Source organism: Trichomycterus rosablanca, chromosome 12 (genome assembly GCF_030014385.1).
Source record: "Trichomycterus rosablanca isolate fTriRos1 chromosome 12, fTriRos1.hap1, whole genome shotgun sequence".
In the NCBI taxonomy this organism is placed as follows: Eukaryota; Metazoa; Chordata; class Actinopteri; order Siluriformes; family Trichomycteridae; genus Trichomycterus; species Trichomycterus rosablanca.
In genome coordinates this window covers 19,647,014-19,719,102 of record NC_085999.1, presented here as the reverse complement: position 1 = coordinate 19,719,102, position 72,089 = coordinate 19,647,014, and the positions used below count along the sequence as shown (strand labels likewise).

Genomic DNA, 72,089 nt, shown 5'->3' with positions numbered 1-72,089 from the left:
GATTAGATTAGGGGGAAAATTGTGGGGAAAATTGGAAAAAAAGAGAAAAAAAAAAACTTGAACTGATAAATCGTAGTAACCAGTCATGTAACCAGTCAGTAAACTGTCATGAATGTAACCAAAGTGTAAAACATGACATTAAAATCCTAATAAATAAATATATACAACAATTTCAACCAAAACCACTGATACCAGCCTGAACATAAATAACTCTCTACAGACAGACATTGACAGCACAATTGGTCATTTTAGAGTGGTCTTTAACCTTTATTGTCATTGGATGTTACCTTTTTAAAAAGTCAGTCCCTCGCATATGTGGTGTGCTTAATCTACCCATTTAACTGTAAGTGTTGCCTAAACATCTAGAGGTAACTACAGGTAACTACAGGTTAAGGTGTTTTTTTCCTGGGAAACCCTCTGCCAGAAAAATAGCTGTTGGATAGCATTTCAATTGACAGTGCTTACTAGGCTCCTCCCTGATGGCTGTCAGCCACCCTGGCCTTATTTCAGAGCAACCCATACCCTCTAACCCTCCTCCATCACTCCCCTGAATAAGGCGAAGAGGTGAAAAATAGCAGCGCATGCACTACTATAAAGAAGCCTGTGTTATTACCTTCTGACAAGTGTCTCCTTGTAAAGCCAGAACCTCAGCACATGTAGCACATCAGCAAACTGAGTCGGCTTCATTGTGATCCAAATTAGAGTGGGACTGCGTGCACCTCACAGCGCTACATCATCAGAATCTTAAGTATCTTATGCAAACCATGAGCTTGTTTGTTGGGGAGCACTGGCAGCGCCTGATGAGCGTCTCATTATCTCCACACCAGCCGAACACACTGTGTGGAGCATAATCAAAGCCTGGGGGTACGTATTAATTATCCTTTTGAATAGTGATGAAATTTTAAAAAGATCTCCTTAAGGCTCCCAATCATCAGCAGATAAAAACAAAGCTTGACGCAGCTTGCGTTCCTAGGCTCACTTGTGTTTTTACATCTGTTCAGGATATTTCAATTTGATGCTCAACAAGCTGAACCTGAGATTAAAGCATCAGACATGTCAGCCACACAAACATCAGCTCCAGCGTGAGCAAGAGCGTTTCAGCACAGCCAGAGAGAGGCATCACCATAGAAGTTGCAGCCATACAATCAGGATGTCTGCAAGCCAGGGTTGTTGTGATGCCTCTTGCATGTTTAACTTGTCTGTCTTTTCCTGTTTTAACAATTGTCTTTTGGAAATATTTATGAACCTTCTTTCTTTTTTAAGTGTGGCCTTTAACAAACACATATTAGTACTGTTTAACATTCATAATTAATAGATTAAGAATTTATCTGTGGACTGGGTATAATTAATAATAAAATGTAAAAAGTAATTTAAAACACTGCTGTGCTGGTATAATATGACATCTATGAAGCAGACGGATATTTCCCATCAAAGATGGAATGAAGTATATGTTTCATTAACACTAAATGGTTACAGTTCAGGTATGGTGGCTTGGTTGGAAGCACTGTCGCCTCACAGCGATAAGGTCCTGGTCAATTTCCAGGTGGAGTGATAAGGGTCCTTTCTCTGTAGAGTTTGCATGTCCGGGACCTCTGGTTTCCTCCGACAATCCAAAGACATGCAGTAAGGCCAGTAGGGGATACTTAATTGATCTAGGTGTGTGTGTGTGTTTGCCATGTGATGGACTGCTGACCTGTCCAGGGTGTTACCTATACCATTCGCCCAGTGAATTGTACCCACCGTGACACTGAATTGGATAAAGCGACTGTTAAACAGACAATAAATAAATAAATGATTTCAGTTTATTTAACATGTATTAATAGACAAGAAGAACATTGGGATACACAAAATACAAAATCTTAAAAAAAACATTGACAGCATCCATGTAAAAAAGTAACTGAACGCAAAAACCTAATAACTTCTTGTATTACCTTAAGCAGCACACTCTTTCCAGGCTAATATAATTTTAATAATGTTCGTCTTAATCTCTATTTGAATGTCTTTTAATTGTGGCATAGCATGATGCTTTATAAGACCTTTTAGCTGCTCCACATCGCTGGAAAAAGGTTCTTTTAAAGTGTTGTTTAGAGATTTTACAGTAATCAAGGCTGTCTAGCCTAATGCTTCTAGTCTAAATAAAACCAATTATTTATTATTATTTATCTGGTTAATTGGCAATTGAATAACTAAGAAGGCAATTACTTTTTTACACTGAGCCTGCTGGAATTGGTTAACATATTTTTTTTTTAATTAATGACAATATTTTTTAAGTGTAATTATTTTAAAACAATATTTTGTTTGTACTTGGGTTGTCCTTGTCTTAAAGTGTCTTAAAACAATTTTGATATGCAAAACAATAAAAAAAATTTAAATAAACTGCACATTTATTTGCAGGTCATTTTACTCCTACCCAGGTAAGCTTGCAAAAAACGCAAAAGAGCAAAAGATTTAAGTAACTTTTTTTTTTTATTATTTTTCTCCAATTTTTTCCCCTAATCTAGTCGTATCCAATCACCCTGATTGCGTTACTCTACCCCTCTACCGATACAACCCTCCACTGTTGACTTAGAAGCTTCACAACTGACACACGCCCCCTCCGACACTTGTGCAGTACCGACTGCATCTTTTCACCTGCATGAGGCCTTGTGCATGGAAAGCCACACCCTGATCAGCATTATTCCTTAACTCTGCGCAGGTGCCATCAATCAGCCAGCAGAGGTCGTAATTGCACCAGTTATGAGGAATCCTGGTCCGGCATATCCCACCCTGTGAACAACAGCCAATCGTTGTTCATGTAGCCGCCCAGCCCAGCCGGATGGCAGAGATGAGATTCAATACAATGTATTTGAAATCCCAGTTCTGGTGTTCAATTGTTGCTCCTAAATCAGCAGCTTTAACCCTGATGAAATTTTGTTGCTTAACACCTGGACTAAAGGATAAGGGACATTTATTCAAGCCTTTAAGTCCATGCCTGATGTAAAGCTCACTTTCTTGGGCATAGTGTTTGTTCCAGAAACATCTATTATTAAAATTCCAATAATAATCAAGGTTCACAGTCTCTTACAGGTGTATATATTAATGTCTATGTTTAACTACATGATTTAATCAAGTACAAATGAAGTACATTAATAATGATATGCATTTAAATATTTAAATAACCACTCTCATCCATAACATCTACCAATCTATTAATTAGTTTTCTTTTCAAAATCATTTTTTTTCTTGATAACAATATTGTTATAAATGTAGTTTAAAATTGAAATATTGGAAATAAACATAATAAACATAAAATCCTAAGAGGCTGTCATGTACAAACAAACATAATGCATCTCAAAATTGACCTTTTGAGATCAGTGGAAATCATTTCCCCTCTCGGGCAGCCCTCCCACTACTGCCCTGCAGCTTTCTCTCCACTGAGAAAACCACATATTTATGCTAGAGGCAAAAATAGTGCTCACTTTAAGAATTTTCCATACACCAAGCTCAAACCTAAAACCAATCTCAATACCTGTCTCTGGCTGTAGGAATGTACAGTGTATAGAAAATCAAAACGACACTAAAATATCTTTCTCCAGCTTGATTTAGACATTTTGGCTTACAACACTATTACTTCACAAGTAAAGCTAACAAGTAAAGAAAAACTTAAAATAGTTGGAACTGTACCCTAATTTAGTACTTCGCAAAGCTTTGCACACCTAGATTGGGGAATATTTATACATTCTTTCTTGCAGAATTGTCTGAGTACACATTTCATGGTGACCAGCAATCCCCTGCTCTCTTCAAGTCCATCCTCAGATTTATTATTGTATTTAGGTCAGGGCTGTCACTGAAGAACATTCACCTTTCAATCCTATTGTTTTTTGGCTGTGTGTTTAGGGTTATTGTTGTGCTGGAAAGTAAACCTCCTGCCCTGTCTAATCTGTCCATTTAACCTTTGCCATATAGCACTGAAATACAAGTCTTTTAACATTGTACTGTTTTCAGAAACAGCTTTTTTGCCACCCTGCCATATAGGCCAGCTTTGTGTAAAGCTTGTGACGTTGTTGTCAGATGCAGACCAATTAACCCTTTAATAGTCTCACCAAGAAAATATGTTTAAACAATTATTTCTTTGCATTTCTTAGTTTCTTGGGACTATACCAACAACAAACAATTAATTTTTTTTTTTACTAGTACAGAAAGTATTTTTAATGAGCCTTGACCAAACAGTTGAGATGATCACAAAAATTATGCAACTAGCTAGCTTCAAGTTGACATAGGTTAGAAAGACTGTTATCTTAAAACCATCTACCAATATTTTTGAGTTCAACACGTATACCAGGGAGTAGATATGGCCCAAACAAGATTATTTAAATACAGCTTATTTAGACTTAAAGTAAGCTTAACCATGTGGTTGGGCAGACTATTAAACGGTTAATCTCAGCCACAAAGACTTGTAAGTTCTTTAAAGTTGCCATCGTCCTCCTGGTTCAATCATCCAGTTGCCATAAACTTTCCACTTCTTGATAAAGCTCTGAACAATATGTATAGGAATAGTTAAAGCTGCTGTAACCTTCTCATAAATTGTGCCTTTGTTCCGAAGCCCATTTGAAAGCCATTGTAAAGCCATTGTAAATTTTTGTGTTATCTTACACTACTAGTAGTTGAATCCTCAAGTAAAAACTAGTTTAATTCTAAATTAATCAAAACCACTGCAACTGATGTCAGGTGTGGGTGTGTGATCTAGAGGGTGACTGGTTGTACCTGGGCAAGTTTATAATGGTTATTCTAAGGGGCTGGTTACTTATCCAAACCAGATATTACACTAATTAAAATATTGTAATTATCAGAATTTCTAAAAGTGTAATGTTCTCCTTAATTACGAGGGGTATAATGTGTACATACAGCTGGAAATAATGTGATAGGCAAAAATTTCGATAGGGTATGATGATGTTCTACAGGGACTGTAGACCAGGGGTCATATGTTCCAGTCTTAGTGTGCCAGAACAGTTATGTGATGTGTAAGCTTTCTCAATTTTCCTCCCAATCTAGTCATATCCAATTATCCGATTGCATTACGCTTCCTTTCTACCGATGCTGATCTCCACTCTCAATTAAGCAGAGCGAGACTGACACACGCCCCCTCTGACACGTGCGCAGTAGCCGACTGCATCATTTTACCTGCACAAGGCGAGTTCATATGCGGATCAGCTTTATGTACGGAGAGTCACACCCTGATCAACACATTATTTCTCGACTCTGTGCAGGCGCCATCAACCAGCCAGCAGAGGTCATAATTTAATCAGTTATGAGGTCCCGGCTCCGGCTCCCACCCTGTATGAACAACTGCCAATCATTGTTCGTGTAGCCGCCCACCCTGCCGAATGGCAGAGCTGAGTTTTGAACCGATGAGTTCGAAATGTCAGCTTTTAAAAACACTTTCTAAACCTAGTTATTAACTAGTAAGTGGAATCAGGCATATCTTTCTGTGCAGGAGAATCACTAAACTGTTTTGGAATGTGAAACTGATGAACAAGAGACCTGAATCATTTGCTAAGCTGATGATAATGCATGCAGTCCTTTAAAACTTTCAGTTTTGTGTAATTTGTCTGTCTGGTGTCTACTGCCATAACCATGGAAGAGTCCAAGAGCTGCTTAAATGAAGTGGTCATGACAGGCCCAATGAGAAGGTGAGTCACGAACAATACTGACTAATTAATCTCATATCAGCCACATAATTACAGAAATTCGACACCTATACTTCTCAAAAAGAGCTTTATTTTGCACAGAGGTAGGACCATTAACACAGAAGGGTTTAAAGCTTCAGCTGTCAAGCTTTTATCCTGTCTGCGATTCTTTCCTCCACTTTACTTCGTGTACAAGTGCTGCATTTGCAAGTGATTTTTCTATTTGTCAAACTGTTGGCAAACCTGTCACCTGGTGAAATGCAAATTATTTATTTATTTGAGTTCAACATAATTAGAGGCATTACCACAGTGCCTAGCAGCAACACCTTTTTATGCAATCAAGTGCCAAAGTTGGATGAGGTAAGACATGTCTGTTGAAAAGTTTTCTTTTTTAAGCCTTAATAAATTTAAATAACAGGCAGGAAGGAGGAGGGATACACTTCTGTCTTGTCAAAAAATGGGGGACAAGAAATAAGCACGGGTAAACATATTTCTTAAAACATCCTATCAAGTGCAGTGTTCCAGATTTCTTGTTAGAGAAAAAATCCAAGACTTAGATAGGAGGTAGGGCAGAGTAATATCTGAATTATAATTAATGTATTTCCTTTTTTTGCTTTATATTTTTTATATTAATTATATTATGTTGTGTAAGCAATACTAAATAGTTCACATTTACTGTCATATCAAGAAAAGTTAAAAACTTATGACCTAATCAATATGGTGGAATATTTTCTGAAGGGTTCAATCATCCTGGTTCAATCATCCAGTTGCCATAAACTTTCCACTTCTTGATAAAGCTCTGAACAATATGTATAGGAATAGTTAAAGCTGCTGTAACCTTCTCATAAATTGTGCCTTTGTTCCGAAGCCCATTTGAAAGCCATTGTAAAGCCATTGTAAATTTTAGTGTTATCTTACACTACTAGTAGTTGAATCCTCAAGTAAAAACTAGTTTAATTCTAAATTAATCAAAACCACTGCAACTGATGTCAGGTGTGGGTGTGTGATCTAGAGGGTGACTGGTTGTACCTGGGCAAGTTTATAATGGTTATTCTAAGGGGCTGGTTACTTATCCAAACCAGATATTACACTAATTAAAATATTGTAATTATCAGAATTTCTAAAAGTGTAATGTTCTCCTTAATTACGAGGGGTAAAATGTGTACATACAGCTGGAAATAATGTGATAGGCAAAAATTTCGATAGGGTATGATGATGTTCTACAGGGACTGTAGACCAGGGGTCATATGTTCCAGTCTTAGAGTGCCAGAACAGTTAGTATGTGATGTGTAAGCTTTCTCAATTTTCCTCCCAATCTAGTCATATCCAATTATCCGATTGCATTACGCTTCCTTTCTACCGATGCTGATCTCCACTCTCAATTAAGCAGAGCGAGACTGACACACGCCCCCTCTGACACGTGCGCAGTAGCCGACTGCATCATTTTACCTGCACAAGGCGAGTTCATATGCGGATCAGCTTTATGTACGGAGAGTCACACCCTGATCAACACATTATTTCTCGACTCTGTGCAGGCGCCATCAACCAGCCAGCAGAGGTCATAATTTCATCAGTTATGAGGTCCCAGCTCCGGCTCCCACCCTGTATGAACAACTGCCAATCATTGTTCGTGTAGCCGCCCACCCTGCCGAATGGCAGAGCTGAGTTTTGAACTGATGAGTTCGAAATGTCAGCTTTTAAAAACACTTTCTAAACCTAGTTATTAACTAGTAAGTGGAATCAGGCATATCTTTCTGTGCAGGAGAATCACTAAACTGTTTTGGAATGTGAAACTGATGAACAAGAGACCTGAATCATTTGCTAAGCTGATGATAATGCATGCAGTCCTTTAAAACTTTCAGTTTTGTGTAATTTGTCTGTCTGGTGTCTACTGCCATAACCATGGAAGAGTCCAAGAGCTGCTTAAATGAAGTGGTCATGACAGGCCCAATGAGAAGGTGAGTCACGAACAATACTGACTAATTAATCTCATATCAGCCACATAATTACAGAAATTCGACACCTATACTTCTCAAAAAGAGCTTTATTTTGCACAGAGGTAGGACCATTAACACAGGAGGGTTTAAAGCTTCAGCTGTCAAGCTTTTATCCTGTCTGCGATTCTTTCCTCCACTTTACTTCGTGTACAAGTGCTGCATTTGCAAGTGATTTTTCTATTTGTCAAACTGTTGGCAAACCTGTCACCTGGTGAAATGCAAATTATTTATTTATTTGAGTTCAACATAATTAGAGGCATTACCACAGTGCCTAGCAGCAACACCTTTTTATGCAATCAAGTGCCAAAGTTGGATGAGGTAAGACATGTCTGTTGAAAAGTTTTCTTTTTTAAGCCTTAATAAATTTAAATAACAGGCAGGAAGGAGGAGGGATACACTTCTGTCTTGTCAAAAAATGGGGGACAAGAAATAAGCACGGGTAAACATATTTCTTAAAACATCCTATCAAGTGCAGTGTTCCAGATTTCTTGTTAGAGAAAAAATCCAAGACTTAGATAGGAGGTAGGGCAGAGCAATATCTGAATTATAATTAATGTATTTCCTTTTTTTGCTTTATATTTTTTATATTAATTATATTATGTTGTGTAAGCAATACTAAATAGTTCACATTTACTGTCATATCAAGAAAAGTTAAAAACTTATGACCTAATCAATACGGTGGAATATTTTCTGAAGGGAACAGGCTGTTCCAGGATAACATCTATAAGACCCCATCTATTAGACACAAGGGGTTATACATGCTTTACATAAATAGAAAATAATATTCATCATATGCTTTATCTACTTTATCTACAATTAAGGTAGAAAAACTGACATGTTAGACAACATCAGTCAATCTACAGTTTACTATTACGAGTGTAATAGTCCTGCATTTAGTAATAGTCCTGCATCTTTTGCTGGCATCATTCTAAACTAAATGTTTAGTTTGTTTTTATCATGACCCCTGCAGCAGCTCTGTTTTCCTGTGCGGAGTGTAGTATAGTTAGTATGGTTAGTTATTCACTTTCCAGTGTTAGTGATAATTTTCATGTAATATATTTCAATGTACAGTAGATTAGTTGTTAGTCTTACTTAGAAAAGCATATTCAGGCTTTAGAACAAAGCTGAGAAACAGAGAGGAATGTTTAGACCTGAATGTTACCAGCAGGGAGGTAGAGTCCTGAACTCTTGCACTTTAGCCCTCACAGCGGGGCACATAGGTGACTTCTCAGCAACATGGCTTTAGGGCTAATTACTAAACTTTGCAGATCCACAGATACTAACAGATATTACCATCCTAGTGGCTAACCCACTGAGAAACCTGTTAATAAAAGTGCTCTCAGCTTCGACACATGCAAATTACCACCCATACAGACATTCCAGAATTGTCTATTCAAAGACAAGACCAGGCAGCAGACAAACAGGCTACACTGACAGTCTGCAAGTCCCCATCACACATCACAGATCACAAACTATTTAAACTTTATCTTTAACATATTTAAAACCACTAACTAAATGGAAAGAATCAAAAGGAAAGTGGCCAATTAATAAATACAAAATAACAGAGGAATTATTCAACAAAATACAACATGCTGTCATGGTCTGTGCCACCTGCTGGCCTGCTTTTATGTGATATGCAAGGTCTTCAGTTTTGGTTCTCCAAGACCAAAACTGCACAGAGCTTAAGGATTCATGGTCTTAGAGATTTATAGTGATCAGGGATGCTTTGTTGTCGTTCTGCCTTTCATATACAATCACTCATGTTTGTTGATGTTGGTTATGCTGTAATACTAAGGGATACCTCATGTTGTATTCTGCACACTGCATTATTGATGGTTTTGTTTTTATTTTAACTACATTTGCTGTTACTGTAAAGCCCAATGGGGTTCTGACATCATAAACCTTTTCACCCACCTGAGACTGAAGCCAATAGGTTTAAGGCTGCCATGCCAACAATGCAATTCTTTCTGAATTACTGGATGTAATAGGGAATCTGCGGTGACTGCACTCACAATGTACAGAAACTCACTACCATACTCTATTTTACCACATACTAATGATGAACCTTAATTAATCCTTAATGCTTGTCACTTTTAAGGCCACCCAATAAAGAAAGGTCTATGTTAAGTCTTGTTTCTCCCAAAGTTTTTTTCCCTCAGCTTGCTTATTTGGGGTCCAAGAATCTGTAAAGTTGCTTTGAAACAATGTCTATTGTAAAAGGGCTATATTTGACCTGTATTAACGAACAAGACATACAAGTTTTTTCCTTAAAACAGTTATAAAAGCCTGAGAAAAATAGACCAGACGTGTCAATGTCTGTTTTAAGCTGGAAAGAAACTACAGTACAAAGAAATAATTAGGGGCATGATTTTATCAGTAAAGAGGCGTCTTGGGAAATCTTGGGAGTTCTTGTTGATGACATAATTGACCATGTTTTCTTATAAGTAGTTATAAAGACCCTTTAATTACATGCTATCACACAGCCTGTACTTTTATTGAAAGAAATAGCCAAACCTAATGCCCCCCTCAAGAAATTTAATAGAAATGTAGGCATTTGCTGACTTTGTTGTTATGCCATAATTCTGCAGATCTACTGTATTTTCTTTTGCAGAGTAGGCTTAGTGTCAAAAATGGATGACAGTTTTTTTCTTGTCTTTGAACTTAAAAGGGTGTAAAGCAGACTTGCACAGGTACAATATGGTCAAACTCTGGTGGGTTGCCAACAGTCGCATTTGTCATCCACCATTTGCTGCCTGGGGCCTCTGACAGGCACAACATGGCATATTAAAAACAAGTTGATGGGACTAAAAACAATACTGGAGAAAAAGAGATTGTGGTGTTTTACATCTCCTGTAAGTGTCTGCTTCAGGGACAGTTTATGTGCTAGAAACACAGGCTCTTTGACACTGTCAACTTCTGTCACGTCGCCACGGTTTGTCTGAGATCACAATGCAGCTGAAACCACGACTCCACCTGCATGTTCTTTATGTGGCGGGTAAAGACTGCGAGTTGGCTTGTTTTTTGTTAGGAATGTCTTGGGGCCTTTATGATAATGAATCTTCCCCCACTAAAACATTACAATAAATAAAACATGCCATTCCAGCAAGGTTGATCTGCTATGTGTGTGTGTGTGTGCATGTAAAATTGCAGGAATTTGCTCAGTTGGTGGTGGTAGTTACTCTTTCTTTCAATTTTTTTTTCACACATATACATGCACACACTACTGTAAATGTTGAAGAGACCAATTCACCAGGGACTCACACATACACAATGTCCAATAATTATAAGTGTCAATTTTAAGCTATATAATTGGAAAAGAGTTGGTTATTATAAGAAGTGTTATGTCTGTGCCATATTTATCATATTTTATCTATTGATTAAACAAAATGTTAACTGCTAGATAATGCTGCAATGTTAGCATTAAAAGTAGTATTTTGAAAAGGTGTTATCAATTACATTTAACCTGGAGCTAAAGTCTAATAGAGCCTTAAAATAAGGCAACAGTTGGCAAGGAAAGTTTTTTGCTCTGAGAAACATAAATGGAACCTAAAACTCAAACCTAAATAGCAGGTTAGAAGACAAAAGAACTATGGTTGTCTAGAATTTAGAAAGTGTGCATTCCAGGTCTGAAAAAGTCTTAAGAAACAATTAAATAAAGAATGTTTGAAACAGTTAATGAATTTTTAAAGGTTTGTGCTTGTGTTCATAAACTAAATTACTTTTAAAAATCGTACATTTTATTTTTGGTAGAAAAATAGTTTCAATCTCAACCTGCATACTACAGTAGACCCTTGAGTTACGAACCATTTACCATACAAACATTTTGGGTTACGAGCGATCTTTTTCAACTTAACGATTACGAACGGATTACGAACCAAAATTTGCAAAACACGTGACGTCACGAACAAGTTGACTCCGATCGTCTCTCTCTCTATATACAGTGAGCGAAGATTTGGACAGCGGATGGTGTTTTTCTGATGTTTTTTTATATTTTGTAAAATTCAATATTAAAATGCCCCCAAGTAAGGTGCAGAGGAAGCGCAGTGGTGAGAAAATGAAAAAAATCTATTACTATTTGTCGTTGTCACTGTGTATCAGACAGAGGGGACAATGAGTGAGAGAGAAGAGGGAAAACGGCTGAGTAAAGTATTCTTTCTTTCGTGCAATTACACCTACAAAATACAATACTATTGAAATAAAGAAGGACATAATAGAGAAATATGAGAGTTATTGTTGTTTCTTGTAGATACATTTTATTTAAAAAAGATGGAAATGTATTATGGTATATGGTACAGCACACATACTGTACTGAAATATGATGTGTTCTATGGACAGTACAGTACTACTGTGTATTATTGTTTATTACAGGAATGTCTATTCTATAATTTAAAATTTAAGGGAAATATACTTGTATTTATAACAAAAAAGACCATTTAAGACATTAGAAAGGTTAGGTAAGGGGGTGGTTTGGGAGGTCTTGCACAGAATAATTCTATTTACATTATTTCTTATGGGAAAAATAGGTTTAACTACGAACATTTTGACTTAAGAACAGCCCTTCGGAACCAATTAAATTCATAAGTCAAGGGTCTACTGTATTATACAAAATGCAGATTCAACAGGACAGACAGGCAGGTAACTACTGAGAAACAGATTATTATACCCAAATAGAGGAACATCCTTAAAGTAAACATCCTCCAGAGCACACACAAACTCAGACTGGCCGACAGTAAATCTTGGTTCATGTTAATGATCTTAAGCATACAGCCAAAACAACACTGAAGTGGCTCCAGGAACTCAACCAAAGCCCAGACTTAAATACAATGAAACAGCTGTGGAGAGACCTGAAGATGGCAGTTCATAGACACTTGCCAGCCATTCTGACAGAGCTTGAGAGGATCTGCCATGAACAGTGGCATCATCTGTGTAAATCCAGATCTCTTGTGCTTGTACAAATGTTTTCAAGACTCCAAATGGATTTCTGTATGGTTTTGAATAAGTGCTCTAAATACTTAAGTGAATATATCCAATATATTGATTTTTAATTAATTAAAACAATTCTAAAACATATTTCACTGTCATTTTTGGTAAATAAATGTAGATTGATAATGAAAATGATGAAATTAAAATCCACAACACAAAGTGTGCAAAATTAAGAGGTCTGAATACGTTCTGAATCCACTTTAAATGTAATTATCCACTGTAAATATCATTATCCACTGTAAATATCATTATACCTTCACTAATGGTGCAATTACTGTTTTTACATACAAATTAGTACATAAAATGTGGTTTTAGGCATTAGTATTTAAATACTTAGTATTTAAGTAATAAAAGCTTTTGTTGCACTGTGAAATATATGACAACCACAAAGAGGAAAAACAATGATTACAATCTGCAGAGACAATGAAGGTCATAAATGACTTACAGTATATTTGCAATATTAACGTTACCTTTGCATATACAAACTTGTTCCTGGATGTCATTGAAATGTTAAAACATTTATTAACCCTGTTAAGAGTTAAATTAAGGAAATGAGTAGGTCTTGAAAAGTAGAATGTACCAAACATTATACATAGTGTGTATACAATTTATAAAAAGAAAAAAATCTTTCATAAATGTAAAAATAAACAATATTCATTGTATTAATTACAGCAATGAAAGCAATAATCTCTGACATAACATGATATGCACCATGCACGACTTTTAAAAAAGTCAATTGTTTATTATATAGTATTAAAACATACTAAAGTCAAGAGGCTTTATTGTCATTTCAGCTGTATACAAGTACATGTTGAATGTTTCTTTAGGACCAGGGTGCAACACAGAACACAAGTGCAAAAAAACACAATATACACAGCACACATAAAAAACAATACAATAAATACAAGAAACATTTCTAATATAAAAGTAATTGAGGGGGATAGGACCAAATACCCTACAACAATACACTACTACAAAGTGCAGTGCTGGCCAGTACATGGTACTGAGTAAATAATAAGTGAGATAAAAAAAGGTATATGCAGAGATATTAAGAATAATGTGTTAAAATGTATTATTGTGCAAATTGCAATTGTGCAGAGATGTAAATCTAGTTATATTTTGTGTAAAGTCTTAATGCCAGGGATATATTCAACAATTCCCCTCTTTTCTACTGGACCTACATCATTTTTATGTAACTGAAAATTGGATCTGAGTCACTAAATTAGTATCTGGTATTCTTAAAATACACACTAATAGCATGTTAATGTTAACCAGTTTGGTATCAGATCTTTAGGTTCTTAAAGAACCTGGTACATAAAACTAGCTTATCAAAAACAGCTAGACAGCACTTCCACTTATTGAGAGCTAAATAAACCATTTTCTTTCTCCTTCATTTGAACCCAGTTGCTTTGTTCACATGGGCAATTCCCCAACTGCAAGATAATTTCTTTGTTTTCACAAGAATTTGGTGGTCACAGTTTGCATGCCCCTGCTTGTTTAGTGCTCAGGTGCATGCAATGGAACATTGCACAGACTCTCTGGCTCATCTCAGCTCAATCACATCCACCCCCAGGCTGTAGGTTTGTGCATCAAAGCAACTTTACACCATGGAGCAGTTGGTTGAAAGAAAAAGATAAAACATTGATTAAAAAAAAGATTTTTTTTCCTAGAAGCACTGTAGTTTTGACAAGTTCAAAAGCTCAGTTAGACCAGAGACTTACAGGTTTATCAGGGGAAACAGTCATCATGCCATATATAGCATATAAAAGCTGCCATATACCGCATATAATGCATATACCGCAGATAATAATCCAATCAACAGGTTTTTACACACCTAAGTAATCTGATAATATGAAACTCTAAACATACAGTGTATCACAAAAGTGAGTACACCCCTCACATTTCTGCAAATATTTCATTATATCTTTTCATGGGACAACACTATAGACATGAAACTTGGATATAACTTAGAGTAGTCAGTGTACAGCTTGTATAGCAGTGTAGATTTACTGTCTTCTGAAAATAACTCAACACACAGCCATTAATGTCTAAATAGCTGGCAACATAAGTGAGTACACCCCACAGTGAACATGTCCAAATTGTGCCCAAATGTGTCGTTGTCCCTCCCTGGTGTCATGTGTCAAGGTCCCAGGTGTAAATGGGGAGCAGGGCTGTTAAATTTGGTGTTTTGGGTACAATTCTCTCATACTAACCACTGGATATTCAACATGGCACCTCATGGCAAAGAACTCTCTGAGGATGTGAGAAATAGAATTGTTGCTCTCCACAAAGATGGCCTGGGCTATAAGAAGATTGCTAACACCCTGAAACTGAGCTACAGCATGGTGGCCAAGGTCATACAGCGGTTTTCCAGGACAGGTTCCACTCGGAACAGGCTTCGCCAGGGTCGACCAAAGAAGTTGAGTCCACGTGTTCGGCATCATATCCAGAGGTTGGCTTTAAAAAATAGACACATGAGTGCTGCCAGCATTGCTGCAGAGGTTGAAGACGTGGGAGGTCAGCCTGTCAGTGCTCAGACCATACGCCGCACACTGCATCAACTCGGTCTGCATGGTCGTCATCCCAGAAGGAAGCTGACGCACAAGAAAGCCCGCAAACAGTTTGCTGAAGACAAGCAGTCCAAGAACATGGATTACTGGAATGCCCTGTGGTCTGACGAGACCAAGATAAACTTGTTTGGCTCAGATGGTGTCCAGCATGTGTGGCGGCGCCCTGGTGAGAAGTACCAAGACAACTGTATCTTGCCTACAGTCAAGCATGGTGGTGGTAGCATCATGGTCTTGGGCTGCATGAGTGTTGCTGGCACTGGTGAGCTGCAGTTCATTGCGGGAAACATGAATTCCAACATGTACTGTGACATTCTGAAACAGAGCATGATCCCCTCCCTTCGAAAACTGGGCCTCATGGCAGTTTTCCTACAGGATAACGACCCCAAACACAACCTCCAAGATGAGAACTGCCTTGCTGAGGAAGCTGAAGGTAAAGGTGATGGACTAAACCCAATTGAGCACCTGTGGCGCATCCTCAAGTGGAAGGTGGAGTTCAAGGTGTCTAACATCCACCAGCTCCGTGATGTCATCATGGAGGAGTGGAAGAGGATTCCAGTAGCAACCTGTGCAGCTCTGGTGAATTCCATGCCCAGGAGGGTTAAGGCAGTGCTGGATAATAATGATGGTCACACAAAATATTGACACTTTGGGCACAATTTGGACATGTTCACTGTGGGGTGTACTCACTTATGTTGCCAGCCATTTAGACATTAATGGCTGTGTGTTGAGTTATTTTCAGAAGACAGTAAATCTACACTGCTATACAAGTTGTACACTGACTACTCTAAGTTATATCCAAGTTTTATTTCTATAGTGTTGTCCCATGAAAAGATATAATAAAATATTTGCAGAAATGTGAGGGGTGTACTCACTTTTGTGATACACTGTACATATGTTAGTGATTTCTTAAATAGCAGATACATGTAATAACGCTGTTTTTTTACATCCCACAGTGCAAAGCAGTTATGACAAGTTTAAAAGCTCAGTTAGACCAGAGACGTACAGGTTTATCAGGGGAAACAGTCATCATGCCATATACAGCATATAAAAGCTGCCATAAACAGCATATAAAAAATCTTGACAATGTGGTTAACAAACAAGTGGTCACTGCAAAAATTTCAATCAACATGTTTCTACATACCTACACCTAAGTAATCTGATAATATGAAACTCTAAACATACATTTGTAAGTGATTTTTTAATAGCAGATACATGTAATAAAGCTATACTTTCCACAGTGCAAAGCAGCTTTTTTATATGAAATGCATTGTAGTTAAATCATTTTATTAATCAAGAAGCAATGCTGACAAATTGTATTTATTGTATTCATAATTGTGTTTAATTATTTAAATATACACAACATAATTTTGTATTTGTAATGCATTAGGTTATACATTTTCTGAATTTTAGCAACACTAGTGGTTCCAGGCTACAGGAATTTACTGATAATTTTTAATTATTATTATAATTAATTAATATAGTTATTTACTGGTAATGATACTTTTCCCACTAGTCAATAAACTAACATATAAAAAATATGGTTTATGATATGTAACCATTGTATATGCATTGGTATAATGCAAAGCAAAAGTTCACATTTAAAGCTTTATTACATTTAAATATATATAATGTATTGGCAACCCCGCCTAACTTACATATTTCCTTAATTTTTAAAGAAAAAGAAATAAATAAACTCTCACTCACTTTCTTAACCGCTTATCCAATTAGGGTCGCGGGGGGGATGTGTGCTAGAGCCTATCCTTGCTTTTCAATGGGTGCAAGGCATACAGTAACACCCTGGACGAGGCGCCAGTCTATCGCAGGGCAGATACACGTACACACACATGCACACACTCATTCACCTATAGGGCAATTCAGTGTCTCCAATTAACCAAACTGCACGTTTTTGGACTGTGGGAGGAAACCGGAGCTCCCAGAGGAAACCCGCACAGACACGGGGAGAACATGCAAACTCTGCACAGAAAGGACTAGGACCGCCTGGCCTGGTGATCAAACCCAGGACCTTCTTGCTGTGATGCGACAGTGCTACCCACCAAGCCGCCATGCCGCCCCAATAATAAACTATTAAAAATAATATTAAAAATTTTGCAAATGTTAATGCACAGCTACTATATATTAGATTAAACGAAATAAAGGTTAAAGTTCAGGTGGCTTTATCACATTGAAAAAAATAAATATATATATTTTAAAATGTTTTGGCAACCCCACCCAACTTCCTTAATTTTTGAAGTAAAAGAATAAATAAACTATTAAAATAATAATATAAATTTTGCAAATGTTAATGTACAACTACTTTATATTTGATTAAACTAAATAAAGGCAAAGCACATTTTTGTCAGCAGATGACCTGCAAACAGGTATATCCAACACAGGCTGGTGATGCAAGCATTGCCTGCTCAAAAATAAGCTATGTAAAAAGGAAACCTTACCGGCAACTCAATTATAAAATTCAACATCCAGATACGCCACAGGCATTTTGGTAAAGGGTGCTCTGGACTAATAAGATAAAAATGGAAGTACCATGCCACAATAACCATTTATATATTTGGCAGGAAGAGAATCTGCATTTGATGAAAACAACACTTTTCCAACTGTTAAACATGGAGGTGAATGTATTATGCTATAATGATTATGTGGAATCCATAGAAACATCGCACATATAAATTGAAGTATTAGTTCCACTAAAATTCAACCCATTTTGTGAGCAAGGGTGAAACCTGTCTACAAAAAACTCAAGATAAAAAGACTTCCAAAATAGCTGACAATCCACAATTAACTACTTAAAAATGCTAGCTTATGCTTTTCAAATGCCTTCACAGTCCCATGACACTGAAAATCTGTGTGTAGATCTAAAACATGCTGTACATTCATGACAGCCCAATAATGTCTCAGAACTAGAAGTATTCTTATGAAAGTAAAAAAAAATCCCAAGCTAGCTAGCTACAAAAAGCATTTTTAAGCTGTGTTATCTGCCAAAGGGGGTCTTACTAAGTACTAAATAAATGGAGTGGAAGTCCAAACTATATATGCCACAAGTACCATTTTTCTATTTTAAAGATAAAGCTTTCAAATAATATAAAGTTGTGCATTATCACTATCAAATGGCTACTGACCTTGTCATTACATTACACATGATGTTATATTTATTAGACATTAATAATGTCTTCTAATAAAAATTTCAAAACACCTTACAGACAGTGACCAGACGTCCCAGTAGCCATGTTGCTGAGTTACCAATACGTGCAGATGCACCTTCTTTATAAATATATAAATTTAGGATTTTTAATTGATAAACCCAATTTTATAGTTAAAATGTAAGATTAATTGCTAATAATATTTCATAAATTTAAGCCTTAATCTATATTTTATGAATAAAATGAAGAAGCCTGTTTCTGAATGAAGAGCTTTATTTACTTTATAGTGTTTTGCATAATTTAAGGCACACATTGGGATGAATTAGTGGAAAAAATAAAGTCTAACATGAATGTCCAACATGCTTTAGTTCAAAAGTGAACAAAAAACAAGTTGAAATTTAACACTAGTAAATTAGTAAATATTTTAATATCACTCATAACAGGGTCAGTAATTGTAATGATGTCTCTTAATGACAGATTTCATATCCTCTCCTGCTTTTGTTTATTTTTCTTCTGTCCTACCGGGTAAGTCATTGCAGTTTGGAACACATAGCAGAAGCAGATCCTTCCTGATCTGCACAGCACTACACTGCACTAAACTCAGCTGACTTTTTTCATAGCTTCACACTAATACTGCACATCTATTATGCAAGCAACTGCGCATTAATCTTTTAAATCAGACTTCAAATTAACCTATATCCTCATTTGATGGTAAGCTGTGAGGAGCGAGATTCTCTCTACCTTTTCTCACACTCTTGAGAATAGTAAGAGTGCCCTCCACTGTCCAGCAGCAGTACTGCTCACTGGAGAACCAGAGTTGGACTTCACTCATTCACCCATTTTTCCAGTGATTGTGGAAAAACATGCAAAACTTGTCAAAAACACTAACTGGGGGAGAGGTGTAAAACCAGTTCCCCAGCGTCTTGGTGCTTTGCTGAACCCACACTACCTGAGAACTTTATTAGGTTTTTTTTTTTTACTGATTTATTAAAAGACCTGTGCATGGATTAATTATTAGTACAGTGTAAAACCAACTAAAAAGTGACAATTTAATCTTTAATAAAATGCTTTAAGGATAGTTATGAAGTTGGTAAAGATTTAACAATTAAGTTTATACTACCCCAAATTAGAAAAAGTTTAAAAAAAAAAAAAGAAAAAGTTGGGACAGTTTGGAAAATGCAGCGTTCCTTTCATTTTATCTTGACTTTTTTTGATTGCAGACAGTATGAACCCAAAATATTTCATGTTTTGTCTGGTTAACTTTGTTTAATTTGTTAATACAGTATGTACATCCATTTCTGCAGTTCAGGCCTGCAACACATTCCAAAAAAAGTTGCTATGATCAAGCATTTACCACTTTGTAATGTTGCCTCACCACACTTAAAAAAGTGCAACTTTTTTTTTACCCTAAGGAGACTAAGTGATAAAGTGGTTATTTTGTCCCATTCTTCCTGCAATCACTCCTTAAGTTGAGCAACAGTACAGGATTGCCGTTGTCAAATTTTTCATTAGAAAATTCTCTTTTAGGGACAGATCAGGACTGCAGGCAGGCCATTCGAATACCCGTACCCTCTTCTTCCATAGGCATGTCTTTGTAATGTGTGCTGCATGTGGTTTGGCAGTGTCTTGTTAAAAAGTGCATGAATGCCACTGATGTCTTGAATGCAGCACATGTTGCTCTAAAATCCCAGTGTACTTTTCTGCATTAATGCTGCCATCACAGAGGTGGAAATTATGTTTGCCAAGGGCATTGACACAACACCATACCATGACAGACCCTGGCTTTTGGACTTGCTGCTGATAACTGCCTGGATGGTCCTGGGTTTTGGTCCAGGTTGAGGATCTCCAATTTGTCAAACACCCAAGGATAAAGTTTTCTGCCCCTACAATTTTGAGTGTGACAGGCATTAAATTTGTTTACTTCACTTTGTGAAGAACTTCAGAACTTCAGAAGAGAATTACCAATCCGTTCAAAAAGAACATTTCTCAATGCATGATTGCAGATAATTTACTATTTCATTATTTTAATGTTTATACTATTGTGAAAGGATTCGGGGATTCTGGAGAAATCTCAGTCCAAATAGGGCAAAGCCAGAAACAACTGTTTAATGTGGGCTACCTTTGAGCTCTCAAGTAACAGTGCATGAGAACCGTCATGCTACTGTGATTAATATAGATGTGTGGGCTCGAGAGTACTTTGGAAAACCACTGTCAATTAGTCTATCACTACATCAAGAAATGCAACCTAATACTTTATTACGCACAGAGAAAGCCATACATTAATTTTGTGCTGAAACACCTTCAAGTTCATCTCAGATGGTCTAAAAGACAGTGGAAAGATGTGCTGTGGTCAGATGAGTCCAAGGTTTAGCTTGTTTTTGGAAAAAAAAACAGATGTGGAGTTCATCAAGATGAAAAAGGCCATCCAGACTGTTATCAGTGTAAGGTGCAAAAGCCAACATCTGTCATAGTATGGGGGGTTGCATATGTGAGAAGATACCGGACACCTTCCGCCATTAAGGCAACGTTTTTTTTCTAAAAAGACTATGATTATTTCAGCAAGATGATGCCATGCCTCATTTTGTATGTGCTTCATCCATAGTCACAGAATGAATGTGCTTGACTGGCCAGCCTGCAGCCCAGATTTGTCTCTTATTGAAAATGTATAGTGCAGCATAAAGAGGAGAATCAGATGACCAAAAATTCCACTTGCAAAGCTGAAACAATTAGTGTTGTCAGTTCCCAAACCATCAAAAGTCTCATTAATATGAAAGGTGAAGGAACACAGGTAAACATGCCTTTGTCTCAGCTTTTTGGAGTGTGGTGCAGGCATCATATTCTAAATGTGTTTATATTTAAAAAAATACACTTATCAGTGAAAACATTGGAAATCTATTCTTTCTACTTTTATCAGTTAAATAAAGAGAATTCAACCAAGAGAATTAACAAATTACAGATTTTACACATTGTAACTACGTCTTCTGTTTTTTGACCCCAAGGTGTTTCCGATGGAAACCTGTTTATCCTCTCGAGGTTAAAGACTGCAAGTCGAGACTGCAGGGCCAACAATGCTGCTCCTACTAGATGGGATGGGATCCTGGTGTGCTCCTACTAGATTGGATGGGAACCAGGCGTGTTTGCACCAAAAATGTCCAGAACTTACAAGGGTCTTTTTCACAGACTGGACTGAACTATGAAGAACTCCTAAAAGGGGTTTTTGGTCTGTTGGTCCTGGATTCTGTAAAGTTTATTTAAGACAATGTTCATTGTAAAAAGCGCTACATAAATAAATTTGACTTGACTTGATACACATAATTTATTCTGTACAATACCTGCACATCTGGACATTATAAAATTATTCTAATTCTAAATTGAAACATATGCTGGAATAACACTTGAAATATTTACATTAACGGACTCACAGTAGATTATACTTTAATGCTGTATATCTGTACATTCATAACTTTATAAAAATAAAAGCAAATTTTTTTTCTGCATTTTACAAATGTCCCAACTTTTCTGGAAATGGTGTTTGTATATGTATTTGGTCTGTAAATCATTTGAAAATCTTTTCTTTGTACTTTTGTTTAGACACCCAAGCCTTTTTGTGCATCTCAGCATGTCTGGCAGATCTCTCATTACTTACTGACGTCAGCTCGTCATTTAAAAGTTAACCACAGTAAGAGTAAGCTGATATATATTCCTGGAGATCTGCCTCCATGCCAAGACCTAGTCCTTTTTCTCATGATCAGAAATGTATCGAAACTTAGTGTTGGGCACCCAACTGGAGCAGCAGGATATTTCGTTAGCACACCGGCGCTGAGATTCTGAAAACCTCAGTTGAATCTCGGCTCTACTACTGGTCGGCTGGGTGCCATCTAGTGAGTACAATTGCCTGCACAGAGTCTGCTGGTTGGCAAAAATGCCAGACTAAGTGGGTGGGGTCTTCAAACGCTGTGTAAGGACCCTGGTTAGCAGACCGAAGCGCCAGTGCAGAAGTGGATGAGCCTCATGTGCGAATCCACCAAAGCACAGGCGAAAAAGAAGGGGTTGAGGGACTGCGCATGCGTCGGAAGAGGCCTGGAGCAGGCAAATATACCCTCCTTGAACGCAATTGGGATCCCCAGCAGCAGACAACTAATTGGCTACGCTAAAAAATGTGAGAAAATGCATAAACAAATAGAAAAAAAACCTTGATATTGTCCTGGATAGCAAGCTGTCCCTCTTAGCTCATGCTACTAACCTGGCAAGATCGTGTGGCTTTGTCCTACGCAACATCAGAAAGATTTGACCATTCCTCTATACTGAAGCCTCTCATTCTTGTCTAAATAAGTGCATCATTGTGAGGTTTGACTACTGCAGCTCCCACTATCAGACCGCTGCAACTGATTAAAAAAGTCAGTCACCTGCCTTGTTTTCAATCACCCCACTGCTGAGCATTCTTCACTGGCTTCCTGTAACATCAGACATTCAATTTGAAACAATGATCCATGTCTACATAGCCAACAAGGGACCAGCTCCAACCTTAAAGAACTTATTAAACCCTATCAAGGCTTTTCTCTGTATTCAGGTGTGGAAGTGAACTTCCACCATCTGCTTGAACAGGTGAGTGTCTAGCTAGACTGATGTATCTTTCAAAAAATGTTCTACGTCAGCCCTGAGGCACAGCGATATTGTAGGGCACGTCCAGTTGGGAAGGGGAGGCTTTGGCCTTACTACAAGTAAGCCAACCTGGCGTAGGGCCACAGCATCGGAGTGGAGGAAAATGGTGGTTGAGTGGTTGCGACGTCAGGAGGAGGCGGAAAGAAGCACAAAGGCTGTCTCGCTTGCCAAGCAGGGACAATGGATGAGGTGGGAAGGCTTGGAGAGAAGAAAGCTCAGCTGGAGGGAGCTCTGGGAAATGGAGGCAAGCAACATCAGCTTCATTATCAGAGCCACGTATGATGTGCTCCCATCTCCAAAAAACCTCCACCAGCGGTATGGCGAGGATCCAACCTGTGCCCTCTGCCCAACTCCAGCGACTCTCAAACACATCTTGACCGGCTGTAAAACCAGCCTCACACAAGGCCACTACACATGGAGGCACAACCAGGTCCTCAAGAGTCTGGCAGCAGCTCTTGCGAGCAAGAGGAATACCATTAACTCCTTGCCCCAGAGAGCAACCAATTCCATTATGGCCCCAATCTTCATTCGGGAGGGACAGGAAAAGCCTAACCATCCCCCTACTAAACCAGAAGCTGGACAGCTAGCCATGGCCCGGGACTGGAAGATGCTAGTCGATATTGGCCAGCAACTAATTTTTCCACCTGAGATTGCAGTCACCACCCTTAGGCCAGACTTGGTACTCTGGTCCCCTTCACTGAAGTCTGTTTACATCACAGAGCTCACAGTCCCATGGGAGAATTCAACAGAAGAGGCCTATGAGCACAAGAAACTGCGCTACACAGAACTGGCAGCAGATGCTCAGCAATGAGGATGGAACGCGAAAGTCTATCCGGTTGAAGTGGGATGCAGAGGTTTTGTGGTTTCTTCAACCATTGTTTTCTACCACCCCCCCCCCCCCCCCCCCAACCCATCCCATTAGAGCAGGGGTGTCAAACTCACGGCCCGCTGGCCAGATCCGGCCCGCCACGTCATTTTATGTGGCCCGCGAGAGCTTAAACGACTGTATGATTGTTGTGATGGTTCGAGTCGTTACAGAGACGCACTTATAATTTAATGGGACACCTGCGCCTTTAAGTGTGACTGTTGACATCGTAGTCATGGCAACTAACTTTGACCTTCGCTGAGAAGCCATGTGAAAAGAACGCAGGTAGTAATGTAAACAATAATAATAAATATAAATAATTATCTTGCAGTATAATACCAAAGCATCGTCTGTAAGTAGTGGCATTTATATTCTCAGTTGTTAGTAAATGTTTAGTGATTATATCACAGCGTTTTAGTTACAAATTTACCGTAATTAAATACAGTTGTTACCGTTACTATAGCAATTAGTATCTTTACACAAAATGCTAACTCGTTAGCACTATTTTACGTTTGGTTAAATCTCATATTGTACCAGATGTAACACTTGACTACAGCTGTGTGCTTGTACTGTATTAAGTTCTTTATTGTTTTTATTGTTTGTATTTTTACTTCATTCTGGTGCACACAGTGTATCACACAACTGGGAAGCAAATAAAACCGACTGTATTCTGAAGAGAGCTGTCTGTCTGTCTGTCTGTCTAGCTGAGCAAGGGGGATAAACTATTAGTGAGGGCAAAACAATTGTCTTAAAATACACTGTAAAAGCCTACATTAACTGCATCTCTCAAAATGCATGCTGATTTTGTGACCTGCAAAGTGACACATCCCGCCAGTAGATGATGTTAAGAAATATTTACACATAATCCCAAAATGTACAAGAAGATAAGTAAGAAAATTAAGCAAAAGGAGGAAATTTAATGAATATGAAAACAAGTTTGTGCTTCAGGAAGAGAAAACGGTGCGTCTCTTGTGTTATGAGGCTGTGTCTGTGGTAAAGGAAAACAATATAAATGCAGAATATAGCCTCCAAGAAAAACAACAGACTGCAGTCACAGCAGAATACATTACAATCGGCCCTTTGAGGGCCACAATAATGCTGATGTGGCCCTCCGTGAAAATTAGTTTGACACCCCTGCATTAGAGAATCATCCAGGAGGAGGATGAACAAGGTATGCGATTAGTGCTAGGCTTGACTCAGGGAAGAGGACCTTGCATAACCAGGCAATTCTCATGATTGGACATGGGACACAAGGTCAGGTTTGATCACCCTGTAGCTGGCCACCTTTGATGAGGGTGTTTATTGTTGAAAGGCCAAATCACCCCTTGATTCAAAGGTACACTGCGGATGATGTGTCCCGAAATTTACATCTTTCCACGTCTGAGATACAGCTCTCACGCCACTCTCAACACCTAGGCAAACCTCATGTGCAGACCACTTACTGGCACAATGGACAAGTTTATCACGTCCCGTGTTTCATGATTCTTCTATTGGACACTCAGGTGGCCAACGGCAAAACACGCTAGCACACCAGAGCTGACATTTCAAACTCATCAGTTTGAAACTCAGCTCTGCCATCCGACAGGCTGGGCACCTACACGAACAATGATTAGCTTGTTGCATCATAACTGATGCAATTACGACCTCTGCTGGCTGATTGATGGCACCTGCACAAAGACGAGGGATAATGGGTTGATCAGGGTCTGTCTCTCCATACACAAAGCTGGTCCGCATATGAACTCGCCTTGTGCAGGTGAAAAGATGCAGTCGGCTACTGCACGTGTCGGAGGGGGCGTGTGTTAGTCTCGGCTCTCCTCAACCAGGGTAAAGATCAACATCAGTAGAGAAGAAGCAAAATGCAATCGGGTAATTGGATATGACTAGATTGGGAAGAAAAATAATTTTCTTCTAACCATACTTTTGTTATAACAGGGTTCCTGCAAAGCATTATTAGACTGCTGACTGCACTGGGGAAATGTTTACTAAGGAAGCACCTTTGTAAGTCACTTTGAAAAGAACATCTGCTAAATGTTGTAAATGTAAATGCTAACAAATTACAGATTCTTACTTTCATTGCATTACAGAAATAGAAATATTTACACTGCTGACAGCATAATTTTTTTTTTATTATTGTTCCCATTTAAATAACCCCAAGCAGAAGCTAGATGACAATGTATCCTGTTGTGGAGTGAGAAACGTGAGAAAACATATTGCTCTCAGATGCATCTGAAGAATAAATGTAATACATGCTATTATTTGTGGCAAAGCCAATGTCATTCTTTCCATGAACTGTGTGTGTAGGCTGAGTTTGAGAGGATTGATCATCACATGTACTGTCTGTAGGTTCAGTCGGTTCCTCCTCCTTTTCATAATAAACCTCGATCTCAGATATCTTGAACTCTTCCAATGTCTGTGTTAAGCTGCTCATGTGCTACAAAAACCAGGTAAAGTGATTTTGAGAATTTACTTAAATTAAAATGTATTGTTATAAGATCGTCGTAAGATCGACTTACCTGAAAAGTTTCAATGTCTAAAATTCTGTTTTGGGCTTTTATAGGATCTGGAATTATAGGAAGGACAAATCTTCTTACCCTTTGAAAAAGATGTATTTATTTATTTTAACACATAGCCCTGTTGCGGTGAACTATGTTGGGTAGTGTAATGTGTGTATAATGAGCATAATCTGAAAAGGTCAGTGAGACTTACCGCTCTTGTGTTATTGCACAGACAAGCAGAAAGCCTGCCACTGGCAAAATAGCTAGTAACACATAATTCTTTATGCTAAATCGTGAGGTAACTGCAATGCAGGGACCTAAAGAAGAAAAAAAAAATAGTCATTTATTCATTTTTACAAACCGCTTTATTCAGGTCAGGGATGCAGTAAATCTGACACTAGGGCACTGGGTGTCTAGGGCAGTTGTAGCCTAGTGGTTAAGGAAACAGTACAAGGCTGGCATACACCCTATTTAGAGTGCATCAGTCTGTAGCAGGGCAACAACATTTACCCAGTCACTCACTCAATATACATTTTATATATTTATAAAAGTTGCAAAACACATCTAATACCTTGAAAACCTACATGGAAGGAGCATGAGTAACTTTTTATAGACAGAGACCTCAGGAAAGGTTTAAACAGATCATAAGGACTAAACTGACCCTTCATAAACAGATCCTAAGGTCTAAATTGACACACAGTGTAAGATGAATGTGTTATTGTATGGTGCCCTGGTATGGAGTAGCACTCTGTCCTGTGTGTTTCCAGTTTGGGCTCTGCATCCATGATGACCCAATTCAGAATAATGCTTTGCTGTGCATCACTGAAGTTAAATATTTACATGAGATCTCTGTTCAGAGAATATCAAAGCTGCCATCATACAGTAACCTCATTAATTTCTTAAACATACATGCATATTATTGCATTAGGTGTCTAGGTGTCATGCACTTTACACCAAGTTACGCGTCTTTGGCATTTGATATACGAGGGATCTTCAAAAAGTTTCCACACTTTTATATTTTCTTTAAAAACAGTGAGGGCAAGAGGAGCAGTAATTGGTCGTGTCTTAGAGACTGAGAGAGAGCTTATAGTCCAGATTTAGTGCCATCTGATTTCCACCTTTTTGGACTGCTCAAAAAAGCTTTAAGGGGAAGATTTTCATGTGATGATGATGTGAAAGCAGCGGTGCATCAGTGGCTACACGCTCAACCAAAAACATGTTTTGCTGATGGCATTAAAAAGTTGCTACGACGCTGGGAAAAAATGCATTGGAAGGTGACTACTGTATGTAGAAAAGTGATGTCATTTATTTTTTAAATTCTTAATAAATTGATTTTAAAAAGTGCAGAGACTTTTTGAAGAACCCTAGTACTAATAATTTTTGATTGCCAGCCCTGCCATGAGTTGTAACACTTCAAGAGGCTTTTGCCTTTAAGCTACAGTTTGAGCTATTTAGGCACTTTCCAATTGTTCTCTTTAAAATGTGTCTGTTGCCCAGGCCCAGAGTGGCTAATCGGGAAATTCGGGAGGATTCCCGATGGGCCGGCTCATGTCAGTCTCGAGTTTGGGCCGGTTAGATGGAAAAAATAATTTTGACATTTATCTGTCACTTATCTAATCTTCTTCTTACATTCATTCATCTTACAGCGCAGCCCCTACCTACATCGCAGTAGATCAGATGGGTTCTACCATCTGAGGGAATCCCCCCCTCCCAAATGTTTCAGTTGGTTTGGCCCACGAGTCGTCTTTTCTTGAGCGCCGGTGTTCTGTCGATTTGTCTTACCCTATCGAAATTTCCTACCAAAGCGCAGATTTATAGATCTATCTGTCGATTTGTCCTGCCCTATCGAAATGTATTCCTGTAGTAAATATTTAAGTTTTATCGATCTATTCTTATTAAAATTAATAAACTATAGGTAGCACATCTCGATAGGTCTGTATATTATTATAATTAGTGGTAGCACATCTCGATAGGTCTGTATATTATTATAAACTATAGGCAGCACATCTCGATAGGTCTGTATATTATTATAAACTATAAGCAGCACATCTCGATAGGTCTGTATATTATTATAATAAGTGGTAGCACATCTCGATAGTACGGTGGCCGAGAAGTGCAAAACAAATGTACATTTCAGAAAACAAAATTACAAAAAAACAAAAACAACATTTACAACAAAAGCAAAAACAAATTTACAAGTGCTTGGGTACCCAGTGTTTGTAAATTTGTTTTCGGCATATGTAATTTTGTTTTCTAAAATGTACATTTGTTTTGCACTTCTCGGCCGCACATTTCTGACGGAAAAGGTAGGGACAATAAACCGGAAGTGCGTGTTGCTTACCAGCTGTCAATCAAACTGTTTGTCAGCGGTAAAGTGAACGGAGTTTGTGATGGTGACGATAAACAAGGTTTTGTCTAGTTTGTGGAAATCATTTATTTATCCAGTTGATCTGCTATTGTTTTTCTTGTGGAAAGTTATTAGATTGTTTGTGCAGACGGTTAGACGTGGCGTGTGCATCTCTATTTACCGTCCGCTCTTCTAAACATCTAAGGAATTCCCACAAGAACAACAAAAGCGAAATAATGAAAATAATTAACACAAAATGGACAAAACATTGTTTATTAGGGACGGTATACCGAGGCTTTAAAGCTTGTTTCACTTTTGTAACACTGGACTCAGTGTATCGGAGCTTATATTAAAGCAGCAGCATGTGCGGGACTGATGAAGCTTTGGTGCTGTGTTTTATCTGATGATTCATGACTACTGAAGGGACAGGTAGTCTAACAGAGTTATTTAAACTAACATAGTTATTTGTAATGTAAAATATAACGTAGATACGGAGCCCCTTAGGGGTCACTAAGGAAAAAAAATATGTGAAGACAAAATCCGTACCCTCGGTTTAGTAAACCGTACCCTCGGTTTAGTAATCCGTACCCTCGGTTTAGTAAACCGTACCCTCGGTTTAGTAATCCGTACCCTCGGTTTAGTAAACCGTACGCACGGATTGTCTGCGCTACAAGTTTTACTGTGCGCCCACTCCCCGTTTTACGGTAATACAGTTGCGAAGCATTGAAGAGAATAAAGCATCTTTTTACAGCTGGGGTGATGGGATAGCAAACTTATTAAAAAGTCAAATCAAAATCTTATCAAATGCCACCCCACAATCATAAATAACACGAGTACTCAGCTTGTGATTTGAGAGTATTTTACCTTAGGAATTTAGAATAATAGGATTGCAAACTAACGTAAAGTGAAATGTACAGTATAAATGTCTGAGACTCATAAAGTCAGTAAGTAGAAGTATTCTTTAAGAGTCTGATGGGGTGATTTGATAATAATTTGATTTGCATGTTACTTTACGTTGGTTTGCAATCCTATTATTCTAAATTCCTAGGGTAAAATAGTCTCAAAATCACAAGATAAGTACTAGTGTTATTTATTTATTTATTGTTTATTTATTGTTATTGATTTGACTTTTTAATAAGTTTGCTATCCCATCACCCCAGATTACTACAGTAAAGATGTCTGAAATGTATTCCATTAATAAAAGAGTTAATGCTCTTAAAGAAAAAAGTGGAGTGCTCTGATAATAATTTGATTTGCTTATTTTAGACCTTTCAAATTGGTCTGTAACAATTCCACTTGTTTTAATGGAATTAAAAAATTTTACATTTGAATAATTTTACCATGGTATGTCTTTTGTTGCCTCTATATATATATATATATATATATATATATATATATATATATATATATATATATATATATATATACAGTGTATCACAAAAGTGAGTACACCCCTCAAATTTCTGCAGATATTTAAGTATATCTTTTCATGGGACAACACTGACAAAATGACACTTTGACACAATGAAAAGTAGTCTGTGTGCAGCTTATATAACAGCATAAATTTATTCTTCCCTCAAAATAACTCAATATACAGCCATTAATGTCTAAACCACCAGCAACAAAAGTGAGTACACCCCTTAGTGAAAGTTCCTGAAGTGTCAATATTTTGTGTGGCCACCATTATTTCCCAGAACTGCCTTAACTCTCCTGGGCATGGAGTTTACCAGAGCTTCACAGGTTGCCACTGGAATGCTTTTCCACTCCTCCATGACGACATCACGGAGCTGGCGTTTATTCGAGACTTTGCGCTCCTCCACCTTCCGCTTGAGGATGCCCCAAAGATGTTCTATTGGGTTTAGGTCTGGAGACATGCTTGGCCAGTCCATCACCTTTACCCTCAGCCTCTTCAATAAAGCAGTGGTCGTCTTAGAGGTGTGTTTGGGGTCATTATCATGCTGGAACACTGCCCTGCGACCCAGTTTCCGGAGGGAGGGGATCATGCTCTGCTTCAGTATTTCACAGTACATATTGGAGTTCATGTGTCCCTCAATGAAATGTAACTCACCAACACCTGCTGCACTCATGCAGCCCCAGACCATGGCATTCCCACCACCATGCTTGACTGTAGGCATGACACACTTATCTTTGTACTCCTCACCTGATTGCCGCCACACATGCTTGAGACCATCTGAACCAAACAAATTAATCTTGGTCTCATCAGACCATAGGACATGGTTCCAGTAATCCATGTCCTTTGTTGACATGTCTTCAGCAAACTGTTTGCGGGCTTTCTTGTGTAGAGACTTCAGAAGAGGCTTCCTTCTGGGGTGACAGCCATGCAGACCAATTTGATGTAGTGTGCGGCGTATGGTCTGAGCACTGACAGGCTGACCCCCCACCTTTTCAATCTCTGCAGCAATGCTGACAGCACTCCTGCGCCTATCTTTCAAAGACAGCAGTTGGATGTGACGCTGAGCACGTGCACTCAGCTTCTTTGGACGACCAACGCGAGGTCTGTTCTGAGTGGACCCTGCTCTTTTAAAACGCTGGATGATCTTGGCCACTGTGCTGCAGCTCAGTTTCAGGGTGTTGGCAATCTTCTTGTAGCCTTGGCCATCTTCATGTAGCGCAACAATTCGTCTTTAAGATCCTCAGAGAGTTCTTTGCCATGAGGTGCCATGTTGGAACTTTCAGTGACCAGTATGAGAGAGTGTGAGAGCTGTACTATTAAATTGAACACACCTGCTCCCTATGCACACCTGAGACCTAGTAACACTAACAAATCACATGACATTTTGGAGGAAAAATGACAAGCAGTGCTCAATTTGGACATTTAGGGGTGTAGTCTCTTAGAGGTGTACTCACTTTTGTTGCCGGTGGTTTAGACATTAATGGCTGTATATTGAGTTATTTTGAGGGAAGAATAAATTTACACTGTTATATAAGCTGCACACAGACTACTTTTCATTGTGTCAAAGTGTCATTTGGTCAGTGTTGTCCCATGAAAAGATATACTTAAATATCTGCAGAAATGTGAGGGGTGTACTCACTTTTGTGATACACTGTATATATATATACAGTATATGTGTGTGTGTTATTATATCTAATATATAGTATATTAAGCTGCAAAAAGATGCTTTATCCTCTTCAAAATATGTGAAGACAAAATCCGTACCCTCAGTTTAGTAAACCGTACGCACGGTTTAGTAATCCGTACCCTCGGTTTAGTAATCTACGGAGCCCCTTAGGGGTCACTAAGGAAAAATATGAAGAGCGTAATCCGTACCCTCAGTTTAGTAATCCGTACCCTCAGTTTAGTAAACCGTACGCACGGTTTAGTAATCCGTACCCTCGGTTTAGTAATCCGTACCCTCGGTTTAGTAAACCGTACGCACGGTTTAGTAAACCGTACCCTCGGTTTAGTAATCCGTACCCTCAGTTTAGTAAACCGTACGCACGGTTTAGTAATCCGTACCCTCGGTTTAGTAAACCGTACGCACGGATTGTCTGCGCTACAAGTTTTACTGTGCGCCCACACCCCGTTTTACGGTAATACAGTTGCGAAGCATTGAAGAGAATAAAGCATATTTTTACAGCTGGGGTGATGGGATAGCAAACTTATTAAAAAGTCAAATCAAAATCTTATCAAATGCCACCCCACAATCATAAATAACACGAGTACTCAGCTTGTGATTTGAGAGTATTTTACCTTAGGAATTTAGAATAATAGGATTGCAAACTAACGTAAAGTGAAATGTACAGTATAAATGTCTGAGACTCATAAAGTCAGTAAGTAGAAGTATTCTTTAAGAGTCTGATGGGGTGATTTGATAATAATTTGATTTGCATTTTACTTTACGTTGGTTTGCAATCCTATTATTCTAAATTCCTAGGGTAAAATAGTCTCAAAATCACAAGATAAGTACTAGTGTTATTTATTTATTTATTTATTTATTGTTTATTTATTGTTATTGATTTGACTTTTTAATAAGTTTGCTATCCCATCACCCCAGATTACTACAGTAAAGATGTATGAAATGTATTCCATTAATAAAAGAGTTAATGCTCTTAAAGAAAAAAGTGGAGTGCTTTGATAATAATTTGATTTGCTTATTTTAGACCTTTCAAATTGGTCTGTAACAATTCCACTTGTTTTAATGGAATTTTAAAATTTTACATTTGAATAATTTTACCATGGTATGTCTTTTGTTGCCTCTATATATATATATATATATATATATATATATATATATATTTATATATATAGTTGCGAAGCATTGAAGAGGATAAAGCATCTTTTTGCAGCTTAATATACTATATATTAGATATAATAACACACACACATATACTGTATATATATATATATATATATATATATATATATATATATATATATATATATATATGTGTGTGTGTGTGTGTGTGTTATTATATCTAATATATAGTATATTAAGCTGCAAAAAGATGCTTTATCCTCTTCAATGCTTCGCAACTGTATTACCGTAAAACGGGGTGTGGGCGCACAGTAAAACTTGTAGCGCAGACAATCCGTGCGTACGGTTTACTAAACCGAGGGTACGGATTACTAAACCGAGGGTACGGTTTACTAAACTGAGGGTACGGTTTACTAAACCGAGGGTACGGATTACTAAACCGAGGGTACGGTTTACTAAACTGAGGGTACGGTTTACTAAACCGAGGGTACGGATTACTAAACCGAGGGTACGGTTTACTAAACAGAGGGTACGGTTTACTAAACCGAGGGTACGGATTACTAAACCGAGGGTACGGTTTACTAAACCGAGGGTACGGATTACTAAACCGAGGGTACGGTTTACTAAACCGAGGGTACGGATTACTAAACCGAGGGTACGGATTACGCTCTTCATATATATTTTTTTCCTTAGTGACCCCTAAGGGGCTCCGTAGTAATCCGTACCCTCGGTTTAGTAAACCGTACCCTCGGTTTAGTAATCCGTACCCTCGGTTTAGTAATCCGTACCCTCGGTTTAGTAAACCGTACCCTCGGTTTAGTAATCCGTGCCCTCGGTTTAGTAAACCGTACGCACGGTTTAGTAATCCGTACCCTCGGTTTAGTAAACCGTACGCACGGATTGTCTGCGCTACAAGTTTTACTGTGCGCCCACACCCCGTTTTACGGTAATACAGTTGCGAAGCATTGAAGAGAATAAAGCATATCTCCGTAGAGCGGAGCCCCTTAGGGGTCACTAAGGAAAATAAATATGTGAAGACAAAATCCGTACCCTCGGTTTAGTAAACCGTACGCACGGTTTAGTAATCCGTACCCTCAGTTTAGTAAACCGTACCCTCGGTTTAGTAAACCGTACGCACGGTTTAGTAATCCGTACCATCAGTTTAGTAAACCGTACGCACGGATTTGTAAACTGTACTCTTAGTTTAAAGTCCGTCCGCGGTCACGCTATCTGCGCTACAAGTTTTACTGTGCGCCTAAACCCCGTTTTACGGTAATACAGTTGCGAAGCATTGATCAGGATAAAGCATCTTTTTACAGCTTAATATACTATACTGTATATTAGATTATATATATATATATATATATATATTGGCAACAAAAGCACATGACATGGTCAAATTATGCAAATAAATAATTTTAAAATTCCATTAAAACAAGTGGAATTGTTATAGACCAATTTGAAAGGTCTAATAAAATAAGCAAATCAAATTATTATCAAATCACTCCACTTTTTTCTTTAAGAGCATTAACTCTTTTATTAATGGAATACATTTCAGACATTTTTACTGTAGTAATCTGGGGTGATGGGATAGCAAACTTATTAAAAAGTCAAATCAAAATCTTATCAAATGCCACCCACACAATCATAAATAACACGAGCTATCATCATAGCGTGACCGCGGACGGACTTTAAACTAAGAGTACAGTTGACAAATCCGTGCGTACGGTTTACTAAACTGAGGGTACGGATTACTAAACCGTGCGTACGGATTACTAAACTGAGGGTACGGATTACTAAACCGAGGGTACGGATTACTAAACCGTGCGTACGGTTTACTAAACTGAGGGTACGGATTACTAAACCGAGGGTACGGATTACTAAACCGTGCGTACGGTTTACTAAACTGAGGGTACGGATTTTGTCTTCACATATTTTTTTTCCTTAGTGACCCCTAAGGGGCTCCGTACTAAGGGGCTCTGTATTATTCAGCAAAATAAGCTAACCCTTAATGATTTTTTTTTTAGCCTCAGAGCAGCAGATAAGCCAGTCTGATCCTGCTGGTGAACCGAGTAGGCATGGAGAGGCCAGGGCTGAAATAGGGGCCCACTCCGGCCCTGCTGTTGCCTCACCTTGCTGTAAAATCTCACATCTCCAAGAACTTATTGCCAGATCACTTGTATAGCTAACATACAATGGCTTTAGAATAGATTCAGACCCCTTGACTTTTTGCACACTTTTTTGTTTTGAGGATATTATTTTGGAACATTTCTTGAGCCTTGCACACTTGGATCTGGACGGTTTATTCCATTGTTCATTGAATAAACCTCTTAAGCTCCCTCAGACTGGATGACAAGCCTCTGTAAAATGCCATCTTCAGGTCTTTTCACAATTTTTTTTACAGGGAATTAAGTTTGGGGGTTGGCTGGGTTACTAAAGATTATTCATATTCACATACTTTACTTTCACTTTCACCTACTTTAGTGTTGTTTTGGCTGTACATTTTGGCCTCTCACCCCAGTCTGAGTTTGCATGCGCTCTGGAGGGATATGTTCTTTTAATTTATACCCTTTCCTTAACACTGTAAAGCACCCCATAAAAGCAACCCAATGCTGCCATCTACGTATTTAATACACGGTTTAATACCATGTGATAGTATTAAGCAGGTGCAGTGAGTGATTACAATTAAAAACAAGCTTCTTACAAATACCAATCAGCCATAATATTAAAACCACCTCCTTGTTTCTACACTGACTGGCTATTTTATCAGCTCTACTTACCATATAGAAGCACTTTGTAGTTCTACAATTACTGACTGTAGTCCATCTGTTTCTCTGCATGCTTGGTTAGCCCCCTTTCATGCTGTTCTTCAACGGTCAGGACTTTCCCATGACCACCACAGAGCAGGTATTATTTAGGTGGTGGATCATTCTCAGCAGTGCAGTGACACTGACATGGTGGTGGTGTGTTAATGTGTGTTGTGCTGGTATGAGTGAATCAGACACAGCAGCGCTGCTGGAGTTTTTAAATACCATGTCCACTCACTGTCCACTCTATTACACATTCCCACCTAGTTGGTTCACCTTGTAGATGTAAAGTCAGAGACGATCGCTCATCTATTGCTTTAAGACCTTTATCAGTGGTCACAGGATGCTGCCCACAGGGTGCTGTTGGCTGGATATTTTTGGTTGGTGGACTATTCTCAGGTGTTTAAAAACTCCTCAGTGCTGCTGTGTCTTATCCACTCATACCAGCACAACACACACTACAACACCACCACCATGTCAGTGTCACTGCAGTGCTGAGAATGACCCACCACCCAAAAAATAACTGCTCTGTAGTATTAGCTGATAAAATGGACAGTGAGTGTAGAAACAAGGAGGTGGTTTTAATGTTTTGGCTGATCGGTGTATATTTATAAATGCTCTATTAATGAAACCCATTCAGTATATTTTAAAAAACAACAGTTGCTAGCAGGTTTATTCAAATGTCCGCATTCCAGAACTAGATAAAAGAGGAAACCTGTACCTGTGTTATTTTTCCAGTATTTTTCTGGACTCCATTCTCCCCAGTTCTGCTGGATACAATACAGTCGCATCCTTATTCTGAATACATAATTCTTCTTCATATCCAGAGCAGGCAGCACAAGGGCGAAGCTCTGTAAGTCTGTATAATTCTATAAAGAATGCAAAACAACTGTGGTATTGGTATCACCTTTTTGTGCGTTTTTGGATAACAGTGCTCATTAATCTGTTCTCAGACATGCAGTACCTGCCAGAATGAGCCACAGCTGTTCCTGTACTGCAAATGGGTTCTATAGCACAGGTCACTCTTGGTATTGTCTGGATTCCTCCATGCCACTTTTATAGAATTTGATGTGTTGCTAATGTTTATATTATATGGGTCTGTATTAATAGGAAAAAACAGTCATATACCACTCATATTCCATTATGCTATAAAAAGCGGATTTTTCTTTGCAGACTGGATTTCTACCTGGAGGTTAAAACTATGGCTTTTGATGTGGCTTTCCCCTTTGCAACCTAGTAATGATGCATGTGAACTTGAGTAGGTGGTTTTCTACCTTAATGTATATGATAAAGTATGCCCTAGTGTCCATGAGCTGTTTGTGGGCTCAGTCATTGCTAATTATTATTGCTAATTATTAATAGGGTAAATGTTTAACTGACATTCATTATATGTGGAGGATTGGTCCAAGTAAGGCTGGTTGCTTTTGAGTCTTGATCCTCTCAAGTTTTTATTTACCTTAATATTTACTGAGATTATTGTCACTTTAAGAGTGAGTTTGGAGTTGTGGACCTGTATCAAAGCTTTTTTAAGAATGTTCTGCTGTAAATAGGCTTGACAAATACATTTGACTAGATTTATTACATTTATTTTTATATAACTTTTATTATTTTAATAAATTCCAATAGTCCTACTTCATGTTATGTAGATTTTATTTATCTTCTTAATTCCAGATTTCGAGCAAAGAAACTGTTAACTGAAAAAAGAAAAAGGGGTAAAACATAAAATCACTTACCCACAGTAGAACATTTGACCCTGGATTGAGAGCAGAGCATTATGGACAGGATTAAGTGTAAACAGCACATCCAGTGTTTCATTATTGGTCTTTCACACAGTCAGTGTGTGCTCTCTCTTACCCTCATGTAGGAGAGTGTGCTGTGACTACACACAGCACTGTACCTCCTTAATCTCACTTCCTTCCGCTCTTTATCTGCTGTCATCTTTTCACACCGCAAGTTTAAAAGCAGCTTTTTCCATACAGGATTTCTTTTAGAATGATCTGCTGCTAACCACGACACACAGCTTTCTTTTCTTTTTAACAGCATCTAAGAAGTAAGCTGTTGTGATTGTAATGAATCCTAAAAAATGTTTGAAAAATTTGTAAATCTGTAATAAAAAAACACAATGATGTTATACTGGAATATTATAAAAAGTCTAAACAAAGAATGGGTTTCTTACTGTCACATTTTTTTCCTACTAAACATTAAGCAACTGAGCCCACTGGTTGTGCTCAATTAGATAAATTGTATTACTTAGTAATTTGGTGAACTTAATTGAGTGAGTAACAAGGGGCAATTCCATTTTCACTCAAGTGAAATGAGTGTTAAATAATTTTGTTTCTTATAGAAATTAAATCATGTTTCATGATTTCATAATTTCATTTTCCATTGATATGCACCACTCAGATATGTTTTTTAATATGTTATTTACAACCCTAAATCACAGTATGGAAAATGCAACTAAAATAGAAATGCACTGTTCCTTACATTTACTTTGACTTTTATTTGATTGCAGATGGTTTGAACCCAAGATACTTCATGTTTTGTCTGCTCAGCTTCATTTCATTTGTTAATATACCTCCATTCCTGCAATTTAGGGCTAGTAATGAGATAAAAAAAAAACTAAATAATGATGTGATTCCAAACAGGTAATGTCAACAGGTGATTATAATCATGGTTTGGTACAAAAGAAGCATGAGTCTTTGATGAGCAAAGATGATCAAAGGATCTCCAGTTTGTCAACAAATGCATGAAAAAATTATTGAAATGTTTAAAAACAATGTACCTCAAAGAAAGATTGGAAGGGATTTAAAACTTTACTGTGCAAAAAAAGATACCTTATGTTAACCATGTCCAGAAGTGGCGTCGACTTCTCTGGGCTCTGAGGCATCTAGGATGGACCATCACACAGTGGAAACGTGTATTGTGGTTATATGAAGTAGCATTCCAGGTCTTTTTTGGAAAAAATGTACGCCGTGTGCTCCAGACCGAAGACAAAAAGGACCATCCAGACCTTTGTCAGCAACAAGTCAAAAAGCCAGGGTCTGTCATGGTATGGGGCTGTGTCAGTGCCCTTGGCAAAGGTAATTAACACTTCTTTGATGGCAGCATTAATGCAGAAACGTACATTGAGAACTTACAGCAACATACGCTGCCTTCATCTTTTCCAGAGAAGTCCATGCATTTTTTAACAAGACAATAATGCAAAACCACATGCTGCACACATTACAAAGGCATGGCTGCGGAAGAAAAAGGTAAAGGTTTGCAGGAAGAATGGGACAAAATAAAACCTGAAACACTAAATTGCTTGGTATCCTCAGTGCCAAAATGTCTTTTAAGTGTGGTGAAAAAGGAATGGCAACATAACAAAGTAAAGTGTGTATATCTAACCAAATGCTGACTTTTGATACATTGAATTCAGATGGACAGTGAGTGTAGAAACAAGGAGGTGGTTTTAATGTTATGGTTGATCAGTGTATATATACTGTATATTTAGGCATATTAATTTGTAAAATATTAATGAAGTAGCAGCAACACAATGCATTTATACTGCAACCATACAGCATCTAACACTAAAATAAATATTAAGTACTGTAACTGTATAATACCAACGATTTGCTTAAATTTGCTGTAATGGCTATACAGATTACATTCAAACAGTGATGATACTGAATGTCCTGTACATTTCATAGTTTTGCATATTTTTACATGACATGGTTGAGTACCTCCGATAATGGTTTAATTAAAACAATGCAAAAACCCCCAGTGCTGGGATTCTTTAAAAGCTATCTGTGGTCTGTGGGCTGTCAATCTTCCAGGAAACTATCACTTTGATCAGGGTCTAGGCACGTTTCTTCTTCTATAATTTAAATAGCCTAAACCAAAATGTACTTGCTAGTGAAGAAAACATAAAGGAGTGTGTTTCAAAGTCATAGAGTAACCAAAAACTCAAAAAATTCCAGCAAGCAGCTGGTTAATAATTAAAGATTGTGAACACCATGATCATCATCATGGAAAGTATAAAAAAATATATATATATAACCTTTTTGAGGCATACATTAAAAACATTTTTACATTTTAATAAGCCTGGTGTGAACAGTTAACTCTATGGAATGTTTTGTAATTTTATTTAATGTATTTTATATGGAAGTAAATCTGTCTCATCAGATTTTGAAATTTAAAAGCCTTTGAATTTTGATTACTGAACTTTTTTTGCCTCAGAATTCAACCCACACATTTTACAATAACTCATTTTCACTTTCATTTTTCGATGTTAACAAATTCAAAATCAAAAATTCAAGTTTATAAAATTCAAATAATATATATTCAGGTTGCTCAAATTCGATAGGTCAAATTCAGATCACAAAATTCAGATTAAAAAATTCAGACTAAACATCCGGGACACGCAGGATGAGCAATCGATTCCAGAGCCGTAGAGAGAACAGAGTAGCGACACTCCCATAGAGAACCGCTGTGACGGGGGCGGGACAGCTCCGGGTGGAGCTCTGTTCATTTCCACTACTGAGCAGCATTTTCAGCTGTATGTTGCTTTGTTTTAAAAAAAATTATGAATTTGATGTCATTAATATACTTAATCCTGTTATTGTTTAGCATTTGCTCAGCACTAAATGTTACATGTTTATCTTAATTAATAGGTATAACCGAATTTAGCTTAGTCAATTAAGCTTAATTAATGACACTAGAGTCTTTTCACCTAAAATGAGTTGATTAATCAAGAGTCTTGTTACAGAAATGATAATAAAACATTAGAACCACAATAAATCATGCTACTTTTACTTTCATACTTAAGTATGAAAATCATACATTACATAATGTGATATCATTAAGTAGTAGAGACGATATACAGTACAGAGATTAAAGAGCTTTTTTTTTTTTTTGCATAAACTATAATCTCCCTTCACTTTCCTGAGGATTCATAATAATAATAATAATCATCATTTTGGTTAAACACTAAGCCATGTGGCTGGATTCATAAGGTTTACCTGCACTGAATGAACAGGTTAATAAACACACTACCGCACCTTTAACATTATAGTGCAGGTACATGAAAAAGCATTCATTCATCTCTTATTTCATGAGTGATTAATAATTGATTCCTACATGTAATACATGAATTAATTCATAATTAATATGTACTAGTTCATTTTGTCTAATGTATGTGGTGGACAAGGTACACAAACAATGTAGCTGAGTCGAAGTAGAGATATCCAAGGTAAAATATTACTCCAGTAAAAGTAGTAGTAAAAGTAAAATACTCTTTACCTCCACTTCACTGAGTATAAGTACTAAAGTATTTACCTTCAAATGTACTTAAGTATGAAAGTAAAAGTAGCATGATTTATTATGGCTCTAATATTTTATGATCATTTCTGTAACAAGACTCTTGATTAATCAACTTTTAATTAATCAATTTTAGGTGAAAAGACTCTAGTGTCATTAATTAAGCTTAATTGACTAAGCTAAATTCGGTTATACCTATTAATTAAGATAAACATGTAACATTTAGTGCTGAGCAAATGCTAAACAATAACAGGATTAAGTATATTAATGACATCAAATTCATAATTTTTTTTAAAACAAAGCAACATACAGCTGAAAATGCTGCTCAGTAGTGGAAATGAACAGAGCTCCACCCGGAGCTGTCCCGCCCCCGTCACAGCGGTTCTCTATGGGAGTGTCGCTACTCTGTTCTCTCTACGGCTCTGGAATCGATTGCTCATCCTGCGTGTCCCGGATGTTTAGTCTGAATTTTTTAATCTGAATTTTGTGATCTGAATTTGACCTATCGAATTTGAGCAACCTGAATATATATTATTTGAATTTTATAAACTTGAATTTTTGATTTTGAATTTGTTAACATCGAAAAATGAAAGTGAAAATGAGTTATTGTAAAATGTGTGGGTTGAATTCTGAGGCAAAAAAAGTTCAGTAATCAAAATTCAAAGGCTTAAAGTTCAGTAATCAAAATTCAAAGGCTTTTAAATTTCAAAATCTGATGAGACAGATTTACTTCCATAATTTTATAAAATTGACAGGAAGAAGGCTTAAGCAACTAACCAAAAGTCAACTGGAAAAAAAATACAAAAATAAACATTTCTAATAGGATTTAGTCTATTTATTTTCTGTGTGGGCGTGTGTGTGTGTGTGTGACATTCTGACATTTGCTTATGTTCTACCAGTGATGGCTTATCTTACTTTATGATCTTAAGTTCCATGAATAATAGTTACCTGACTAATAATAAGACAGTGTTCATTTTCCATTTACTAATCTTTACTAACGTTAAAACTTAGCACAACTGAACTTTAATTGTAACAGTACAGCATACAGCAGCCTTAGGATAAACACATTTACAGGGTACACCTAATTTAACAAATGTATTTATATATACAGTATAGATCATGTAATGTTACAGAGCAGGAGCCACAGAGTGTTGAGGCACATAGTAGGTAAAAGTTGCTCTGCTGACTCAATAATTTCAGCGTTTCAGACCTCCTCTAGCATTAACTTCAGCACAAAAACTGTGTGCTGGGACCTTCATGGCATGGGTTTCTTTGGCTAAGCCTTATGTTACCAAGCACAATGCAGATCTTTGGATGAAGTGTTGTATAGTTTTATTATTTATTATTAGGATTTTAACATCATGCTTTACACACTTTGGTTACATTCATGACAGGACAGGTAGTTACTCATTACACAAGGTTCATCAGTTCACAAGGTTAATGTCAAACAGTCATGGACAATTTTGTATCTCCAATACACCTCACTTGCATGTCTTTGGACTGTGGGAGGAAACCGGAGCACCCAGAGTAAACCCACGCAGACAGGGGGAGAACATGCAAACTCCACACAGATAGAACCCGGACCACCCCAACTGCGGATCAAACCCAGGACCTTCTTGCTGTGAGCCACCGTGTTTACACAATTGTAGAGCTTGCAAGCCTCCCAACACACATTTTAATGTACAACTGCTGCTAACATTGGTACAAATGACAAATAAACTTAAAACTTGCCAATGTCAAATCATTTAGAGGAAAGATGTGATTGGTCAATTTGAAACTGTCTTTCATTAAATTGAATTGCTCTGGTCTGCTGAGAACTACAGTGTATCACAAAAGTGAGTACACCCCTCACATTTCTGCAAATATTTTATTATATCTTTTCATGGGACAACACTATAGAAATAAAACTTGGATATAACTTAGAGTAGTCAGTGTACAACTTGTATAGCAGTGTAGATTTACTGTCTTCTGAAAATAACTCAACACACAGCTATTAATGTCTAAATGGCTGGCAACATAAGTGAGTACACCCCACAGTGAACATGTCCAAATTGTGCCCAAAGTGTCAATATTTTGTGTGACCACCATTATTATCCAGCACTGCCTTAACCCTCCTGGGCATGGAATTCACCAGAGCTGCACAGGTTGCTACTGGAATCCTCTTCCACTCCTCCATGATGACATCACGGAGCTGGTGGATGTTAGACACCTTGAACTCCTCCACCTTCCACTTGAGGATGCGCCACAGGTGCTCAATTGGGTTTAGTCCATCACCTTTACCTTCAGCTTCCTCAGCAAGGCAGTTGTCATCTTGGAGGTTGTGTTTGGGGTCGTTATCCTGTTGGAAAACTGCCATGAGGCCCAGTTTTCGAAGGGAGGGGATCATGCTCTGTTTCAGAATGTCACAGTACATGTTGGAATTCATGTTTCCCTCAATGAACTGCAGCTCCCCAGTGCCAGCAACACTCATGCAGCCCAAGACCATGATGCTACCACCACCATGCTTGACTGTAGGCAAGATACAGTTGTCTTGGTACTTCTCACCAGGGCGCCGCCACACATGCTGGACACCATCTGAGCCAAACAAGTTTTTCTTGGTCTCGTCAGACCACAGGGCATTCCAGTAATCCATGTTCTTGGACTGCTTGTCTTCAGCAAACTGTTTGCTGGCTTTTTTTGTGCGTCAGCTTCCTTCTGGGATGACGACCATGCAGACCGAGTTGATGCAGTGTGCGGCGTATGGTCTGAGCACTGACAGGCTAACCTCCCACGTCTTCAACCTCTGCAGCAATGCTGGCAGCACTCATGTGTCTATTTTTTAAAGCCAACCTCTGGATATGACGCCGAACACGTGGACTCAACTTCTTTGGTCGACCCTGGCGAAGCCTGTTCCGAGTGGAACCTGTCCTGGAAAACCGCTGTATGACCTTGGCCACCATGCTGTAGCTCAGTTTCAGGGTGTTAGCAATCTTCTTATAGCCCAGGCCATCTTTGTGGAGAGCAACAATTCTATTTTTCACATCCTCAGAGAGTTCTTTGCCATGAGGTGCCATGTTGAATATCCAGTGGCCAGTATGAGAGAATTGTACCCAAAACACCAAATTTAACAGCCCTGCTCCCCATTTACACCTGGGACCTTGACACATGACACCAGGGAGGGACAACGACACATTTGGGCACAATTTGGACATGTTCACTGTGGGGTGTACTCACTTATGTTGCCAGCTATTTAGACATTAATGGCTGTGTGTTGAGTTATTTTCAGAAGACAGTAAATCTACACTGCTATACAAGCTGTACACTGACTACTCTAAGTTATATCCAAGTTTCATTTCTATAGTGTTGTCCCATGAAAAGATATAATGAAATATTTACAGAAATGTGAGGGGTGTACTCACTTTTGTGATACACTGTATACGTATACCTAGGCCCTAATAGACTTTCCTATTAATTACATTCTTGAATGCTTGGAAACTGAGAATACTAATTGTTGCAGTTTTGCAAGTGGAATATTTGCCCATTCTTCAGTCTTCACATAAACAAAAGTATGCAGTCATCATTTTCTGATTCTCTTTTTGATGCACCATATGCACATAATGCACACCATTACGAAAATAACGGCACAGCCAGCGCAAAAGCGGTTTTGCCACTTCTCACATGAATGTGCCCTTACTGAACTCACTAAGGAATATGGTATTCCAAGACCAAACATCTTCATGATTAAAAGGCATAAGGAAACAATAAAGAAGTAAAGGTAAAGTGCAGGTTTATTGTATTTTTATTGATTTTTAATGTTTTCCAATTGTATTTAAGTGTTTCCATATAATATTTGTGTTGTTTTAGTGTAAAAGTGTCAAAAACAACCCCCTTATTTTACATAAGCCTAAAATATATGCAGGCTATGGAACACATTAACAGGTTTCCTATACATACTTATGTGGAAAATACCTTGAAACTCAACGCCTTTTAAACTCAACGCCACTTCCAGAACTTACTAACATGGGTTTCAAGATAACACTGTATCTGCATTTTCAGCACTGACCAACTTTTTTTGGAATTGGGTTTGTACACTAAATGGTCAAATGTATATGAACACTCCAACTAATTACTGAGTTTGGGTGTTTAACCACACTTATTGCTTATAGGTATAAATATACAGGGGTTGGACAAAATAACTGAAACACCTGGTTTTAGACCACAATAATTTATTAGTATGGTGTAGGGCCTCCTTTTGCGGCCAATACAGCGTCAATTCGTCTTGGAAATGACATATACAAGTCCTGCACAGTGGTCAGAGGGATTTTAAGCCATTCTTCTTGCAGGATAGTGGCCAGGTCACTACGTGATGCTGGTGGAGGAAAACGTTTCCTGACTCGCTTCTCCAAAACACCCCAAAGTGGCTCAATAATATTTAGATCTGGTGACTGTGCAGGCCATGGGAGATGTTCAACTTCACTTTCATGTTCATCAAACCAATCTTTCACCAGTCTTGCTGTGTGTATTGGTGCATTGTCATCCTGATACACGGCACCGCCTTCAGGATACAATGTTTGAACCATTGGATGCACATGGTCCTCCAGAATGGTTCGGTAGTCCTTGGCAGTGACGCGCCCATCTAGCACAAGTATTGGGCCAAGGGAATGCCATGATATGGCAGCCCAAACCATCACTGATCCACCCCCATGCTTCACTCTGGGCATGCAACAGTCTGGGTGGTACGCTTCTTTGGGGCTTCTCCACACCGTAACTCTCCCGGATGTGGGGAAAACAGTAAAGGTGGACTCATCAGAGAACAATACATGTTTCACATTGTCCACAGCCCAAGATTTGCGCTCCTTGCACCATTGAAACCGACGTTTGGCATTGGCACGAGTGACCAAAGGTTTGGCTATAGCAGCCCGGCCGTGTATATTGACCCTGTGGAGCTCCCGACGGACAGTTCTGGTGGAAACAGGAGAGTTGAGGTGCACATTTAATTCTGCCGTGATTTGGGCAGCCATGGTTTTATGTTTTTTGGATACAATCCGGGTTAGCACCCGAACATCCCTTTCAGACAGCTTCCTCTTGCGTCCACAGTTAATCCTGTTGGATGTGGTTTGTCCTTCTTGGTGGTATGCTGACATTACCCTGGATACCGTGGCTCTTGATACATCACAAAGACTTGCTGTCTTGGTCACAGATGCGCCAGCAAGACGTGCACCAACAATTTGTCCTCTTTTGAACTCTGGTATGTCACCCATAATGTTGTGTGCATTGCAATATTTTGAGCAAAACTGTGCTCTTACCCTGCTAATTGAACCTTCACACTCTGCTCTTACTGGTGCAATGTGCAATTAATGAAGATTGGCCACCAGACTGGTCCAATTTAGCCATGAAACCTCCCACACTAAAATGACAGGTGTTTCAGTTATTTTGTCCAACCCCTGTATTAGGGCTGTCAAACGATTAAATTTTTTAATCGCGATTAATCTCAGAATTTCATATAGTTAATCGCGATTAATCGCATTAAAAAAAATCTGTGTAAATGTTATAGAAAACAAGGATTTTTAAGTGAAATGTTACAATTAAAATGGTGAACACATTTTATGCTAAATGTACTTATGTTAAAAACTGCTGGGACAAGAGAAAACTGTAAGGGAGTTTTATTCACTCACATACTAGGTAGTAATACTATCCAATGGTTTGATGGACGTTTCTACACGAAGTGAGTGTGTTTTGACCCTTTGGGGCTTCCATAGTTCATGGGACAACGTGCTTGACTCAGCTGTCCGGTATTCTTTACCGTAACAGAATAAGTTAATAAAGTGTCCTGCTCCCGACAACTTGTGAATATAGCGTGTATTTATTTCTTTATTATGCAAGTGCAGATGCTACGACGCTCTTTTACATTTTGTTAACAAACCGCAAATGAAAAACGGTGACATGTCCGACATTAAAACGTTTGTTTTACCAGTCAAGTCTCAACATGAACTAGAATTTGCGTTAATGGCACTATTTATCTTAATCGCGTTCAATTGAGATTGCGTTAATGCGTTATTATCGCGTTAACTTCGACAGCCCTAAAATATATATATTATATATAATATAAAATACATTTCATGCTTTCAGTTTTTTTGTGGCGACAATTTGAGCAAGGCTCCTTCTTGGTCCAGCATGACTGTCACAATTCGAGGTTCATAAAGACATGGCTGGGCAACTTGGGACCTCAACATTTGAATATCTTTGGGTGGGATGTACTCGAATATCAATTGAAAGCCAGGACTCCAACATAAGTATGTGACCTCACAAATGCTCTTTCAACATAACAGGCACACATTCCTATAGGCACACACAAGTTAATTTGCACAAAATTGGTACATTCTGGCAGGTAAATCTGGACAGCTACAAACAAGCAATCTTGATTTGTGACTGAAAGACTGATGCGGTGTCTCTAATTTGACACACCGCATCAAAAAGTTCAGTATACACAGAAAGTGTGAAACATATTTCCTGAACTGTGTAATTATATGACTTTATAGGCACTAGCAATCTTCCCTGAATATCTTACTGAGAAATATGAGTGGGTGAACCATTCTAGAATTTAGGTTCCTAGAAAGATATCTATGCTCTGTGATCTGGGTAAAATTCTCACAAGTCAGTCATTATGTGCTAGTTTGGTTTAAATTTGCTAGTCTGTGGTTAAGCTACTAAACTAGTAATCAGAAAACCCCTTAACCCTCAATTGCTTATTGCTTAAATTGTATTCAGTCCTAACTGTAAGTTGCTTTGAATAAAAGTGTTTGCTACATGCCGCCATTGTTAAAGTAATGTAATTGTAAACCTAAAACCCTGTTCAGATTAAATTTAGTTATTTGTCCTGAATGAATGATTGATGCATTTTTGGTAAAACTGTGGTAGACTGACCAGTGGGATGGTTTACCAAGTTTTCTCTATTTGTGGATAGTAGCTCTCACTGTGGTTTGCTGGAATCCCAGAGCCTTAGCAATGACTTTTAACCCTTTTAAGACTCTTAAAAAGCATTTGTATTTGTATCTCTTTAGAAAGTTTTATAATGTTCTGCCTTTTAAAACTTTCTAGCCTGCTTCACATAGCCATACAGGTTCTATTTAAGTGATGTTTCGATTCAACAGGTCTGGCAGTAATCATGTCTGGGTGTGTTTATTAAAACTGAATCCAACTGTCAGTAAAATTTTGTTAACTATTTTATTTAGCAATTACTTTTCCACAAAGGGCCAGGTAGGGTTGAACAGCATTTTTCCTTCAATAATAAAATCATAATTTTAAAATATTGTGCTTTTTTCTAATAGTAAAAGTAGTATGATGATCTGAAACATATAAGTATAGCATATATCAGGGGGCACCTGGTCGCCCACAGCGACCACGTGAGTCGCCTGCATGTTCTAAAATAGCACTAGTGACTATAGAGCTGATCATTTGTACAAACATGGGACCAAGTTCATGATTTGTTCTAAAATGTTGCAAAGGAAGTGATGTGACTGTTAATGATTTCCTTAAAAAATGGTACAGAAAAATGGTGTGATTTTGATCAAAATGCTACAGATGTGCTCATTCATACAAAACTATCAAGAAAGATATTTACAAAAATATCAGAGATGTGATAGCTCTGACTTTCAAATATTGAAACAGATTTAGATTAATAGAGATAAATAATGTTACATGTTGAAATATATCTGTGTTTCCTACCATGGTAAATCATTGTTAATAATTATTCTGAGGAATCATTAACATTAACATCTGATCAGACAGTCTGTTCATACTGTATATATGAATATTTATAATAATAATAATAATAATTTTAATAATAATAATATTATCATTAAAGGTGAACCGTGCAACTTTATGTTATTCAGGAATTTTGTATCAAACAAGTAGCCCTTCGTATTATTCAGTACCCTTGAAGTAGCTCTCGGGCTCAAAAAGGTTGGTGACCCCTGGCATATATGAATAATTAGAAGAAGCTTAAAATGGGGCAAACACCTTTTCACAGCACAGTTACAAACAAACAGGCTGCCTATGGATTGTATACTGTAAAATCAATTAAAAAAGGTAATAGAGTTAAAAGTAAATCCTATTTATTCAAATTATTCTTCAGGCCACCCAAGAAGGATGGGTCCCTGCTGAATCTGGTTCCTCTCAAGGTTTCTTCCTGTAATTTTAATGGAGTTTTTCCTTGCCACTGTCGCCCTCGGCTTGCTCAACAGGGGTTTTTGTTTTTGTATCTGTTGGTCCTGGATTCTGTAAAGTTGCTTTGAGACAATGTCTATTGTAAAAAGCGCTATATAAATAAACTTGACTTGACTTAAAAAGTGTACTTACATTTTTAACACAATCATTTTTAACTCTCACAAAACATAACAACCAAATGTATTTTAATTTTTTTCATAATTATCAATCATTAGATTTGGAAGATTTTGTAAAGATCAAACGTTTTTATATAACTTTTAAAACATTTATATTAGCTATTTAACAGTATCTTAATCAAGTCTTTACACCACAGAAATTTAGAGAATTACCACATTTTAAAGAACCTAAAAAGTAGTTACATCAGGGCCGGCGCTAGGGGGGGGCTGAGGGGGGCATTGCCCCCCCAAATTGTGTCTTTGCCCCCCCAAGCACAATGCAAGCAACGGCTATTTTTTAAATTATCTCTGAACCAATCACAAAAATGCATTTTGTTTTACAGTGTGAAGATATTTCCTTGCTTATTCCTGATTGGCTCTTTGAGTCATATAAAAATCGGCAGACTGCCCCAAACAGTTCAGTTCGGCAGTATATGTTCTGTTAGTGTGAGCGAGAGGCAGGTATACTGGTAAACACTCTTCTGAGTTTAAACTGACTTCCACATGGTAATATTTGCTTAACTGTGGTTTTTCGTTGCTTTAATGTTACTTACCTCTTACATAGGTGTTGCTTAAATTATTTTATTAGCCGTTAGCGGTTAGGCTAATGAACTAATGGCAATTTAATTAAGGGTTGAAAAGTAAAATGAAATACAATTAGATAATCTTTTTTCTCCATTTACATAATCAACATGTATTTTTTAATCATTGGGTTTTAAGTTTAAGTTCGAAAACATGCATTTTTATTTCTTTACCTCATACATCACTTTAAGCCAGTATCAATAGCTTGGCTGTCATCATTCATGCACAAATCAAGCCTTGAATATATTTCTGGCTTCAAAAACATGACTATCAACATGCCCCCTCATTAGGTTTTACTGCCCCCCCCAAGCAAAGCAGTCCAGAACCGGGGCTGAGTTACATGGACCTACGTAAAGGATCTTCTTCGACTCCCGGGTGGTGCGGCTGTCTTGAGTCAGGACAGGGGTGATGCAAGCAACCAGGGGAATTGAGTGGAAATGACTAGATTGGAAGGAAAAAGGGGAAAATGCAAAAAGCAAAAATACCCCATTAAAGCTTTTAGGTAATATAAAGAAATATGGAGGAAAACATGCACCACGATATGTTGCTACACAGTGCGAATTATACATAGTTCTAATTTTTAAACTTTATTTAGTTTTTGAAGTTTTTGATGAATGAAGAAGCAGCATGTGATGTGTCATTAACATAAAACGGAGGAGGGGTCTCTATGCTGTAACAGTGCATTATAAAACTGCTGCTACTTAATTTCTTGTCTGATTAATTATTTATTTATTTATTAAGATTTTAACATCATGTTTTACACACTTGGGTTACATTCATGACAGAAACGTTACATGTTACTCATTACACAAGATTTATCAGTTCACTAGTTTTGGACTGTGGGAGGAAACCGGAGCAATCGGAGGAAACTCACGCAGACAGGGAGAACATGCAAACTCTACACAGAAAGGACCCGGACCTTCTTGCTGTGAGGCGATAGGGCTACCTACTGAGCCATCGTGCCGCCCCCCTGTCTGATTAAAAAGCTGATGTTATTATAAAATTTCAGTTGGAAAATATTAAAATCATGCAATGATTTAAAGGGTTTAAAAGTATTCACTAGTATTTTTTTTCAGCAACTAAGGTACACAACAAATTATAGAACATTTTACCCAATTAGAAAAGGGCAAAAAAAAGCATAAAATAAAAAGACAGTCTCAGGAGAAGCCTTTAAGAAAGGTTCAATTCCATACCAGCTATGCTATCTGAGTCTCCACTGGGAAGATACATGTTTCAGAGGAGATGTCAAGCAAAGACAAGGCCTGTCAAGACAAAAAGTACAATTCCAATAAAATGTTTGGCTAAAAGAGTGAGAGAATAGTGAATCAAAGCACGACAGGATCAAAGAAACTCTGCAGTAAAGTCAACATGACTGCCAAGGGAGCAGCACGGGATGCATATCATTTAGTTGTTCAGCTGCTTCTGATGTTGGGCAATTGATTGATATCATAGCTACAAAGACAGAATTATTTTAATGGGCATGCAGGTGGATTTGCAGTTCACCAATAGCAGGAATAGGTCATTGCGTGATTCTGTATGGAGTTGGTTAGTCTGTTGTGTTTGCCATGCACCAAGCAGCAATATGGCACAGCTGCACAAAACCACCATTTGCACAATCAAGATAAAAACAGCAAACATGAAAATCTGATGATCCATTTGTTTGGCTAGAGCGTATACTTACATGGGTTAATCCAACACCCAAAACGGTAACAAAATGTATTATAGACTTTTTATTTTCCCATTTCCATTTCAGCCAGCACCAGGACTCCCTTACCAGTCTCAGCTGGCTCCCTAGTTACTTAATCTGTCCGTCAACTCCCTAACTCTGCCTTTTTCCAGCTGGATCACTAGCTACCTAACACTGCCTGTTTCAGCTGGCTCCCTGACTCTGCTGGTCTCAGCCGGACACAAGACACTCATGCTGGCCTTTGCTTGTCCCCTGGGCCCCATGCTAGCCTCTGATGGCCCTCCATGGGTCACGCCGCCTCTGCCAGGCATCTTCCCAGAGGTCTCACCACCAACTCCTGATGGCGCTCATGGGTCCTTGTCGCTGTCTCCAGGCAGCTCTCTAGGGTTCTTGCCATTGTGTCCATGTGGCACTTTGGCCCTGCTTCATCTCCCACAACTATTCAAGCATCCCAGCATCCCAAGCAGTGTGAGTGTTGATCCAAGGCCCAGGACCTTCTCTTATGACTGTTTGTGCATGTCAGGAACCATGCATTACGGAATACGATCATGATTTCAGTCTCGTCCAGCTCCCTGGAACACATGGACTCAGTGTTTTGTTTGTGTATCACAATCTTTTGGTTTAGGGAGCACATGAACTTAGTGTTTGTGTTCCATGCCCCCTCTGTCTTCACCTCTTCCTGCTGATTTTACCTTAAGTTTATAATCTGCAGTTGTTCCTCATGTTTCAATTATTACTCTGTGTATTTAGTACCCCTTGTCTCCGGTCTTCCATGTGGGTCATTCTGACTGTGGCCTTGATTCTGATGTTTAGGGTTAGCATTAGCATATGGACTAGCACTTCCTGTGTGTTTAGAGTTTGTATTAAAAAATAGGTTAGGGCCCTCTATCCAGTTTCTTTGTACTTAGCATTAGCATTGGCTTAGGGTTAGTTCAGTATGTCCTTGTTCTCTGTCAATATGTCTGCTTAGTTTTTTTGTTCTTGTGTTTTCTTGCTTCTTGTCCCTTGTGTGTACGTGCATTGTTCTTCCGTTTCTATAATGTTCCAAGAATTGCTCGTTATCTGTACAGTAATCAAGGTATTGCCTGAGTTTCACATTGCATCATGGTTTCTATATTTGTTATTAATCTTCTGTCTAGTTTTCTTGTGTTTTCTTGTTTTTGCTAAACACCATGTTTATAATGTCTGTGATGTTTGTTAGTCCTATGTTACATGTACATGTAACTTTTTTACAATATTATGTAGTTGTTTTTTTAAATGCACCTACAGAAGCCGCAAAAAATAAAGACACATTTTAATAGATGTTAATTATAGACTTTTCTAAAGTTGAATCAATGGGTGGTATGATGTTAAAAGGTGACTTGTGTTATCCCTTTGACGTCTGTAAATATACTGTACAAAAACAATTTTTGAATTCCTTGCAAATATAGAACTGAAGTTACACAAGACAAACTCCTCACAAATTATACATAATACAAACACAAAGAAACACTATTCCTGCCATTAATATCAAAAAACATACAAACGTTAAAAATAGTTAGAAATTTAAGTTAAAAATAAAATAAAAGTGTGTTTACATTTTTTGCCCACTTTATAAATAAATTTACCATTAATTTTAGTTAATAATAATGTTTGTGTGCAGCACGGTGGCTTAGTAGGTAGCACTGTCACCTCACAGCAAGAAGGTCCTGGGTTTGATCCCCAGGCGGGGCGGTCCGGGTCATTTCTGTGTGGAGTTTGCATGTTCTCCACGTGTCTGCTCCGGTTTTCTCACACAGTCCAAAAACATGCAGTCAGGTGTGTGTGGGTGTGTGTGTATGAATGTCTGCCCTGCGATGGACTGGCACCCCGTCCAGGGTGTTACTGTGTGCCTTGCGCCTATTGAAAAGATGGGACAGGCTCCAGAACCCCCCCGCGCGAATCTAAATGGATAAGCAGTTAAGAAAGTGAGTGAGTGAATAATTTTTGTTTAAATTTTGCCAGGGCAGTTGTAACCTGCTGGTTAAGATGCTGGACTAGTAATGCCTGAACTAGCCAGGTTGCCACTGTTGGGCCCTTGTACAAGGTCCTTAACCCTCAATTGCAACATAATGTCACAGTACTGTAAGTCGCTTTGGATTAAAGCATCTGCTAAATGCAGAAAATGTAATTGCACAGAATGCTGTACTACTGTAGATGTTTTGTTCTGATCTTTCTCAGACTCATAGTGTGCTATTGCATAGGGCATTATTATAATCTCATAAATTAGAACACAGGCATCTTCGTAAAGTTGTTGAACCAGAGGTTTACATAACTTTGAAGTGTTGACTTTAAAAACTTTCAATTTTTCAATTTGTTTAATAAATAGGGAGTGCACATTGTATGTAAAAAATCTACAGACCCTGTTAAAATGCCAGGTTCTTGTGATATTAAAATTAGCCCAAGATGAATACATTTTTCCACCTTTAATGTGACCTACAGTGGGGTCAAAAAGTATTTAGTCAGCCACTGATTGTGCAAGTTCTCCTACTTAGAAAGATGAGAGAGGTCTGTAATTTTCATCATAGGTACACTTCAACTATGAGAGACAAAATGAGAAAAAAAAAAATCCAGGAAATCACATTGTAGGATTTTTAAAGAATTTATTTGTAAATTATGGTGGAAAATAAGTATTTGGTCAATAACAAACAAGCAAGATTTCTGGCTCTCACAGACCTGTAACTTCTTCTTTAAGAAGCTCTTCTGTCCTCCACTCATTACCTGTATTAATGGCACCTGTTTGACCTCGTTATCTGTATAAAAGACACCTGTCCACAGCCTCAAACAGTCAGACTCCAAACTCAACCATGGCCAAGACCAAAGAGCTGTTGAAGGACACCAGGAAGAAAATTGTAGACCTGCACCAGGCTGGGAAGAGTGAATCTACAATAGACAAGCAGGTTGGTGTGAATAAATCAACTGTGGGAGCAATTGTAAGAAAATGGAAGACATACAAGACCATTGATAATCTCCCTTGGGGTCAAGATCTCATCCCGTGGGGTCAAAATGATCATGAGAATGGTGAGCAAAAATCCCAGAACTACACGGAGGGACCTGATGAATGACCTGCAGAGAGCTGGGACCAAAGTAACAAAGGCTACCATCAGTAACACAATACGCCGAGAGGGACTCAAATCCTGCAGTGCCAGGCGTGTCCCCCTGCTTAAGCCAGTACATGTCCAGGCCCGTCTGAAGTTTGCCAGAGAGCATATGGATGATCCAGAAGAGGATTGGGAGAATATCATGTGGTCAGATGAAACCAAAATGGAATTTTTTGGTAAAAACTCAACTCGTCGTGTTTGGAGGAAGAAGAAAGATTTGTTAGTGTTACTAGGTCTCAGGTGTGCATAGGGAGCAGGTGTGTTCAAATTAGTAGTACAGCTCTCACACTCTCTCATACTGGTCACTGAAAGTTCCAACATGGCACCTCATGGCAAAGAACTCTCTGAGGATCTTAAAAGACGAATTGTTGCGCTACATGAAGATGGCCAAGGCTACAAGAAGATTGCCAACACCCTGAAACTGAGCTGCAGCACAGTGGCCAAGATCATCCAGCGTTTTAAAAGAGCAGGGTCCACTCAGAACAGACCTCGCGTTGGTCGTCCAAAGAAGCTGAGTGCACGTGCTCAGCGTCACATCCAACTGCTGTCTTTGAAAGATAGGCGCAGGAGTGCTGTCAGCATTGCTGCAGAGATTGAAAAGGTGGGGGGTCAGCCTGTCAGTGCTCAGACCATACGCCGCACACTACATCAAATCGGTCTGCATGGCTGTCACCCCAGAAGGAAGCCTCTTCTGAAGTCTCTACACAAGAAAGCCCGCAAACAGTTTGCTGAAGACATGTCAACAAAGGACATGGATTACTGGAACCATGTCCTATGGTCTGATGAGACCAAGATTAATTTGTTTGGTTCAGATGGTCTCAAGCATGTGTGGCGGCAATCAGGTGAGGAGTACAAAGATAAGTGTGTCATGCCTACAGTCAAGCATGGTGGTGGAAATGCCATGGTCTGGGGCTGCATGAGTGCAGCAGGTGTTGGGGAGTTACATTTCATTGAGGGACACATGAACTCCAATATGTACTGTGAAATACTGAAGCAGAGCATGATCCCCTCCCTCCGGAAACTGGGTCGCAGGGCAGTGTTCCAGCATGATAATGACCCCAAACACACCTCTAAGACGACCACTGCTTTATTGAAGAGGCTGAGGGTAAAGGTGATGGACTGGCCAAGCATGTCTCCAGACCTAAACCCAATAGAACATCTTTGGGGCATCCTCAAGCGGAAGGTGGAGGAGCGCAAAGTCTTGAATATCCGCCAGCTCCGTGATGTCGTCATGGAGGAGTGGAAAAGCATTCCAGTGGCAACCTGTGAAGCTCTGGTACACTCCATGCCCAGGAGAGTTAAGGCAGTTCTGGGAAATAATGGTGGCCACACAAAATATTGACACTTCAGGAACTTTCACTAAGGGGTGTACTCACTTTTGTTGCCGGTGGTTTAGACATTAATGGCTGTATATTGAGTTATTTTGAGGGAGGAATAAATTTACACTGTTATATAAGCTGCACACAGACTACTTTTCATTGTGTCAAAGTGTCATTTTGTCAGTGTTGTCCCATGAAAAGATATACTTAAATATCTGCAGAAATGTGAGGGGTGTACTCACTTTTGTGATACACTGTATATGTAATGCCTTTAAATGTTTTGTACCATTCTTCTGACTGATACCCTTCAACAATTAGATCTCTTTGATGCTTTGTAAGCTCTTTGCAGATCATAGATTTTGCTGTAAGATGCAACTAGTAAAATGTTAGGAAATTCTACTAGCGCAGCTGAACTTTATTTGGTGTTAATTAGAGTAACTTTGATTGATGTCAGATACGTATTGACTACTATTAAACATGAGTTTGCCGTAATGTGATTGGTTAATTCTAAACACAATCACATCCCAACTATACGAGGGTGTGCACACTTATGCAACCACATTATTTAAGTTTTTTTTTATTTTTCCACTTTAAACTATATTCCAGTTGTTTTTCAATTAAATTGCACAGATTGTAGGTCACATTAAAGGTGTAAATAAATCTGAAACTATTTATTTTGTTCTTATTTTGTTACATCACAAGAACCTGGAAATGTAAAGTCATGTGTAGACTTTTTATATCCACTTTAACATGACAGTCCCTTCTGTGTACCTACGAAGTATTACTTTCTATCAGTATTACTTTATTCATTAGGATTTTAATCTCATGTTTCACACACTTGATTACTGTCATGACAAGACAGGTAGATACTGGTTGCCCAAGATTTATCACTTTACAAGTTTAATGTCAAACACAGTCATTGACAATTTTGTATCTCCAATTCTCCTCACTTGCATGTCTTTGGACTGTGGGAGGAAACCAGAGCTCCCAGAGGAAACCCAGGCAGACACGGGGAGAACATGCAAACTCCACACAGAAAGAACCCGGACCACTCTACCTGGGAATCAAACGGCGACAGTGCTACCCACCAAGCCACCGTGCCACCCCTTTCTAACAGTAAAGCTCAACAATAGCCAAAATGACTCTAGATCCCTCTAGTGATACAGTTCACAAGGGGATGGATAAAAAGAAATTAAGTTTAATTAAAACAAATCCTGAGATTGTATTCTATTTTCTTTTAAAGGGCGCCATCATGTGGATGTGAGGGTGTACTGCTGTACTGTCCATGTTTCCTCTTTTTTAATTCTTCGTTTTTAGTTTTATTTTTTTTAGTCCAGTACATTATTGAAAAAAATTAATAATCATTATTTCATGGTCAGTAAGTACTTTGTCCTGATTAAGATCCTGGGGATGAGACACCACCCAAAAACACTGGGTATCCACATCACCTGCTGCACCATTGAGCCACCCAACAAAATATGTATATATACACCGATCAGCCATAACATTAAAACCACCTCCTTGATTCTACACTTACTGTCCATTTTATCAGCTCCACTGACCATATAGAAGCACTTTGTAGTTCTACAATTACTGACTGTAGTCCATCTGTTTATCTGCATGCTTTTCATGCTGTTCTTCAATGGTCAGGACCCCCACAGGACCACCACAGAGCAGGTATTATTTAGGTGGTGAATCATTCTCAGCACTGTAGTGACACTGACATGGTGGTGGTGTGTTAGTGTGTGTTGTGCTGGTATGAGTGAATCAGACACAGCAGCGCTGCTGGAGTTTTTAAATAGTGTCCACTCACTGTCCACTCTATTAGACACTCCTACCTAGTTGGTCCACCTTGTAGATGTAAAGTCAGAGACGATCGCTCATCTATTGCTGCTGTTTGAGTTGGTCATCTTCTAGACCTTCATCAGTGGTCACAGGACGCTGCCCACGGGGCGCTGTTGGCTGGATATTTTTGGTTGGTGGACTACTCTCAGTCCAGCAGTGAGAGTGAGGTGTTTAACTCCATCAGCGCTGCTGTGTCTGATCCACTCATACCAGCACAACACACACTAACACACCACCACCATGTCAGTGTCACTGCAGTGCTGAGAATGACCCACCCACTCAAATAATACCTGCTCTGTGGTGGTCCTGGGAGAGTCCTGACCATTGAAAAAAAGCATGAAAGGGGGCTAACAAAGCATGCAGACAAACAGATGGACTACAGTCAGTAATTGTAGAACTACAAAGTGCTTCTATATGGTAAGTGGAGCTGATAAAATGGGCAGTGAGTGTAGAAACAAGGAGGTGGTTTTAATGTTATGGCTGATCGGTGTATATTTTTTAATAATTTATTAAAGCAAAAAGCTTAATCATTAATTTAGTACCAGATGTTGATGTATTTGGTCACTCTTCATAATTCTGTAAAGAGATCAGCTAATGTTATGTCATGTGCTATTTATGTACACGCTTCTTCTTAGCATGTGGAAACAGTTGTAAATCCGCTGCTATCTGAGAAGTTAATGGTTTAAAACCAGCGATTTTAATATCAAAGCACTTAACACTAGTACTATAATTACTTGCAGACTAGCACAAACCAACCGCTTGTCACAGTTCCATTTAAGGAAAATGACCTAATATTTATCTGACATGTACAGTATGATGGGAGTCAGACAAGGCAGCTTAAGTTACACATGATTGCACAGTATTACAGCTATTCCAGTCATTTCGACTGGCCTTTGATCACTATATAGGCAACTTGACTTGCATGTTTTTCATTTAAAAAGACTTGAAAAGTCTTTGAGTAGTGTTGATCCTGCTAAAAATTGAGAAGCATTATGGACTGAGTGTGCCAGGCTGGAATTTTAGACCAGGCTGATTACAGACTTTCTGTCGCCGTTTCTTTTCGGCTACCATGGATTTCATACACTAAATTTATCTACCATACTAAGAATAAGTCATTGATTTATTTATCAGACAACCTACAATGTGGGACCTCTCAATAATGGCTAAATCACTTGTAAATCACTTGTTATTGTAATTGCTTACAATATTTATAGTTAAATAGCCAATTTAATTGCATTTTTCACATTTGCAGTTTCTCTTGGTGTAACATCTCAAGGTCAGCCAGATCAGTTGCATTGGTTGATTTCTTGTTGTCTTTGTAACAGGCTTACAAAGTTTTTTACATGATGGGTTGCCGGCCCAGTGCCTAACCCTTCTTCTTTCACATTTTGGCTTTGGCAACTGGCAGAGTTTTATATCAAAATGATTTTTTTAATCAAACAAATTATTACAGAGAGATTTCAAAGACAACTTAAGAAAACTTAAATAACCTAATAAAAAAAACTAATAAAACATTTACAATTGCAATCAAAAATATTCAGCTCCTCAAAGAAAATAGGAAATTATAAATATTTATATGATACAGCATATGAACAAAGAAAATGAACGATGTAGTATTTAAGAGTAAATACAAGCAGTAGCCTAGTGGTTAAGGTACTGGACTAGTAACCAGAAGGTCGCTGGTACAAGCCCCACCACTGCCAGGTTGCTGCTGTTGGGCCCTTAAGCAAGGCCCTTAACCCTCAATTGCTCAGACTGTAAACTGTAAGTCGCTTTGGATAAAGGCGTCTGCTAAATGCTGTAAATGTTAATGACAATGTAAATGTAGAGTAACAGAATATTTATTCAACCCTTACATGGTTCTGCAGATCTTAAAACCTACTGCTCTTCTGTATGACCTAAAGTTAGGTTACAACATGATTAATACATTGGTAAAAGCATCAAAAGGCAATGGTTATATGAAGATTTCCAAGACCTAAACATTCCAAGAGACATCATTGGGAGTATTGCATGGAAGGTCAAAACTTATGGCGCAGCAGCAAACCTGCCTGGATATGGGGAAAAGCCAAAATTCTCCTCCAGAGTCTCATAAGTCTCATAAGGACAACATGTTACTGCAAAAGACCTTATGAAGTCCCAGTGGTAGCATTCTTTAGGGCATTTACAGTGGGGCCAAAAAGATGACAAAAAGATACTTAGAAAGATGAGAGAGGTCTGTAATTTTCATCATAGGTACACTTCAACTATGAGAGACAAAATGAGAAAAAAAAATCCAGGAAATCACATTGTAGGATTTTTTAAGAATTTATTTGTAAATTATGGTGGAAAATAAGTATTTGGTCAATAACAAAAGTTCAACTCAATACTTTGTAACGTAACCTTTGTTGGCAATGACAGAGGTCAAACGTTTCCTGTAAGTCTTCACCAGGTTTGCACACACTGTAGCTGGTATTTTGGCCCATTCCTCCATGCAGATCTCCTCTAGAGCAGTGATGTTTTGGGGCTGTCGCTGGGCAACACAGACTTTCAACTCCCTCCACAAATTTTCTATGGGGTTGAGGTCTGGAGACTGGCTAGGCCACTCCAGGACCTTGAAATGCTTTTTACGGAGCCACTCCTTCATTGCCCGAGCGGTGTGTTTGGGATCATTGTCATGCTGGAAGACCCAGCCATGTTCCATCTTCAATGCTCTCACTGATGGAAGGAGGTTTTGGCTTAAAATCTCACGATACATGGCCCCGTTCATTCTTCCCTTAACACGGATCAGTCGTCCTGTCCCCTTTGCAGAAAAACAGCCCCAAAGCATGATGTTTCCAAGCCAATGCTTCACAGTAAGTATGGTGTTCTTGGGTTTTTCTTCTTCCTCCAAACACGACAAGTTGAGTTTTTACCAAAAAGTTCCATTTTGGTTTCATCTGACCACATGATATTCTCCCAATCCTCTTCTGGATCATCCATATGCTCTCTGGCAAACTTCAGACGGGCCTGGACATGTACTGGCTTAAGCAGGGGGACACGCCTGGCACTGCAGGATTTGAGTCCCTCTCGGCGTAGTGTGTTACTGATGGTAGCCTTTGTTACTTTGGTCCCAGCTCTCTGCAGGTCATTCATCAGGTCCCTCCGTGTAGTTCTGGGATTTTTGCTCACCATTCTCATGATCATTTTGACCCCACGGGATGAGATCTTGCGTGGGGCCCCAGATCGAGGGAGATTATCAATGGTCTTGTATGTCTTCCATTTTCTTACAATTGCTCCCACAGTTGATTTATTCACACCAACCTGCTTGCCTATTGTAGATTCACTCTTCCCAGCCTGGTGCAGGTCTACAATTTTCTTCCTGGTGTCCTTCAACAGCTCTTTGGTCTTGGCCATGGTTGAGTTTGGAGTCTGACTGTTTGAGGCTGTGGACAGGTGTCTTTTATACAGATAACGAGGTCAAACAGGTGCCATTAATACAGGTAACGAGTGGAGGACAGAAGAGCTTCTTAAAGAAGAAGTTACAGGTCTGTGAGAGCCAGAAATCTTGCTTGTTTGTGGGTGACCAAATACTTATTTTCCACCATAATTTACAAATAAATTCTTTAAAAATCCTACAATGTGATTTCCTGGATTTTTTTTTTCTCATTTTGTCTCTCATAGTTGAAGTGTACCTATGATGAAAATTACAGACCTCTCTCATCTTTCTAAGTAGGAGAACTTGCACAATCAGTGGCTGACTAAATACTTTTTGGCCCCACTGTATCTGGGCTACTCAAAGACAGAGACTTGCCCTGAAGCCAATATAGTGGTGTTTTGGATAAATTGTCAACTGTCCCTCAATTCTTACCAGTCTCTTTATCCCTGCCACTGAAAAGCACCCCCGTAACATGAGGCTGTCACCACCATGTTTCACTGAATGGTATGGTATATGAATATGGTAATATGCAGTGCCTGTTGTTCACCAGACATAGTGCTTGCTGTTCAAATTTCACCTCATTGGACAAAGACCCTTTTTGCTTGAGTTATCAAAGTCATTTAGATTCTGGTCCTTCAATTGCCCTGTCATGAGCCTTTTATGCAAAGGCATGATTGATGGAGTGTTGCAAAGGTGATTGTTCATCTAACATGTTCTCCACAAGAGCTTTTGGAACTCTTTAGAGTAATTATTGATTCTGTTTTAAATTTGAAAATTATTGATGCCACCATAGGTTCAGTAACACAAAGAATTAGATATACACCGATCAGCCATAACATTAAAACCACCACCTCCTTGTTTCTACACTCATTGTCCATTTTATCAGCTCCACTTACCATATAGAAGCACTTTGAAGTTCTACAATTACTGACTGTGGTCCATCTATTTCTCTGCATGCTTTGTTAGGACCCTTTCATGCTGTTCTTCAATGGTCTGGACCCCCTACAGAGTAGGTATTATTTAAGTGGTGGATCATTCTCAGCACTGCAGTGCCACACTGACATGGTGGTGGTGTGCTAGTGTGTGTTGTGCTGGTATGAGTGGATCAGACACAGCAGCGCTGATGGAGTTTTTAAACACCTCACTGTCACTGCTGGACTGAGAATAGTCCACCAACCAAAAACATCCAGCCAACAGCGCTCCGTGGGCAGCGTCCTGTGACGGCTGATGAAGGTCTAAAAGATGACCACCTCAAACAGCAGCAATAGATGAGCGATCGTCTCTGACTTTACATCTACAAGGTGGACCAACTAGGTAGGGGTGTATATTAGAGTGGGCAGTGAGTTAACACGGTATTTAAAAAATCCATCAGCGCTGTTGTGTCTGATCCACTCATACCAGCACAACACACACTAACACACCACCACCATGTCATTGTCACTACAGTGCTGAGAATGATCCACCACCTAAATAATACCTGCTCTGTGGTAGTCCTTTGGTGGTCCTGACCATTGAAGAACAGGGTGAAAGCAGGCTAAAAAGGTATGTAGAGAAACAGATGGACTACAGTCAGTAATTGTAGAGCTACAAAGTGCTTCTATATGGTAAAGGGAGCTGATAAAATGGACAGTGAGTGTAGAAACAAGGAGGTGGTTTTAATGTTGATATTTTTAATGGTTATATGTTGCCATAAGTGTTTTAACTAAGAGTTAGCCTTAGGTCAAAGTTATACTTTAGTTAACTACAAAAAGTTTCTGGGTTACACCACCACTAAGCAAACCCCACTAGAAAGCATAGAGGCTAATGTCGTTCACAAATTTTAGTCTTATATTAAACTAAAAATGAATTATTAGAAAATTAAAACAGCATGTAGTAAACATACTAAACATGTGGCAGCGATAAAAAGTACTGGACTAGTAATAAGATGACCTGTGGTTCATGCGCCATCACTGCCTGGCCTCCACTGTTGGGTCCTGAGCGAGGCCCTAAAACCCTAATTGTTTGAATTGTATAAAAAACCAGCATGTGAGTCGAAAACTGATTCTGATATGTCTCTGCAAAATTTGGTATTTTTAATAGTTTTAGAGGGACTCCAGGGGCATACAATCAAGATTTCAAACAGAGTACAATGCCATATTATAAATTAATTACTTTTAAAGTCCTGAGTCTAATCATTAAGATTAATTATAATAATTTAAAGATGTTTAGAATAAAGCTTAATTAAAAAGTGCACTCAAAACATTTCATAGGGAATTTATTTCTGGAAAGTTTAAGTTCCCAAATAGGCTAAAAATATCTTCCATTATAAACACATAGATTTAAGGGGTAAAAACTAGCAGTTGGACCAGTTTAGCCATCTTTTACAAAAAGCATGGCATCCAGGAGGTTGCCTGTGTATCTGGTATGTACAAGAGTAAAGCTGTGCTTCTTTAGTAAATCCTTGTACTCAGTGCTGCTCCTCTGCCTTCCTTCTGTCATGCTGAGCGCCTGCAACAAAGCCCGGCTTGGCCTGGTCCTCTCCTCATCCAGCAAGATCTCTGAGAGCAGCAAACCGCAGCCTGCACCACATGGTACATGAATAATATTTAAATAATGACCAGCATGTCAGTTTTGCAATAGTGCTCATCAATCATAGTCTCAAAAAGTTATCAAGCTGATCTAAATAAACAAATGTAAACATCACTGAACTTTCATGGACCAGGTTTGCAACCCTCTGGATTTTCAATGTTGACTTAAGGCGGTAATGCAGTTGGTGGGTACACCGACCCCATGACAAATTAGCCCTACACCCTAGTCGGTTCAAAACTCAGTTCTGCCACCCGGCAGGCTGGGCGCCTACATGAACAACGATTGGCTGTTGTTCAAGGGCAGGGTGCCGGAAGGGACCTCATGACTGATGCAATTACGGCCTTTGCTGGCTGGTTGATGGCACCTTCACAGAGTCGGGGAATAATGTATTGATCAGGGTGTGTCTCTCTGTACACAAAGCTGATCCACATATGAACTCGACTCGTGCAGGTGAAAAGATGCAGTCAGCGACTACACCCACAGACTGGACATGTATTGGAGGAAACGTGCTGATCTGGCTCTCCTTGATCAAATTTGGGGTTATGCAGGCAGCAGCAGATTCACAATCTAGAATTGGAAATGAAATCCAAATATAAGAACAAGATCTTGCTCCTACCTGGAGTGCATGCCTTGGACAGTTTACTCAAAACTTCATGTACTTTGTCATCAGACCAATCATGGAGAATTCTTGCAAGGATATAAAGATCTGTCTTGGGCAGGTCATCTTTGAAGAAATCTCCTATTTCCATAAAAAAACCAGGGCAAAAATATTCAAATATATATAAAACAACATTTTAACTAATTAACACAATTTATAATATTATTTAATCTGACCTGCAACAAATGACACTCTGCCGTCCTGCTCTTTAGGTTGGAAGTGACCTTTTATTTTAATAACTGGTGGTAAGTCGAAAACAATTACAGACAATCCAGGATGAGCGTTGGCGAACTCATATGCCATGGCACCAGTACAACCTGTGGTGTAAAATAAAACACTATTACACTGTCCACTTGAAACTAATTCTAAATGTAATTGCCATAGAAAGTGCAAAATGCAGCAATAAACAGACCAGTACAGCAATATGACAGCAAACACATCACAACTAAAAAAAAATTTTTATCATATTCCTGTGTACACCGATCAGGCATAACATTATGACCACCTTCCTAATATTGTGTTGGTCCCCCTTTTGCTGAAAACAGCTCTGACCCATCGAGACAAGGACTCTACTAGACCCCTGAAAGTGTGCTGTGGTATGTGGCACCAAGATGTTAGCAGCAGATCCTGTAACTCCTGTAAGTTGCGAGGTGGGGCCTCCATCGATTGGACTTGTTTGTCCAGCACATCCCACAGATGCTTGATTGGATTGCCTTCTTCCCATAGTGCATCCTGGTGCCATGTGTTCCCCAGGTAAGCGACACACACGCACCCGGCCATCCCACGTGATGTAAAAGAAAACATGATTTATCAGACCAGGCCACCTTCTTCCATTGCTCCGTGGTCCCGATGCTCGTGTGCCCATTGTTGGCGCTTTCGGCAGTGGACAGGGGTCAGCATGGGCCCCCTGACTGGTCTGCGGCTATGCAGCCCCATAAGCAACAAACTGTGATGCACTGTGTATTCTGACACCTTTTTATCAGAACCAGCATTAACTTCTTCAGCTACAGTAGCTCGTCTGTTGGATCGGATCACACGGGCCAGCCTTCGCTCCCCAAGTGCATCAATGAGCCTTGGTCGCCCATGACCCTGTTGCCGGTTTACCACTGTGTCTTCCTTGGACCACTTTTGATAGATACTGACCACTGCAGACCAGGAACACCCCACACGAGCTGCAGTTTTGGAGATGACGGCTCGCTAGAAGGTGTGCAATTTTATTTATAAATATCAGAGTTAAAAATCAGATCCATACAGTCCTTCTTATCTAAAAAGTTCAACAGTTAAAGTAATAAAAAGCATGAAGAAAACAATGATTGGTTATATCTGCTTTATCAGACTTTGACAGCACAGTGAAATAATTTGTCCACCTAAAAAAAAAAACAGGGTCCACCTACCAGTGTAAGTTTCACATTTGAGTTCATGTACTACGTATATATTTCCATACAGATACATATTCATAAAATAAATTTCCAGTTTGTTTTAGTTTAAGGGGTTTTTGTCTAAAAGATCTTTGAGAACCCCTATGCTAAACAGTCCAATATTAGGGTTAAAATAAATCCTAAAATATAAACATTTGCATCATCATTCACAGTCATCACCACAAGTGACATCTGTAGTAGTATAATTGTATTGATAATAATATACTGGTGATGGTCATAAAATTAGAATATCATGAAAAAGTTTATTTATTTCAGTAATTCCATTCAAAAAATGAAACTTGTATATTATATTCATTCATTACACACAGACTGATATATTTCAAATGTTTTTTTCTTTTAATGTTGATGATTATAACTGACAACTAATAAAAAAAAACAAATTCAGTATCTCAGAAAATTAGAATATTGTGACAAGGTACAATATTGAAGACACCTGGTGCCACACTCTAATCAGCTAATTAACTCAAAACACCTGCAAAGGCCTTTCAATGGTCTCTCAGTCTAGTTATGTAGGCTACACAATCATGGGGAAGACTGCTGACTTGACAGTTGTCCAAAAGACGACCATTGACACCTTGCACAAGGAGGGCAAGACACAAAAGGTCATTGCTAAAGAGGCTGGCTGTTCACAGAGCTCTGTGTCCAAGCACATTAATAGAGAGGCGAAGGGAAGGAAAAGATGTGGTAGAAAAAAGTGTACAAGCAATAGGGATAACCGCACCCTGGAGAGGATTGTGAAACAAAACCCATTCAAAAATGTGGGGGAGATTCACAAAGAGTGGACTGCAGCTGGAGTCAGTGCATCAAGAACCACCACGCACAGACGTATGCAAGACATGGGTTTCAGCTGTCGCATTCCTTGTGTCAAGCCACACTTGAACAAGAGACAGTGTCAGAAGCGTCTCGCCTGGGCTAAAGACAAAAAGGACTGCTGAGTGGTCCAAAGTTATGTTCTCTGATGAAAGTAAATTTTGCATTACCTTTGGAAATCAAGGTCCCAGAGTCTGGAGGAAGAGAGGAGAGGCACAGAATCCACGTTGCTTGAGGTCCAGTGTAAAGTTTCCACAGTCAGTGTTGGTTTGGAGTGCCATGTCATCTGCTGGTGTTGGTCCACTGTGTTTTCTGAGGTCCAAGGTCAACGCAGCCGTCTACCAGGAAGTTTTAGAGCACTTCATGCTTCCTGCTGCTGACCAACTTTATGGAAATGCAGATTTCATTTTCCAACAGGACTTGGCACCTGCACACAGTGCTAAAGCTACCAATACCTGGTTTAAGGACCATGGTATCCCTGTTCTTAATTGGCCAGCAAACTCGCCTGACCTTAACCCCATAGAAAATCTATGGGGTATTGTGAAGAGGAAGATGCGATACGCCAGACCCAACAATTCAGAAGAGCTGAAGGCCACTATCAGAGCAACCTGGGCTCTCATAACACCTGAGCAGTGCCACAGACTGATGGACTCCATGCCACGCCGCATTGCTGCAGTAATCCAGGCAAAAGGAGCCCCAACTAAGTATTGAGTGCTGTACATGCTCATACTTTTCATGTTCATACTTTTCAGTTGGCCAACATTTCTAAAAAATCCTTTTTTTGTATTGGTCTTAAGTAATATTCTAATTTTCTGAGATACTGAATTTGGGGTTTTCATTAGTTGTCAGTTATAATCATCAACATTAAAAGAAATAAACATTTGAAATATATCAGTCTGTGTGTAATGAATGAATATAATATACAAGTTTCACTTTTTGAATGGAATTACTGAAATAAATCAACTTTTTCATGATATTCTAATTTTATGACCAGCACCAGTATTATTTATTATTATTATTATTATTATTATTATATTATAATATTATTAAATGTGGTATGTTTATTATAAAAATAAGTCTTTGACCCAGCATACAAGGCATAACATTATGACCACTGAGGTGAAGTGAATAACACTGTTAGTGGGTGGGACCTGTTAGGGGATATATTAGGCAGCAAGTGAACATTTTATCCTCAAAGTTGATGTGTTAGAAGCAGGAAAAATGGGCAAGAGTAAGGATTTGAGCGAGTTTGACAAGGGCCAAATTGTGATGGCTAGACGACTGGGTCAGAGCATCTCCAAAACTGCAGCTCTTCCCAGTCTGGTCAGTATATATCAAAAGTGGTCCAAGAAAGGAACAGTGGTAAACTGGCGACAGGATCATGGGCGGCCAAGACTCATTGATGCACGTGGGGAGCGAAGGCTGGCCTCCAACAGACGAGCTACTGTAGCTCAAATTGCTGAAGAAGTTAATGTTGGTTCTGATAGAAAGGTGTATAGGCTGCATAGCCGCATACTTTTTGATAGATACACTTTTGATAGATACTGACCACTGCAGACCAGGAACACCCCACAAAAGCTGCAGTTTTGGAGATGCTCTGACCCAGTCGTCTAGCCATCACAATTTGGCCCTTGTCAAACTCGCTCAAATCCTTATGCTCGCCCATTTTTCCTGCTTCAAACACATCAGCTTTGAGGATAAAATGTTCACTTGCTGCCTAATATATCCCACCCACTAACAGGTGCCATGATGAAGAGATAATCAGTGTTATTCACTGTCATAATGTTATGCCTCGTCAGTGTATGTTAAATACATAGCTGAATGAAAAGCATGCAGGCAGATCATTCATTGAACAGCACAAAAGCTGAATGCTTAGTTATAGCATGTCGGTGTTAAATGCTGCTTTGAGCTATGAATTTTAATCCTAATAATTCTTCAAAATGGGTTCAGAGGTTCTGAATAAATACTGTACCTAATACAACAGCAAATGCCTGGATACTAAGTACCAAATTGAAACCTTCCTAGCATTCTGACTGTTTAGTATAGTCATATAAACAATACAGCTACCTCCAACATCACAGGCTGTTTTGAAGCGAGACAGATCAAATGCTGTAGCTAAATCTCTTCCAGTCACATTTGCAATACTGTGCATTGCATTCATAAAGCCCATCTTAGCATCATCTTTTCTGTAATATGCATCCTAACACAGGAAAAATAACACAAAATATTAAAATGGTGTTAATATTACATAATACGTTAAAAGGGTCAATTACTGTGACAATTTTATGCTGTTTAACCTGAAATAGATTTTCAGTCGTTTTCCCAAGTGCCCGCTCATGCTGATTGGTGCCCTCCCTGACAGCATTCTCTAAGTGAGAGAAGAGTGGCCAGACTGTTTCATTGCAGTGCAGGATGTAGCCATGCAGAGAGAGAGGGCTGTCTGATACCAGGAACTTTCTGGCCTGTTCTGTGTTCTTGTACACTGGAACACAATGCACACAGAGTACCGGTCATATACATTAAAGGTCAAGTCTTTGCTTAACTTTTTTCTTAATTTATGACATTACAGCTAATCTTAAACAGACAATGCCAGCTCAATGAAATCAGTGTTCCATTAAAACAACAGGGCCCACATACCAGTGTTAGCTTCACATTTGAGTTTACACAGAAGTCCTAATGATACAGCTGCTTCAAGTAACCGTTCAGTGCCCAGCAAAGAGGAGTTGATTCGGTTGGCAACCTCTTCCACTGTGAGGCCAGAGTCCCTCAAAACATCAAACACTCCCAGCTTGGATGCTATGAATAAAGTCTTGTAGACAGCATAAGATAAATTAGTTACTTGAAAAAAATATCCAGTCACTGTATAGTAATGTTTATGTGGTCCACTGCTTTATCTTACTATAGGCCTACAGAATTCATATCCAAGCTATATCTTACTATAGGCATACAGAATTCATATCCAAGCTATATCTTACTATAGGCTTACAGAATTAATATTCAGGCTATACAGTGTATGAATATATCAAGTAAAACCAATTTATGGTTGCAATACCAAATATCGATACTGCAGAAGTGCAATATATAGCCAAAAGTATGTGAACAACACTCCACATTATTACTTTCAGCTGTCCCAGAGAAAAGAGACATCTTTTAAAATTAAAATAAAAAGGAAGCTCGTTCCACCACTTGGGTGCAAGTACACGAGTTCTGGGTGAAGGATCAAGTCGAGCGAGATTAGTGGCTCGGAGGTTGTGTGGTACGGAGCGGGGTTTTATTAGACCTCGAAAGCAGCTTGGTCCATTTTTGGCTTTGTAGGCAAGCATCAGTGTTTTAAACTAAATGCGGGCAGCTAAAGGAAACCAGTGAAGAGAACGCAACAGTGGGGTGATGTGGCACCGTTTAGGTAGGTTAAAAACCAGACGAGCAGGCCTATATTGTGTGTACCCAAACACAACAAACATTTTTTCAGTTTTTTAAGTGGTTTTAATGTTCCAAATAGGTTTGCTAGCATTGATTTGACGCATCAAAATATTTATTTAAATTAAATTATTGCAAGCCAATCTAACAATTACTAGGCCTTTGCTGTTGATTTACCACCATTGTTCTAAGCCTGTTTGATACATAATATTTTATAGACTTTATTAGAAATGATCATATTTGATGAATTCTGTAGTAAGTGTAGTAAATCTAACCCGGAGATTACAGGTTTACCAGTTGTTGAAGGCACATGATTGTATGTATATAATATGTGTATCACTATTAAATTACAATATGGATTTGCCTGTATTGTTGCAGACCAAGTATTTTAAATTTAGAATACAAATCAGATCACACGTTATAAGCAATTAAAGTTAAAATGTTTTGTGTAGCAGGGCAAAAGAATTTAAATGCCAAAACATCATTACACTGTGTACCTTTGAAGCTTTAAATCCATCTAGTAGATCCACTATTTTGTTGGGAATGACCTCCGAGTTGCACTTAGCCCCCTTGAGTTCCACCACATTCTGCTCCTGATTGGACCGACAGCCAGCAGAGTCTGAGTTGTTGAAGCACGTTGAATTTAATAGTGTAGTTTCTTCGGGCAGACTACAGATGAAGGGACGGTGCCCAACAGATCCTGCAGAGCCCTTGCATATTATCTTGTGAGCTGGGCTCTCAGGTGGGCTGTTGTAAATCTTTCCCAGCTGTTTGCAGAAGTGATTAAGTGGGAAGCCCACCACATTGAGAAAATCTCCTTGGACGTATTCCACCAGCATACCACCCAAAGCCTGGATCCCATAACCACCAGCCTTGTCCCTGTCAAGAAAACATAATGGGAATCTGGAACTGTTTTTACATTTATCTTCAGTCAGAAAACAGAAGGTCTACAAAAAAAGGTTTGGCAAGAAAACAGTGTCTTACAATTTAACTGAACACATGACTTTAGTTCAGCATCATTTCTTGGCATTCAAAAATCTTTTGACATTCAGAAATTATGGGGTTTTCACTTACAAAGAGTGTCATTGTCTATTATACAACTTAAATAGTACAGGCCATGGTATATACCATCAGATGTAAAGAATCAGCTTAGATAGTTTTTTGTCCTACCAAATAAAAAAGCAGAAAGAATTTCATATTGCAACCTAGCATGCCTTTCAGCAAGGGGTTACAATTGTAGACTTTATATTTTGTTTTATTTTATAACTTACTAAATAAATATTTTACAACCAAAATAACTATAATACAGTTATAGGCCACATAAAGGTCCACAAACACAGCACTTGCCCTACAGACAGGAAGTGTTCTAGCTTGCTTGAGTTAAAACTATAGATTTTTTTGTATTGAGTACAAATATATGTATATTGATTACAATTACACTGTACACTCTGTTTCATTTATTATGCTTTATTTTTTTTATTTAATTAAAATTTTTTGAAAATTAAATACTATAATTATAACACACTGGTTGTTAATACAGTGTGAAACAAAGACATACCATTATGATAATTACTTCTTATTTAATTAAGTGAGGGAAAACAATCCAATGACTAGTCAAAAGTTAAACGTTTCTCATGTGATGAAATATCTGGAATATTTATTTATTTATTTATTAGGATTTTAACATCATGTTTTACACTTTGGTTACATTCATGACAGAGATGGTAGTTACTCATTACATAAGATTCATCAGTTCACAAGTTTAATGTCAAACACAGTCATGGACGAATTTTGTATCTCCAATTCACCTCACTTGCATGTTTTTGGAC

At 38.5% G+C, this 72,089-nt stretch overlaps 2 protein-coding genes and 1 long non-coding RNA gene across 3 annotated transcripts in view; 1 reads left to right on the top strand and 2 right to left on the bottom strand.

Moving 5' to 3' along the window:
- Nucleotides 1–24,146: 24,146 nt before the first annotated feature.
- On the top strand, nucleotides 24,147–37,894 carry LOC134324408 (uncharacterized). The gene is made up of 6 exons (XR_010014175.1): nucleotides 24,147–24,183; nucleotides 25,831–25,896; nucleotides 26,057–26,095; nucleotides 26,200–26,342; nucleotides 36,503–36,617; nucleotides 36,718–37,894. It is a non-coding gene; the product is annotated as an uncharacterized LOC134324408 (long non-coding RNA).
- Nucleotides 26,040–37,177, bottom strand: crlf2 (cytokine receptor like factor 2). The gene is made up of 5 exons (XM_063006244.1): nucleotides 36,729–37,177; nucleotides 36,486–36,633; nucleotides 26,605–26,710; nucleotides 26,412–26,490; nucleotides 26,040–26,329 (listed from the first exon to the last, which is right to left on the bottom strand). Exons 2-5 carry the CDS (start codon nucleotides 36,583–36,585, stop codon nucleotides 26,060–26,062), a joined length of 555 nt encoding a protein of 184 aa, XP_062862314.1. The 5' UTR covers nucleotides 36,586–36,633; nucleotides 36,729–37,177; the 3' UTR covers nucleotides 26,040–26,059.
- A 25,525-nt stretch (nucleotides 37,895–63,419) lies between the features above and the next one.
- The window catches only part of asmtl (acetylserotonin O-methyltransferase-like), a 17,230-nt gene continuing 8,560 nt past the window's right edge, over nucleotides 63,420–72,089 (bottom strand). The window contains exons 8-14 of the mRNA XM_063006321.1: nucleotides 70,758–71,139; nucleotides 69,481–69,652; nucleotides 69,141–69,325; nucleotides 68,911–69,043; nucleotides 64,771–64,911; nucleotides 64,553–64,675; nucleotides 63,420–63,926 (exon numbers count right to left, since the gene is read on the bottom strand). Coding sequence (XP_062862391.1) covers nucleotides 63,718–63,926; nucleotides 64,553–64,675; nucleotides 64,771–64,911; nucleotides 68,911–69,043; nucleotides 69,141–69,325; nucleotides 69,481–69,652; nucleotides 70,758–71,139 — 1,345 coding nt within the window. The 3' untranslated portion in view covers nucleotides 63,420–63,717. The remainder of the gene's footprint in view (nucleotides 63,927–64,552; nucleotides 64,676–64,770; nucleotides 64,912–68,910; nucleotides 69,044–69,140; nucleotides 69,326–69,480; nucleotides 69,653–70,757; nucleotides 71,140–72,089) is intronic.

Bases quoted from the DNA above. Each gene is read 5' to 3' on its own strand.
- crlf2 (XM_063006244.1), bottom strand. From the start codon at position 36,585: ATGAAGAAGAATTATGTATTCAGAATAAGGATGCGACTGTATTGTATC. The intron at 26,491-26,604 runs GTAAGTCTCACT...TCTTTTTCAAAG, and splicing joins TGTGCAATAACACAAGAGCG to GGTAAGAAGATTTGTCCTTC. The intron at 26,330-26,411 runs GTAAGTCGATCT...TGGTTTTTGTAG, and splicing joins TAGACATTGAAACTTTTCAG to CACATGAGCAGCTTAACACA.